At 39.9% G+C, this 72,089-nt stretch overlaps 3 protein-coding genes across 3 annotated transcripts; 1 reads left to right on the top strand and 2 right to left on the bottom strand.

The window, feature by feature from the left end:
* Window positions 1-19,692: 19,692 nt before the first annotated feature.
* nrsn1 (neurensin 1) lies at window positions 19,693-27,174 on the top strand. The gene is made up of 6 exons (XM_070835616.1): window positions 19,693-19,779; window positions 22,649-22,764; window positions 23,802-23,894; window positions 24,053-24,171; window positions 24,307-24,494; window positions 24,641-27,174. The coding sequence occupies exons 2-6, from the start codon at window positions 22,666-22,668 to the stop codon at window positions 24,742-24,744; spliced, it is 603 nt and encodes a 200-aa protein (XP_070691717.1). The 5' UTR covers window positions 19,693-19,779; window positions 22,649-22,665; the 3' UTR covers window positions 24,745-27,174.
* Window positions 27,175-28,670: 1,496 nt separating this feature from the next.
* LOC139204812 (doublecortin domain-containing protein 2-like) lies at window positions 28,671-50,010 on the bottom strand. Its single transcript, XM_070834819.1, has 10 exons — window positions 49,724-50,010; window positions 48,795-48,849; window positions 45,191-45,267; window positions 44,796-44,930; window positions 44,218-44,367; window positions 43,214-43,268; window positions 42,727-42,910; window positions 31,977-32,047; window positions 30,482-31,299; window positions 28,671-28,704 (listed from the first exon to the last, which is right to left on the bottom strand). The coding sequence occupies exons 1-10, from the start codon at window positions 50,008-50,010 to the stop codon at window positions 28,671-28,673; spliced, it is 1,866 nt and encodes a 621-aa protein (XP_070690920.1).
* A 7,590-nt stretch (window positions 50,011-57,600) lies between these two features.
* Window positions 57,601-70,805, bottom strand: slc6a3 (solute carrier family 6 member 3). The gene is made up of 15 exons (XM_070834731.1): window positions 70,719-70,805; window positions 69,858-70,068; window positions 68,598-68,729; window positions 66,223-66,439; window positions 64,436-64,574; window positions 63,537-63,671; window positions 61,988-62,091; window positions 61,077-61,201; window positions 60,399-60,511; window positions 60,116-60,244; window positions 59,887-59,986; window positions 58,258-58,358; window positions 58,013-58,180; window positions 57,789-57,860; window positions 57,601-57,624 (listed from the first exon to the last, which is right to left on the bottom strand). The coding sequence occupies exons 1-15, from the start codon at window positions 70,803-70,805 to the stop codon at window positions 57,601-57,603; spliced, it is 1,857 nt and encodes a 618-aa protein (XP_070690832.1).
* Between the last annotated feature and the right edge of the window lie 1,284 nt (window positions 70,806-72,089).

The following is a 72,089-nucleotide window of genomic DNA, read 5'->3' as shown; positions in this document are numbered from 1 at the left end:
GTGGCCAGTACTCACTGAACTGAGAAACCAGGGAAGCCAATTATCAAGGTTCCCAAACAGCACTGATCGAGGATTGCTGCCCAGTGCAATGTTTTTAACCTTGGTTTTAGAACCCTGGTTTTACTGCAGAAGCCTTGCAGCAATTTTCATTATTAAACAAATGACATTAAACTCTTTGTGGGGACATGCTTTCCAAAAATCTGATCCTCTAAACCAACTGTGAATCAGAAGTAAAATCAAAAACGCAAAGAAAAGAACAAAATTTCCCATTTTACACTCATCAAAAGTTGACATGCAAGCAGTTTTCAGCTCATTCATGATGATGTGAGAGGCCACACGGCACCAACTCACTGACCCAGCCAGCTGTAAACTCGCTGAGGGGGAACATATACCACATGTTTTATACTTCAGCATCACTTTTCATGCCTTCATTTTTAGCACAGAACTGTGCTATTGATCTACGAGTGAGGTGATTGGACGTTGCGATTAATGACCTCAGATGAAAGAAGTATTCCTCTGAGGTCCATTCCCTGAAATGCCACTAGATTACCTTCCACCTTCCACAGAGCTTTATCATCAGTGTGAGTGATACAGGGGCAGGAGGACAGAACAAATGACGGCCTCTGAGTCACAAGAGAGTTGTGTAAGTGTAGAGGTAAGGTAATTTTTGTAAAGAGCGGAGTCTCCATCTCTCTTTTTCTGTCATTTATTCATTCTCTCATTCTCCCTTTTCCTCCTCTCCCTGTCCCGCATCCTCACTTCCTCTCTTTACTCACCCCTCCCTTTGCTCTAGCTCAAGTCCTCAATTATTTTCAGACTGCCAGGCAAGGCACTGTGGGGGCACAGGGGACCATTTGGACTTAGTACATTAAAGAATTCATGATTTGAAACCACCACAGCCCACCCTGACGACTCTATGATATGACTTTTCAGTGCCTGAAGCTCCTTCCTTCTTTCCCCTTTTTCCACCAGACTGGCTTTCATTCCCCCTGACGACTGACATTGATCTATCCTTGAGTCTTTTAGCTCCAGGACTCCCATACCTTAAACTTCTGACTCCTGACCATTAAAGAAACTGAGCAGCCGATATTTATGAATCTGTCTGTAATGATTTCCTTGTCTGTTTCTCGTGTCGCCATCTGTAAATTGGCCTGTTGGTATCAGGGACATGTAGCGACAGACCTGACAGCAGACGGCTGAAAAAGAGATGAAATGTCTCAGTGTTACACATGAAATCATTCTATATAGAAAGTGGGGGTGTTGTTAAGGAGAAAAAAATGGACAAAGACATAACCTCAAGTGGCGTGTTGGACTTTAAATAGACTTTAATGTATTTGCAAAAATAAAATTAAATATTAAATCAAATGAATAAAGTTAGCTTTTACAAATGTTTTTATGCCAATTTGGTTTTGATTCCCCCTCCATTTCTAAATATTTGAACAGACAAATTTCATATCAGCAGCAACTTTTCTTAAGACGATAAGGAAAAGCCCTACAAAAACGAAAGAAAATGGCAAAACATGACCAAGGAAACACGGGAGGTACTGAATACTGATATGATGACACCAATGCAAATACACACTGATGTGCCTCTATTGTCATTAACAAAACACAGAATAAACAAAGAGTCATCATCTATGCTAAACACTGCTGAATGAGAAAAGGCTGCTAATATGTATTTATTAGCAAAATTATAGTCAATTACCATCTTCAGATTAGATGGTAACACAAGACATGGTTACACTTTACATTATCCAAAATTGTCGTAGTTACTTAGTTACTACTCAACATAATGGACTTTTTTTTTTTTTTTTTTTACTTGGGGCTGCAAAGAGTAAGTGGTTAATGGTTTACTAATGTTTAATTAATAAGTCGTTACTATCTCCTGGTCTGTTGTCTTGTAACTCATCATTATCTACTATAATCCTCGAGTTATTCAGGAACTACCCATTAATGATTCATTAATTATTGGGTTGCTCCTGATTGGTTCCTCACCGGTTCCTTAGTAACTACCTATTGTATCATGCAACTTGACAGATTTTATAAGACACTAATCAGTAAGTGCGGCATAATATGCTGAAACTGACTCCACATCCTAGCCTGCACCTGTTTGCTCTTCACAGGAGAAGATGACATCACCAGTTTCCTACATCACAACGGCAGAGTTCGTGTTCAGTGGGAGAATGAAGACACTGCAGACATCCACTGCTACTACTCACAGTGGCCTCATTCATAAATTTCCATCGGCCGAATGTGCAAAGGTTGAAAACAGCAACAACTAAAACTAAAAATAATGCCAGGTCTGTAAACCACTTATGCTTGTAATGTGGTTGCTGTGTACACCATAGTGAGCAAAAGATGAAATTACTTACCATTTCAAATAGTAACACAATTTCAAAGAGCCAACACAATATAAAAGCAAGGACAGTAAAATGCATCGGCTTTTACACAGTCAGTCATTCAGCCTGTACCTTTTCATTCAAGCCCCGCTGTGCATCTAATCTTGAATGTTTTTTTGTGAAGCATCTTGCTTTTCTATGATAATAATATAAGGTATGGTGTTTGCAATACGATGGGAACATACTGTCATCTCCTGGCCAGAGTGGGTACTGTCATATTCTTGGATAGAAATTGGCTCGCTGTCTGAGACATCTGGTTGCAGACATATAATGTTGCTCAATCCCCAGAGTCTCAGTCTTTCCTTTGCTCTCCTCCTGTCAAACCTGGTGGTTCTATTTACATGTATAACAGGGAGAACGAGACAAAGGAAATGAAGAACTTTGAGAAAGACTCTGCAGCACTCTCCCAGTCAAGATGTTGAATGCACGAACATGTGTTTCCATAACGCAGGGACATTCTTCCACTCCTTGGCTACAACACCCGACGCCAAACAAGCCCTCCTCACTGTGGGCGGCATGCTACTCTCAGTGTGAGTTCCCTAATGGCCATAATGGAGGACAAGACCATTTATTATTACTGGGGGGTGAGGTATGTATACGGCTACAATTAAGGAGAAAAACATTCTGGTGCTTGTAAAGGGCAGTAATGTGACTCAGGGAGTGATGGATGCTTGGGGAATGAGTCTCGCAGGCCAGTGGGAGTATCTTATTATCTGAGGCAGGTGGGGGATCCGTCATTGAGGTAAATTAAAGAAGGGAGAGAGAAGGGGTGGCAGGAGAAAGAGAGAATGGAGGACAAAGAGAGAAGAAAGAAAGGTATCTTGAAATTAGAGAGAAGTAAGATGAGAGGGGCCAAGAAAGGAAGTAAGAGATGGTCAGATGAGATGAAAAGACTCAGGTTTTCTCTACTGGTCATATGCATAGTAATAGAAGGTAAAACTGGTGGAGCTACATTTATTTTTAAGCATGTTTACCTGTTAAACCTATTAAATATAAGTACAAATAATTTTTCAGAAAGAGCTCCAATGCTTCCAGCTGCAATGGTTTCTCAGTTGCATTTACTATACTCCACTGGGAATTACATCACTGTAGATCATTGTCACTCAGTTTGCATGTTGCCATGTTTATATATGTGTGCATGTGATAGTGGGTGACGGTGCTTTTTATGCATTTGCATGATGTATGCCAATGTATATTTGTGTCACTGTGCAGCTATCCAACAGAATTATTCAATTACTGGTCACTGTTGCCCCCCTCTCCGTGTGTGCATAGGTGTGCATGCATAAATGTGTGCATTTTTGTTGATGTAATCATGTTTATGCGTGTGCATATTTTTCTGCAACCATCCAGTGAAATTATTGTCATCGCAAGATCCACAGTCATTAATTTGTGCCTGGAAACAAATTCTTGTATGTTTGTACAGAACATGCCTGTATACCTCTTTTAATAAGTAGCTATCTATTTGAATTACTGTATCTGGCTGCATCCACAATCACTATTTTACCCTCGGGACTCAGTGAGACAGACAGTATGGGTGGTCAGTAGCAAGCAAATCTCAATTACACTGACAGGTGACAGTGAACTGAATAAATTATCATTATGCCTAGAGAGTACAGGCAAATGTATCACGGACTGTATGTGTGTCTTCGGTTATGTTTGTGTGGGTGCGTGTAAACGTGTTTCCTCTTTTGGAATGAACAGCCATATGCATGAATTCATTCTGTGGTGCAGCGAATTCCAGTGACCTGCCTAATAGCACCATTAGGCTCTGACAAATGAAAACACTAACTTACACCAGAATGGAGATTCATAGATTTCAGTGCAGTTAGTTTTTTAACCATCACTCCTAGGTCAGTCTTCTGATTATGTATGGCTGTGACATTTTGAACTGTCATTGATTCAAATGGAACACTCATGTCTATAGTTGACAGATTTCAGATCAGGGGTGCCAAGAAAGATTTTGGACCCCATTAAAAAAGAATAATGAGCCACATAGATCACCCAGCATTGTTGTAAGCAAACCACACCTACAAAACATATTTGACAACCTCAAATATTAATTAGAAATGTATCTTTGCAGATTCTAATCTGTACCATAGTCCAGTGCTAATTATCTTATACATAGTCTACCACCATAGAGCAGTGGTGTATCACATCATTCGTGATTAAATCAAATGAGAATAAAGATGCATCACTGATATTATAGCCAGTAAAAGCTGGACTACAATTGATGGCCATCGGATGGCAGAAACTGCCTTTACTTAGCAGTGTATTATATAATATCATTATATTATTTTATGCATTATATTGTAACTTAATAAACAAAATGTAAAGGCTGTAAGAATGTTGTAAGTGGATAATGGTAGCTATCTTACATTGGCTTTGCCATTACACCTGAATATTATATGCAATGCTGAAGTGGCTGTTTAAGTTTTCATGGGCGCTACATGGGGAGATGCCATTCTCAGAGAAAAACTTGGTAACAAAATGTTGACCTTTGTGCTCCCTTTCAGCCTTTCTCTGTCCGTCTTTCTGTTTCTGCCCCTGATTTTGTTTTTATGTTTGAGTTTGACTTTCTATACAGACAGCGCGCAGACCAAGGCAGAATGGAAAGCAGGTAGTTTCTACAGCTCCTGACTCTTGAGCACAGCTAGGTTGGACAGCAATTTACTGTTTGTATTGAGGGGTGTGATACAGCAGGATGATTTTAACAAAAAGGAATAGGCAAACACATCATCATTTCATTTCTCAAATTCAAGGAAGCTAACATATGATATTAAGGGCCTAAACAAATTTCTTCAGGCAATTAATGTTCTATGTTTATGTAATATTTTTGAGGTCACCTGTCAGCCCAGGGCCCTCAGAATCATCCTCATTTCCAGCCTCTGATTCACATTGTACAAGAGGTAAAATTGTAGATTGTAATGTGTGTGAATTTCATTATCATTGGTGATTGGTAATGTTCAGCTCTAATACAGACGTCTGCTCAAATCAGGCAATCAGGGACAGTTACACTGTGCTACACTGACTTAGACTTTCAAATAGCAACACAATTTTAAAAAAATCAAATAAAATAATATTATTCAGCTATGGTGGATGTAATCTATTTGAACTAAACTCTAAATGACTCACAGGCTAAACATTAAAAAGATTGGCACAATGATTCAGAAGAACACTCTTTGAATTCAAACAAATGCGAGTCGCTGTTCCATACTGTACTACAGAAGCGCACATGTCTGCCAGTAACCACTGTTAAGTTCACTTAGTATTATCTTTAGAAAGATGAAAGACTCCAAGCAAACTGTTAAGAGTTTCAGCAACATGCATTTAGTCATACTTTTAACAAGGAACAGCTTGTGATGCAGGATCACATGATAAATACATTACAGGGATAATGATGTAAATGTGTTTTAATGTGTTCATTTAGTTGAAAACGGTCATATTTTTACAAGCTGTGTATTTGTACATCACTGAAGTACAAGTTGTGCACAAAGTAAACAATGTTTCAATGCTCCCTATTGGAAAATAATGCAGTATATAACCTTAAAAAAGCAATTGGTATTTTACACATGCATGGAAGCTAGGGGACTAAGGAATATCCCATTTAAACCATGCTGATATGCTGTGTAGACACCATGCAACGTTTTTCCATCTCGTCCTTATCTGGATAATCCAAAATTCCAAAAATGGGAATAAAATGTCACGGTTCTCTATCTCATGTTCATACCCGTGACATTTTTTGAGCGCGGGGTATAAACTTTGTTTATCCCTGTTCCTGCATGTGTTGTGCATGTGTCTGTGCTTATGAATTTGTGCCTTTTAGTGTGTGTAAGCTTATGTGTTTATTGCATACATGTGCTGTGTTGTGTGTGTTTGTCTGTGCAGGTGGACTTTGAGAATTTACTTTTTGGTAGATGTCCTTGATTTGCAGTGTCAGTGGTGTGCATTGAAAGACAGGCCAGTTTAATGCACAAATAGATAATCCCCAGCCTCATGGTGGATGCAATATGATAAGAAATTTATTGTCATGCGAATGTGCTTTCATTGATATCATCATCTGCCAAACGCAGGGAGGGGGAGCATGGGGGGGAGACGAGAGAGAAATTGAACAGCACAGAGAAATGGAGAGAACTAAGACAATTAGTCATAAAATGAGACAGAATGAGCACCGGAGAGAATAAAAACCTGTCAGCTGTACAGAAAGAAGGAACGACAAAGACAGTCAGACAGCAGGAGCAAGAGATAGAAAGAGGCAGATGGGGGACATTAAGTCAAAGTTAAGTAACCATCGTCTGCTTCTTTATCTCACCCAGATATGCTAATCCAGTGAGCCTCTGCTGATATGAGTTTAACAGCCTGGCTGGGGTGTGTGTGTGTGTGTGTGTGTGTGTGTGTGCGCGCACTGAGAGTGAGAAAAGACCCACTTTTTCATCATGCTTCCAGTTACACCAGCTCTGTTTGACACACGGATGACACAGTTATAATCTTATTGCAATAGAAAAGTGAGTATAAGTTACCTCTAAGGCACTCAGCAAAATGCGACTATGTGTGTGTTCAGGCAAAGAGTAAACATGAGTAAAAGAGTGTACAAGGGAGTAGAAGTGAGTTGAAATAATCAAATACGTTATGCATGTGCGTGTGTGCACGTGTGAATATGTGAAAGAGGGACGAGTGTATCAGTGCTAAGGGGTTTCTGGTTATCAGATGCAAAGCGACAATTAGTAAATATACATGTTTATAGCTAGAGGGCAAGGTCATTCATGCTTGAGTATATTTCTCTGTCATCAAGGCAAAGGTGTTGTTTCAGCAACACTAACACATTTGGATGAGTTTGTTTAACATGAAAAATATACCTTTGGACAATGCTCAATATCCTAAATATCAGTTATGACACATTCTTACTTAGATACAATGCGGATACATTACTTTTTGCTTATATAGCAAAACGGAAATTACCACACATTTCTGTAAAACAAATCTCTATTACCTTGCCTCTTACTTTTGCCCGTTGTTAACAACCTTAAAGCCCTGAGAATTCCTAAGAGTATTGCATAAAAATGTGAAATATGATGTTCCTTCTACCCCGTACAATTAAAGTTTCAAAGGTAGTAGTGAATCTAAAACTCTAAAGTCTGTCCTGAGGCTGGCTTTAGAGGAAATGCCATGGAAGGGTTTATCATCTTTGGGTCATGTATGCTGTTAGTGAATTTGAATTCTGTTAGATTATGATGTGCTGACAGGTAAGATGGCGCAAACAGAAAACACCTGGACTGTCCGAAATATACATGATTCATCCTCTGATCATGATTATGCTCAGTAAAGTACAAGGCAGACAGTCTTCCCTCTAGAGGTGCATTTCCAGAGAACAACTGCTACGGGTCTTGGATTCCCCGTGTCCTCTGAGAGGAGGGAGATGTCCCATCATTCCTCTCCAGGATCTCCACAGTAATTTGCACCCCAATCACAGGAATTTAACATGATCCTCAGGGGACGGGGCATCCTGGAGTCCATCTTTGGTCTCCGACTATACTACAACTGTAATGGCTATAAGGCACCCTAGAATGCTATAAAAGCTATGTTTCATGTCACATGTTGATTACAATCCTTGGTAAAATTGCCTGACAGGGTTCCACACATATCAACACTTTAAGATCTGACAACTCATAGACGAGTGATTTCGTATCACATGGCTACCAGTTTATCTTCCATTTCTGTGGCCAATCAATTGGACATGCATCTTACCATCTCTGAGACTTGACCCAGTAGCACATTTAGATTATGATCTAGCTTGTACTTCTAATGTAAGGACATGTCTAGGTGAAGAAAACCTGTCAGTGCTGTGTTCATGCGTGCGTAGTGTGACCGATCGGCTGCTACCACATTTGCACATCTAATTCAAATAAACCTTGTTTCATTTTCAGTGACATGTTCTTGGGTCTTTGGCATGACACAGTTAGGTGTATCCAATCGTTGCTCTCCCCTAACGACTGTGGTATGAATGCATGTACATGTGGAGAAATCCATGACACATCTGCAAGACAGACATGAGCCTACAGCCATGCATGTTCACTGACATGCACACACACACACACGCGCGCACACACACACACTCACACTCACACTCACACTCACACATATTCTCACACACCAGAGATTTCAGAGCCCTTTGCTGGTAAAATGACTATTTCAGGCCCCGATGGCTAAAGTGAATAGAGCTCCATTAACTCTATCTCTCTCTCTCTCCTTTTCCAAACGGTTCTCTCCCTTTTTTCTCTCATCCTCTCTGTTTATTTCCTTTCTTGGCTCTCTCTTTCTTCCTCTCTCTCCTTCCTGTCTCCCTTACCCGTGCCTTCTATCCATCTAACTCTCCTTCTTAGCCCTTTCTCTAATATCTCCCCTGCAGCCATTTTCGGGACTCTACAGGGATGGAAGCAATCTTAGATTTATTCTACCTCCAATTTCCAATTTGAGAGACCCCCGCTGCTGGAGGCGAATCTTCAGAGGGCCTGATGTGAGTCGTCCTGTTAAATTAAAGCCTGTAAAAAATGGCAAAATATTTCAATGGCTCCCCATGTTTATAGAGCAACAACATCAAAACACCTTCCATGTTCTGTACAGAGAGTATGCATCACTAGCCATCATGGTTTCTAGGGTCTTCAGGGCCCATTAGTGTTGAGTTCCCATATGATATGAGAAGTAAAGTGGCTAAACCCAGGGTGAGACAGAAAGAGGCCCAGAGCTAAAAAGTCTTGAAAAACCATGTCTTGAAAAGCAACTTAATGGCTCTCATGTGACAAGTAGATCCCTTAAACAGAGATGTTAGGGTAGACTATAAGATTCAGAGTCTGGCCTTTGTATGCAACTTTATATGCTTGTTAAATGCCTTCTGTCTCACATTATTTGTTGAATAATGTGTCTGGGACATACTGTATATCTTCAGTCTCTGCCAAAAAGAGACATTCAACACTTACAGTGGCTATCATTCACAATACAACACAAAATCTCTTGGTTTCAGCATTACTCCTAATCTGACCCCCTGCAAAATAAAACCCCATCTATTCCCAAAATGCCCTTTGATAGTCCATTAACACTGAAAAGAATACAGTCTGCCTTGTAGTCTCCATATGTCCATTCTCAAATCCTCACACAAAAGAGCCATGCACACAATATTTCTTTTTTTTGCTCTTGATCTCGCAGAAACACAAACTGTCTGCCTCTCTCAAAAACACACACTCTCCCTTCCACTCTGCCATACACACACTGTACTCATTGCATTCACACTCACACAGCACTCTATTCCCAGTATAAAGCCTGGAGACAGGTGTTGGATTAGCTTTCTGGAAGAAAAGAGCTCAGCTCCTTTGATAGGAGTTGAGCTGGCCTGGAGAGCAGGGAGGCAGGTGCACCACGAGAGGAGAGGAGAGAGGCGCGTGTGTGTGTGTGTGTGTGTGTGTGTGTCAGAGGATGCAGCCCAGTCATCCCATCTATTGAGAGGAAAAGAGGGGGTTTGGCAGAGCTGGCTTCTGTAATTGGAGAGCTTGGCGCGGCCAGAAGTGAAGCGTGGTTGGCTGTTGCCACGTGGTGACAGTTGCTTGCCAGCCGGCCTGTCTGTGCACATGTACACACACACACACACACACAGTCAGGCAGACGTTTAAACTTTTGAGGTTTGTTAGTCAATGGAAGGCATTACTGATTCTCCCCCTACACAAAATGCAGCTTTATCATAACCTAAATATGATTGTCAGCCTCATCCCTAAAATTAAAAACGATCCTTTGATAGTGAATATTTAAAACTAAGGGATTTTCCTATTAATTATTCCGGCTGCACATGATAGTAAATACTTACATTACAGACTCAGATACTATACAAACACACACAAGCTGCCAGCCTGTAACCACGGTAACTGAGGGAGCAAAGGAGGCCTCTTCCAGATGCTTTTGTTCTTGAGGACATCCCTTGGAGACTGTCTGCCACATCACCATGGGACTCTCTGTCTCTCTCTCTCAATTCAATTCGAGTGGCTTTATTGGCATGACTGCATACAATACAGCATTGCCAAAGCAAATTAATACGAACTATATAATCATAATAAACATAAATAATACTCTTTTACTCAAAGATAGAGAGAGAAAGAGTGAGCAGGAGAGAGAGAGAGAGACATGGCCCTCTAATCCTCCAATTTGAGGCCTTTTCATTTAAATGACCAATTACAGAGGCACAGGGAGAAAGAGAGGAGGGTGGGGGCTAAAGTAGAGGGGGTTGAGGGGGAGAGTAAACCAAACAGCAGATGGAACTGCAGAATACAAAAAGGGCAGTAGATGGGAAAGGTACTGAAGTGTGTATCGTGCTAAAATCCAGCTGGACCCAACCTCGCCCCCGAATGTGAGGCAGGTGCAAGGTGGCGTGTGGGAGGTTTTGTTCAGGCTCAGGGTAAGTTTAACTCCAGAAACTGACACTATTTTATGAAAACTCCACACTGCGTCTATGTTTAGAAGCTAGATGTGGGTCTGACACTTTTTAGCAACAACTGTTTGCACTGGAGGGGCTCCATTTTCCTCCAATACCACCATAGCAGTGGCACTTTCTTTTTTTGTGAGTTCTCATGATGAAAGCAAAAGAAGCTTGGACACCAGTATGGGCCACACATACTGTAAATCATGGACTAAAAATGACATCTTACTGCCCCCTTACAGATTCTGTAGTTATAGGCAAAGATGGACAAAGAACCTGACTAATACACCAAACTCCTTCCAAACCCAACCATCTCTTATCTTAACCTAGCTTAACCAGATTTTTCCTGATGCCAACTATTCAGCATAACCTGTGGAAAACTATCCTAAGCTATATCCCCTCGTAATAGTTTGCCTAACATTTACTTTTTTGGCAATACTCACCTAAATGGCTTGAAAAAAAACAGAATGTGTGTGTGTTTGTGTGAGTGAGAGAGAGAGAGAGAGAGAGTATGTGGGGTAATTGCTGTTAAGTGTGTCTCTCATAAGTGATGTTGTGCCTGGAGAGCAAAGCAGAGACGATTACAGCTCAGACTCATACATCAACCCCCATAGACTGGTGACTGATGACCACTCGGTGCAAATGTTTGGAACGGTTCAATGAAAATATGGGGGTAGCTGAGGATCACTGTAGGAGCACCAGGCTATAGCCCCAGAAATTCTGTGTGTGTGTGTGTGTGTGTGTGTGTGTGTGTGTGTGTGTGTGTGTGTGTGTGCGTGCATGTGCGGTGGAGCCTGTAGGTAAAGAGTCATAAAGCTTTAACAAATCACTATCTGGACACTGACATACATTCACACATTTCTGCCTAACTTCCTCGAATTGTATATTAGCATACTAAAAACGAGGTACTTGACATGTTAAGTAATTCACTTGTGTCACAGCTGCATACTCTTTACATTTTATGTCCACTGACATGAGCACTGCAAGAGGATTTATGTAGAATGTCTTTCATCATAACATTTCTTAACCCAATTACTTAATAATGCCTTCCATTGTGCTTCTTGCTTTCTTGAAAAAAAAAAAAAATCAACATTAATATAGCACACAACATACATTACTTTGTATCGGAAGCCCAAGTGTCTAAAGCTGTTTCACGTTCATTATAAAGAAAAATATTCTCAAATTACATTTTTCCCATAAAGCACTACGCCTACTTTTGTGACTGATCTGCTTAGAAATCCCCAACTGTGGCCTCACCATCCTAACCTGATTCCTTGAATCCCCCCTGAAGCTTCTTGGCTCGTTAATAAATGATAACAGGAAACATACGCAATGTATTCTCATAACTAGATTTGTTGGAGGCCAAGTAAAACAGATAGCCTTTGGCCACAGTTTTAGTACATGGTTATCATTAGTAATGGGGGATGTGTTAGGATTACAATCAAATTTGTGTAACAGTTATCTGTATGTTGTTGCTTTATTCTTATGTCCCTTGAATAAAAACTGGTCCTCTCTTATTAGCAAATTAGAGCACTGGTCCCAGTTTCCTAAATAACTATGCCATGTTGGTGCTCTCCGTTATTCTAATACAGGGCATGACAAAGACAAAGGTGAATTGGAACCAATTACAAAAGGCAACATTTTATTCCCAGTTTCCAAACTACACCACAGAAGCACGGCCATTCTTTGAAATGGTGTAAATGTTACCACAGTTAAATGCCTGCACAGCTATCAGAGTAATACTTTTTTGGCCCCTCCAGTCAGTGGTTTATGAAATACAGCCTGGCCCGGGTGGAAAGTCCGAGCTTCCAGCTCTGGCATGGCAGAATGACAGAGGAATCAATAGGATGAAGAATGGACAACAACACTAAGGCTAAGGTTCCTGAAATGGATGGATCAGGTGTCCCTCCCTCTCATCTATCATAAAATATAAGAGAGGTGCGGAGTGCTTGTGCAAGGCAGCTAAAATCGTGTGTACTTGAATAGGAGCAGAAAATGTGATAAACGTTTTTTCTCATTGGAGAAATTCCACAATAGACCATTATCAAACACTGGTTTGAATAGTAAGTAGTAGTAAGTAAAAATAAAATAGTAAGCACGGTTTCAATTGTAGATGCACAACTTGTAACTATAATAGTATTTTATAGCAGTATCTGTCATTCCCTCCATTTCTTTCATTCTAGTGATAAATGTAAAAGGAAAAAAAATTAAACTAAACTTTGACAGAGTTATTGCAAAGCCTTGACCTAAAGGACAAAAGCTTCACTTACTGTCTGAGTTGCACAGAATGTTTGACAAATTTAGATGAGCTATGAAAGTTACATAGTTTTGTAGTTATTTCATAAATTAAAACCACAGCCTTATTTAAAACGAGTGACAAACAGTGCACACAATACAATAAACCTAAATGCCTGAATTAAACATTCATGACACATTGTGGGCAAAACATAGAAAGTATGGAACTAATTCAATATCTCTGCAGCATTTATTTTGATGCAGAACCCGAGATGCCCAGTAGATGTCAGCCTTGTTAGTTGGAAGACATTACTGACCCCGATGCTGGTGTTTACAGTGGGACATAAATGAGTTTCTTCAGTGATCTATCAGTTAGTATTATTCATAGCAACACCAAACATGTGGCTTGTGACTATTAAATGGGGATGATGCAGTATGGGAGTACAGGGTGTAGGGACATCAGCCATCCTGCCAAAGTTCTCAAGAGGTGTTTGTTATAATTATTTCTGCATTTTTGATGGATTGAATCTCAGAAAGAGGACTTAACAATTTGTCTTTGCAGTTTTATCCTTCCAGTTATCCATATTTTATCCTTTCGGGTCTACTTGACCCCAGCAATTTCATCCTTCAGCGACCAAAGTTTATGTGTCAGGTACTTTTTATCGATTACCTAAATGTGCCTTTAAATAAAACCCAACACCCCTCCCCAAGCATCCCTCCTCTACATCCAGAACACCTATTACACGACTATGGAAAAGTGTGCAAATCACTATAAAATTTCACTGAGTGACCAAAAATTGGAAATAAAGATCTTTCTGATGTTTTAATGACTTTATATTGTGTCTAAAAACAAATTCTTGTTATTAATAACAAAACTATTTCTGTTATCAAGGACAGTAACACGTACTCTGTTCGGGGTCAATTTGACTCCAGGAAAAACACAATTTTGTGCTTGATATGCTTTTGTCTGAAGGGACAGCACCCACAAAATGAATTCAGACCTTTATCCACCAACAGATGGGGCCTGGATCGGAAAGAAAAGTCACTGGACTCACTTGTCTCATACTTCCTATATTACAGTGAGTTTGTCACACTTCTATTAGCCCTGCTTTGTTTCAAAGCTGCTTCAACCTTTTGACTTGCAGACTCTTTGACATGGCCGACGGTGTATCTGGTAGGGCCTGGAACCATTTTGATCACATTAGCTGCACGTCTGCAAGTCTACCAAGTCATTCAAGTTGGGAGAGAGACCGTAATATATTTCTATTTTGGATGGCAACATGCCCACTTTGGTTGAGAGAGAAAAGAATATGCTGATAGTTGAGAAACAACAGGAAGGTCATAATCACCTCATAATCAAGGCCCTCGTCAACATTATCATGGTTTAGTGGCTTTGATCCTTCCTCATGTTGTAAACTATTAGGGGTCTTCGCACTTCTTCAGGTGCGGTTATGTTGGGTTATAAGGGCATGTTTTGAAGATAAGCCTGCATGTGACAGTGACCTCAATTTAACCCAAAACCCCCTAAACAATGCGTGTTCATGTTCATATTAAAGGTAAAACAGCCTGGGGTCAAATTAAGCTCTTAGAACAGTGATGCGTACAAAACGTGCACAGGACATTGGAGAAATATCATCATGTTAATTTTATGTTTACCAATTTGCCCCCATTAAATTAGGAAAAGTCATTAAATATGAAGCAAAAAAAAAAGTCAATTATTTATTTATAGATGTTAAACACTGAATGGGGTCCAATTGACCCCAAAGATAATAGGAGGGTTAAGTGAGTCACAATGTGAGCGTCTCGTATGTATTTTGGTCTGTAATCAACCTAGCATGCAAATGGTGAAGTCATGGGTGAAGTTGAGCATGAGAGAGAAAAATAGCTCACACACACTTGAAGGAAACGTGCTCATACTTAATCCAAAATGTAGCCTACAGCAAACAATATCAGAAATTAATGGCTACGAGCTTGGCTTAAACCCATATCCTATTCCAAAATAGTGATGAAAAATATAATTTCTGTCATGCATGTGGAAACCGAGGCTACACTGCTTGTAGGGTAATTATTTAAATAGACGTTAAGCCGTACTTTTTATGAAAATAGATTCAGGCTGGCAGAAGATGACAATTTGAGACACCGGATTAGATAAAGCTCTACTCCGATGAAAAGAATTTTCGACATAAGATTTAGATTTTTGGCAACTTCTAATTTTTATTTTACAGTTCTGAGCAGGTTACCTCTGCCCAGGCTAAAGTAAAACTCATGTGGTGGTTAGACAAATTATTACTTGCTTTTGTAACCAGCTCTTGACATACCACTGTCCTGAAGAGATGCCTCATGTCGCAATGTCGCTGCAGCATTGCCACTAATGTAGGTCACAATGTCCTGCCAGGCAGCCAGGTAGCGTTGCCCTACATGGCAGTTGAGTCCTCTTGTTTCTGCCCAAATTATCTGCCAACTAGGCAAATGTGGCTTACATTTAGAGACATTTTACAAAATAAATTTGTCAATTAAGTTTTCAATCCACCTGAATAATGGGGGACAGTGAACAGTAGCTTAGTCCAAAGTTAGAATCATGTCTGCTTTATTATTTCTGCTGTATAGATTTGTATCACTTCATGTTTGAGTAAAGTGAACGTACTTTCACTGCATTTCAAATGAATTGTGTTGCATGTGGGATTACATCTCTGAACAACCTGGTAGACCAACACACTCCCATAACAGATATACACGCACTGTTTAAGTGTGGCATGCCATTAGTATAAATGTTCTATTGTCTCTTTGCTCCCTCACTAATAACCCCCCCCCCTTCTCTAATGAGCTGTGGTCTGTTATCAGTCATTACAGGGAGCCTGATTATCCAAATGGTATTCTGCACACGCTCACAGAGAACTTCCTGAAGGTGACCTTTTCACGTCGCCATAGAAACCGTCTCCCTGCTCTGATGTTGCTCAGCTTGTACACACAGTGAGAGAGAGAGAGAGAGGGAGAGAGAGAGAGAGAGAGAGAGAGGTAGGGAGGGATGGAGAGATGACGGAACATTTTCTTCCAAACAAAAGTACATTAGTATGCTGCAATGTGAGAGCACAGACACAAGTCATTTCAGGATGTGGCAGCGCAGATTATTTTGTTATCCAATGATAAATAGATATGAACACGGGGCATTCAAACACTCCAATAAAAATAGGACTGTAAAGGTTCATCAGTTCCTCTGACCTGAAGGCAGCACTCATACAACACAGTCCCTCCTGCTTGAGCTGAACTTAGACACATTTCTGAATTGAAAAAAACAAACATCCTGTCCTCACATGGTCAGGGACGCCCAATTAAACGTTTAATCCGTCTTCTCTTTAAATAATACTTTTCAAGCCTGCAGGGGATCACGCATTTGGTTGTGTAGTTGAGATCAACAATAATTTCAACACCTATGACTTAGACTACATGTTACCAGCACCAACTGCAGGACCCTCTCCCTCGTGTATTTAAAAATAGGGGCCGCAATTTAATAAATAAATAATGATAAAAATAATACAATTTCTGCAAAGCTCATTCAGCAAGGGTCCAAAGAAAACTCACCTGGTCTGTCGCAGGCCACAGTTTGGTCAAAAAGTGTACATCCACAGAAAAGTTTGGGCTCACTTTCATCTGGAACATCTGCGGATCGATTCCACACCTGATACGTTACGATCCGCTAAAGTTGCGCTCAAGTAAGTCTCCGTTTGAGTTATTTTGGCCGCCATCTTGAGTGTTTTTTCGAACAACTTTATTGAAACAGTGACGCCAAGAGGACGAAATGTTGTATACATGGGATTGAACGCAAAATAGTTTAAGCTTACATTGTAGGTTTAGAGAAGGTTTTTGTTAGCTGTTACCAGTTAAGGATGTAAAATTAATGGTCTTACTTAAAGAATGTTTGTAGATGTAAGATGTGTCACGTTAGCTGCTGTTGTTAGTTGTTGTAATAAAGTTTTGGAATGATTCATTGAAACTGGGATACGGTGACCTGCAAACTAAAACGAATGTGGCCAAGGGGCGTAAAGTGGACTGTCTAATGGCCCCTTCCTGTGAATGTTTTATTAGGATATGTTCATATAATACATCCATGTCCCTTCCTTACCTCCTACACCCAGACTTTCTGAGCTCTTGCTTGGGCCACCCTCGTCTTCGGCGTCTCGGCCTTCACCTGACCGCACCTTACGCATTTTTTTTTGATGTTGTCAAAATCCATCCACAGACTAACGGACATAGAAACACCTGGCAAAGTGCTCAAAACAACTTGTGTGTTAGTTCCAGCTACAATAGGTCTCTCCAGGGCCACATTCTGCCACGATAACACACACATAAACACACACACACACACACACACACACACACACACTGATTCACAAGGTGAAATACCAGTACCACACAATACCAGCCACGCTGTCACAGCTGGTAATAATGTAAAAGGTGAGTTGCAAAGGTGTCAGTGAAACATATTTTCCACTGCATGTGTATACAGTGTGAGAGTATTGGACACAGGAGTATACATACAAGTGAGAGGCATTCTGGGATGTTTAGAAATACACCATGAAACCACCAAAGAAACAATTAAACACGAGCTTTGAAAGATGTTAAAGGCATGTCGTGTTGTTGCTCATGTCCCATCAGCCAAACAACGTACTGTTCACTTTATTTATTGTTATTGTGCTTACACAAGCTTATTTTAACGTACATTAGACAAAAGGTTTGGATATGCCCCCTGGATGGGTCTCCAGTGCTTCACATGACCTCATCCGGATGTGACTTGCAGGCAATACAATGCGCCTGTCCAGAAATTGCAAATAAGGTCATCTGTATTGACATTAGTGTAACTGTATTATAATAGTATGGTTTTGAATTACTATAACTCGTGTAACGACCACAGCTACCACATGTTATATAAAGTACAGTACATATAGACCTACTTCCTACCAGCGATCAATTTTGAGTTTCTGGCCTCAGATCATCATCTGGCCGAGTCACCCGTCCACGCGGTTGCTCGTACGTAATCAGCCTCAGATTGTCCATTTTTGCCAAATTGTTGCCTCAGTAGTTCAGCCTTTATTCTCTACAGCCTACCTGTGTTAGCCCTCTGAATATTGTTTGACTGAGGAAACTGCACTTTCACTGCTGAATGAAATTCTGCCAAGAAAAGACCCCCTGAGTGTAAATTTTCACTACCATATCAGTAATCCAATGTTCCTCTTTTTAAACAGCCACTGAGGATTAATAAATGTTGAGTGATGTTGCCCAGGTGCAAGTGGGAGTCACTCATTTTAACTGTCACTTAGTCAAACCTCAGAGAGGGAATAGTAATAGGAGGGGTACTTATTCCCAGCCCTACTTATGTAACTTTCATTATATTCCTAAACCAGAAACAACAGAATCCAACATTTTCCCAAGAATATCGTCAAACAACTTTGTAAATCCGACAATCAACATTGTGTTCTTGTACAAAGGGTTTATTTCTGAAAATCCGAAAGAAAACCGGTGCTCACACATCAACACTTAGCAATTTTAACACAACGAACACTCAGTAATACGATAACGCTCAAGGCTTTAGCCCACCTCAATTCTGTGAACCTAATGGTTGGTCACTTGTGGCCACTTTCAGTGTTTACATGTGAATATGTGCAGCTGAGCATCCAAGAAAATACTTAGTTATTACAGTAAGGGACACATTGACGATGCCCGGAAGTCAGCTTGCTTTCTGACAAAACTTAAAAACCTGGAAGGTAAAAAGTTTTTCTCGTTTTCTGTTTGTGTGCTGACTCAAAAATGAATAAATGATGAGAAACAGGTTTTACCCACTCCTTCTCATTCCTTATTGAACAGGGATTTCGTATTTGAGTCGTGATGTGGTTTGTCTCTCCGGGTCATTCCTGCCTCAAGAGTAGCACTGAGATGATGGTGACTAACACTTCTTCAACAACGTACGTCACTGACAGTGCTAAAAATAGACTGCCCAGGAATGTGACTGGAATTCTGGAAAACAGCTGGAAAAGTGACTCTGTTCGCTGTCGTAGGTCTTCATATGTGTTCCTGTGACGGCTTTCTGGGCCCTTTACTGTGTTTTGAGCTTGTGCTATTTTATATTTGCATGTTCCAACAGGTACATAAAGGCATAAAGTTGAAAGAATATCTGTACCTGCAAAAGTGTCCACACATTGGTACGCTTACTTCTGGTAAAATGTTATAGTAGATTATTACCAGCTACCCTGAGAAAAAAATTTCCTATGAAAGCATGCTCAGGTTAACATCTATCTATCTATCTATCTATCTATCTATCTATCTATCTATCTATCTATCTATCTATCTATCTATCTATCTATCTATCTATCTATCTATCTGTCTATCTGTTCATTCATTCACCCATTAATCCACCTAGACATGAATGTTGAATCGTGAATGAATGTCTTTCTATCAAGCCATCCTTTCCAACCCTGCTGGTTATTTATACACGCCATTGAATCATATTTTGTCATGGATGTGACGCCTGCGCAGTAGACGGCGTGAAAATCTGAATCATGGATGGAGAGAGAGAGAGAGAGAGAGGCAGAGAGAGAGAGAGAGAGAGAGAGAGGAGGGGGGAGAGTGACTGTAGAGTGATGGGACCCGGCTGAGGGAACAGCAGCGAGTGATCACTCTCCGAGCTGGTAATGACAGGTAAATGACTGATTTTAATGATTTTATGAAGGATATTTATGAAATTACAGAAGCTCGGCTGGGTTGTTGATTGTGTGAAGAGCGTATCATGAAAGCATCTTTCCTCCAGCGGTGCCATCCTTGCACGCGATACCGTCTTGCACATCTGGAAGCAGCGTTCACGAGGAGGGAAACAATGTGGGAAATGTTTTCTTTAAAGCTTTGTGTTGTCACTTTTGTTTTGCTTTTTCATGTCTTGATTTATAACTACGCGTTTCGGGCGTCGGTAGCCTGATCAAATGGGCTAAAACTTCCACCCCAGGCTCGTACCTGCACATGTCACATTTAGAGAGTACATTTCGCATCCAGGTGGTTGCAGAAGACGTGATTTAGTCCAAAATGCGTTCGATGCAAAGTCCGCCTTTCTAAGTTTAATTGAAAAAGCGTGCCTCGGGTCTATTTGCGTCTCATGGGGGGTTGGGAGGACGAATGGATGAGGTCTGTTTTCAGACTGGCGTCACACATTACGTCTGTGTGTTTTCCTGCCTGGCTGAGGGCTGGATGGGAATAATGGCGTTCAGCACCGCGGCCAGCTCCCGTTCAGACACGTTTGTAGGCAGGGTTAATTCATTTAGGTCTTCGCCTCGATCACTGTAGGAATGGATTCTGGTTTTTGTTTTTGAAAAGCATTGTCCTGATTCAGGTCAAGATAGGTCGAAGTGTAAACCTGTTCGTTCAGTTTTGCTTTATATTTGCTAACCCTTCCAGCTTGTGTTGGGGACAAAATGTCAAAACACATTGCAGAAGAGTCATCTGTGAGCTGTTAGCTCTCCTCAATGTAGTGTTTCACCATTTTCACTAGTGTTTTTTATACTATTGCTTTAATTGAGCCCCAGTTTATACACTCTTAAAGTTATGTTATTCAGTGAATCAAAAACCCATATATGTAAGTTAGTTTCAGCTATTTACGTTGCTTATATTATTTATTTATACCTACTTCTGTATCTTTGAATGTTGTCCTGGAGCAGATAAGGTCAAGGACACTGATTAGACCTGTGAGCACTGAAGCAAATGTCACGTTGTTGAAATGACTTTGAAAGAAATTGAAGGTCATTACATCTTATCAATCTCTCATATTCCAATATTTTACATGCTTCATTATTTGGCTGGGTGACGACTATTTAAACTGTCTCGACTGTATGCAGATATGGGTGCAAAGAGACTTCACAGCATCTGGGCAGAGCCAGATGTTCATGTGAGTCCTCAGCAGGTACAAATTAAGCAGTAATATGATTAACATGAGGTACCAGGGAACAGTGTGGCTCATCTTAATGCAGAATAATCACACTCATATTATGTTAGCTAATTCAATCCCTGACATTTCACATGTTCTATGAGAATTCATGGTTGGTAATTCTGGTAACGTTTCCATCTACTCTACACATTTATGTCAGTATAATTACCGATAACAAGCAATAAGGAAGCTCAGATAACAAATAAAGCTGCTGTACAATGGAAGGACAACACATCAGCTCTGTCCTCTCAACTTTTGAATTATTCCTCCCACAATGTTTACATGTAACATCTCAGAATACAGATTCATTCCTTACAGCATTTTTTAAACATCACTTCATCCGCCGGATGTAATTGATTTACAAACCGTAAATCGTAATGAATTTGTTGTTTGGGTTTTGTTTTTTTTGAGTTTGAATCTGGTCACATCAGCTACATATATTGCCTGTTTGCTGAAGGCCGTTTATGTCTATTTATCACATGTCACAAGAGCCTTTGGAACCATAATATATTGGAAAATACCGTTACTATGATGCCAACATGGGGATCAACATGTTATTCCCACTGCTGCTCCCCAGTCTGTTTCAGTTGTGGTGCAACAGAAACAGCAGTTGAGATTTTAGTGCCAGCTGACAAAAAACTTGAAACATAGTTCTGTGTGTTTGTATAGAGGCACTGAACTGTGAAATGCCTCTGGATCTGAAATGGGCACTGAGGGAATTGCAAGTATGTGTAAAGTAACATTTCCAAGGGCAGATTAAAGAATTATTGCCTTCTTTCTCTTTTTTAAAGGAGAGTTACTTTTAAAGCAACAAAACAATTATATAATAAATGTTATAATGGAAATGCAGCTTTGACAACGCTGATAGTTCCATTCCTACAATGAAATTATGCAAAACCATGAGTTTGGGGAAAATACTTTATACTACATGATCCATTAACAATTTTATGTTCAGGAAATCTACCACAACAAAACTCGTTAGTACATATAACATGATATCTATTCTTTCATAGAAAACAATTATTATTTTGGTGGTATATTTCATTTGCGAACGACAAACCTGACACATTCTCAGGTCATTTATACAGTATGTTCTCAATTTATATCTTTTATGAAACCTTTTTGACTGCAAGAAAATATGTTGCTTCATTTTTTTATGCACAGCACAAAAAAAAACGGGTGTGAGTTTATGATTTTTTCATGAAACACAATATAAAAAGAAAAGAAGGTTAACTCTGTGCATGCCAGCACTCTCTGCATCCAGCCAACACAGTATTAAATCTAACGAGGAGATGTAATATTTCATGGTTTATTTCATGACAGCAGACAAGGAGGGATACATCATTAATCTCAATGTACTGAGGCAACCATGCCTTCAGTAGAATGTTACATAACTTTGTAGCACCGGGTGTGAGGGTGCATGCTTGTGTGTGAGAATGTGTAAATGTGCTCTATATTTGTTTGTGCATGTTTATGCATGGGTAAAAGCCATGAGAGACTTGTCCCAAAAACCGTGTGGGTGGTTTCTTAAAGCAAGTGTGCAGTGATGCATTCGTATGTGTGTGTGTGTGTGTGTGTTTATGTGTCGTCATGCAGATAGACAGATGTGAAGGATGACTTCCTGCTCAGAGATCTGTGGGTCAGAGTATGGTGAACAAGCTCAAGCCAGCGGGAACTGCCAGCAGTATGGAGTCCGCTCCTACCTACACCAGGTACAAAGCAGACACACGCATGCATGTGCACAGATGAGTGACAAAGGAAAAAACAAGTGTCTTAGTAAGGTATTGGGCCACTGCGTACCACTAGAACAGCGTCAGCGTGCCTAGAAATTGATTCTACAGGTCACTGGGACTCTGCCAAAGGGAGATGTGGTGACTTTGTATCGATTTGCGAGACCCTGCCCTCAATGGGGACAACAGGACCCAAACCTTGGCAGAAAAATGCCACTTAAAAACATAACAGAGCCCCTGGGATCATCTCACTGTTGGGGTCAAGCATTCAGGCCTGAACTGTTCTCTTGGTGTACGCCACACATGCACTCGCCCACTAGTTGAGAAATGGTGAAGGATGACTAATCTGACCATACCACTCTTTCCACAGCTCAGTAGGCTGGTGCCTATGGTTTTCACACCACTGAACTCTCTAACGTGCATTCATGTTAGTAATGAGGGGTTTATGCATGGCAGTGCTGCTATAATATGCCTCTCTTTGGAACAGTTGATGGACTGTTCTTGCCGAAGCAGTGTGATCATGTCACACATTGACATTCTCAGTCACCTGATTGAGCCTGTTTTTCCTCACATATTGCACTAATGTACGTGGATCGCGATCATCAACAACAATTTCCGACCCCATTTACTGATGTCGTTCCCATAGAGCTAAATGCGGATGCCACTTAGTCACTGTTCCTACTTTAACACCAGCCAGCTGAACAGTCTTTGTGACTGAAGCTCCTGCCATCCATGCCCCAAACCATTAACCCTCTTTCAGAGTCACCTAGATCTTTTCCTTTTACCATCATGATAGAAAATCAGAATGAACTAATTTGATCCTTCCATGTATCCAACTCCTCTATCAATCATCTTTACAGTCATATTATTATTTATATATATATATATATATAGTGATTATTTATCATTTTGCTTCATTGTTTCTTTTTGAGGTTTTAGATTTAGTTTTAGATCTCTTGTGGCTTTCAGTTTCCACATTTAAAATGTAAAAAAATTAAGAACTCTCATCTCTGATCCAGTTTTATGAGGAGTGCACAGCGTCTATCTGGGAACACGATGAAGATTTTCAGATTCAGAGATCGCCTAGCAGGTGGAGCTCTTTACTCTGGAAGGTGAGCTTAACCTTCAGCTTGTTCAAACAAAACCAAATCTCACCTGCTGTTATTTGGATGATCATATTGTGTTGTAAGCAATGATCTGTAATTACAGCAAGACGTAGGTTTTGCTACATAGAACAAAACCTGCAACTTCTTTTCTTTTTCCTCACCAGGTCTGTCTCGCGTTCGGTACCCTGATCTTGTTTGCAGGCCTCATTGTTGTTTTGGTTGGTTATGCGACTCCAACCAGGATCGAAGCATTTGGCGAGGATGATCTCCTCTTTGTTGACAGGTAGATGTATATACATTCATTGAATAAAGATTGTATATCACAGTTTAACTTGTTGATTTTTTTGTGCCAGACTTTTGGTTGCACAAATATTAATGTTACACTTTTAACTGATTCTTTAAACTTTTTCTTCAACAGCCATGCAGTCAGTTTCAACCGCGCACTGGATGTCTGTAAGCTGACTGGTGCTGTGCTTTTCTGTGTGGGAGGCACCTCCATGGCTGTGGGTCTCCTGCTGTCTGCCTTTGCCAAAAGCTACTCCAAAGAAGAACTGTATCTGCAGCAGAAGTTTAAGGAGAGATTGGCAGATCTGCATGCAACAGTTGGTAAGGTGTCACCCTCTACCGCCTTATTATGACACATTATTGAATGAAGGTTGAAATGCAGGACAGCAAGTGAGAGTGTTTATTTTTTCTCACTGTTATGATGTTTTGTATGAGTACTCCACACAGCAGAACTGTTTATCTCACAGGTACCCCCATTATGAGAGCACCGACCCCCGGAGAGGGAAAGGTGCCAGTCACACTTTCCAAAGTCCAGAACATCCAGCCAACAACCACAAAGTCGGAGACCTGACAGAAGTCCAGATGAAGGCATAAAGTGAAGAACAGTGCGTGATGATTGATTGCTGTGCAGACTGCGTGTGTGTGCGAACATGTGTGTGTGTGGATCCATGTGTGCATTTTCTCTTTTGAAAGGTCAGCTTACATGACTGATAGTATTGGTTCTTCATCTTTATTTGCTGTTTTTGACATTAAAGCTTGTTCTCAAGGTTAAATAGGTGCAGCGTTAAGGTGTAGCTGAGCAAAGTTTAAATCTTCTGTTTGCACATCAGTTGCATGAAATTCATAATAATAATAATAATAATAATAACAAAGCACATGCAGGTCTGGAGCCCTACCCAGAAAAACAAACCACAGAAACAAATCAATAGTACACAGTCGCTGAACAACAACATCATAGTTTCCACTGAGTGTTTTTCCATCGAGAGGATTCACATTTTGTAAAAGAGGATGGTGTAGAGCAACAGATGCAGTGTTAAAACTTATTGATGATTGGCCCTCGTTCCCATACATGATCAAAAGGAGCCCTGGACACAACAACCATTATCTCTGCTAAGTGTCTAAGAGGACATCAGAGGATGGAGTGTTTTCTATGTGCAGAATACCTTGTGTCTACTGTGTGTACATGCGGATGCGGCACAAATTCATTACAACACTCACAGCAATTTGTCAAAACCGCACAATATGAATACATTTGCTTTAACTTACCAGTACTTTGTTTTAGTGCTCTTAACATGCAACAACAAGCCAAGAGAAGTCTGAGCAGATAGTTCACACATCATAAGGACAGATTAGAGACATAGATTACAGACTTTAAGGACAGATTTCACACTGACATTTTATTCTGCCTCATTAGGCCTCTGACCTTGTCTCCTTCAATGAATCTTCAGACAGGATCGATAAGACGAGACCAGACAAACTGATGAAAGGTACATTGAACCAGAGGGGACACGCAGAGCAATCTGTCAATTAAAAAAAATCATTATCAAACAGAAAATCTTCCAGAAAATACAAATAAGACATTTATCATGAGTTCTATCTTAGTTTTTACGTTTCCTAAATTACCTTATGCTTACCTATGCTCTTCCTTTCTTTGTCTCCTTGTTACAAACACACACCTGTTTATCCTTGCTGCCACATGTTTTCAACATTTTGAATCAAAATGTTGGAGTTGGTAAAAAAAAAAAAAAGAAGAAAAAAACGTGCAGGTGCTGCATGTTAAAATGAAGGTGGATGAGAGACAAACAAGATGACAGATGTGTTATATAAACGGGGGGATGAAGAGAGCACATCCAGCTCTCCAGTGAGATCACATCATTGTCGTGTTTGACAGCGCTTGTCGTTTTAGATACAATAGCTGCCTTCCTGCGCTCGCACACAAAACTTGAAACTACATAGGATATGCCGAGTCAAGCTGAACAGTATGCGATGCCATCAACATAGTGAAACGTTGCATCATCAAAGCTTTTTTTGTTTTAAGTGGTTGCATATTCATGTGTGTTCTTTATGTGAAACAGAAATTAAATCAAGAAGATTTTTATTTCATTTTATTCATTTGATACAAGCTTGGCGACACACAAGCACAATCAGCTGTTAACAGTCATGTTTTGCTGCTTTTTAAAACTTTTAGTCTCTATGTTCTATAAATATATTTGAAATATTGTGACCATGCCACTTTCAATTGTTATTTTTGCTGATTGATTACTCTTTTAATTGTACACAGACAATTTTTAGGACAATTTTCATAGTGATGGTCACAGTCTAAGTGCCATCAAGCTACATGCCTCCCCCCTCCTCCCCGAAAATCCATGCAGCAGCAATGCTAGACACTTGCTGTATAACATAATGAATTGCTGTGCTGGCTACCTATGTTCATGTAAGTTGACCTTTTAAAATGATTCCCACAACCCTATACTCTTCTGTCTTTCTACTTTTACTTAAATTTCTGTGATTTTATTTGAACAGATTTGGTCTCAGATACAAGACAAAGACGTAGCCATAACTATGAAGACAAACATCTCAATAATTCAGACATTTTCAAGGAACTTGCTAAACCACTCTTAAGCTGCAAACCTCCAGGACAAGAAGAATAACCAAACTGTTAAACAAGCTGTTACAAACAAAACCTCCAGTGTGGTCAGAGCGTTATTAAGTGATCAATAAATGTGCTGACTTCTAGATCCATGCTGTGAATTGTGAGTTGTTGTTTTTTTTATCTTTACGACGACCAACGTTGAGTTCTGCATCACAATCACAAATTCACAGTGGATATTTTTCTGTTCTTTATCTGACGATGAAAATAATGGTCACCCAGGACAAGTGTCTCCTGATGTAACAGTGGATTCTCCCAGTAAATTGGATGGAGAACAACTATATATCAATCTCTATATACAGTATGTCTATTTTTCAAAAAACACAATAAAATTGAAAAGCTCAAAATGTCTGAAGATTGTAATTATCCTTTTAATCACCCATCAACACTTAACTCATATAAACATACTGTATATTGTCAGTATACCTTCATGACTGATTATACTCCATACCTAACAATACTGAGAGCAGAAAGGTCTTGAATGTGTAAATTTAGATTTATTTTTTCACTTTTGTATTGCTTTTTTGTCATGTTTTTATTGTAAAATAGCTGCCTTGCTGTTTTAAATTCTGCCAAACAACTGACACTTCTGTCAATTCTATTTTAAATATTTAAGTACCTGAGATACAGGCTTGGTTCAATATAGTGTACATGTTCAAGCAAGGTCATTTTTGTTATTAAACATAAAGTGTATCCCCTTCGCTTCACGGTGAAAAACAGAGAAAGAACGAGTTATTATCAGGTTTGGTTTTCATTGATAAAAAACTCCAAAGTGTCAATGGTGTTCCAACATAATCAGCCTTCGTTACATTGTGTAGAAGCTTTTACTGTAATCAATCAGGAGAGTCAGTCAGGTAGGAGAAGCGCAAAAGGGTGCCAGAGCTATTCAGGGCCTTATTAACACACCCACGTGCAGACACACACACACACACACACACACACACACACACACACACACACACACACATACACATGCACACTAAAAGGAGATAAGCCAGAATTGATGGTAACTCCAGAAATAGCACCTTGAGGATCATCACCTCCACCAGTAAGACTGTATGACTCACACACACGCACACACCCGCCTCCGCCCCCTCTGCCTTTCTCTGTCTCTTGTTCTCTGCTCTCTCCCTCTACCTCACCGTCTCTTGCACCCGTGCCCCCCCCACCACCACCACCACCACCACCACCTCTCGTGGGATGGTGACTCACAAACACATTGACTGCATGAATCCCAATTTGAACAGCTGCAGGGATGAGAGGGTGGTGAGGTCATCCTAGACACTGAATTAGATCACAGTTCACACTATAGTTTCCTGTCTGTGGGAGGCAGTTTATAGTGGCTTTATGCAACCTTGTTTCATGGGGAAACAGAGAGGCTAAATGGCTGAACAACATAAAAAGGCGTGTTGGAAAAGTACAAGATATATTGGATTCTAAATCCTATCTCACCTGTCACTTTTCCACAATTAAAGGTGTTTAAGCCTCAGGAGCGTTACTTGCTAACCTTTGAATCTTGGTTCATTAAATTAGGATGTGGACCTAATTGAGTGAAGATTACACACAATATTATCATCATATTGACTGGTGGATTGATTTTGACAAAGTGGTTCAAAAGGTGAATGTTCTTTGCATAAATTACTGGAGATTTGTTCCCCTGACTGGCAAAAGAAGAAAACAATCATGGTGTTTTTCACCATGTTGTCATGTCACTAATCTTTCTTCTTCACTCCAACATCACCTTTAACATGTTTTTGCCTTTAATTGTAAGGATCAGTTGGTGTAGCAACATGGACGCCACCACTGTTGCTGTTTGTGCTGGATTTGGAACCAGTAATAATGAATCTTTATATAACGTCCTCTGACTCTCTCTTCCCTTTCCTCAATGATGAGCTCATGTGTGCACATTTTTACTCTCTTTTAGTCAACAACAGCAACTGCATGATATAATATTTATCTATCTATACCAGAGGTGAGAGCACATTTCCTTAATTGCAGAGCTCAACTACAGGTCTGAGGTACTTTATGTACTTTTCCTTTTTATGTTTCCTTCTACTGGTCTACATTTCAGAGACACTTATTATACATTTCAATCCACTAAATGTGTCTGGCAGCTGAAGCTAGTTACTTTGCAGACTTTAAAAAAAACATATAATGTGTATATAAAACATGACATATTGTTATACAGTAAACTGGTCTACCTAGCCTAATACCCTACACCTCAATTAGCTACAACATTAGAAATGAAAACATAACACATCCTGATGGCCACTTTCAAAATTATGAATGCTTGTAATGGAGTACCTTTAAGTTGTGACATTATGATATTGTTAGCTTTACTAAAATGATCTCCATACTGCTGTCACAACAGCAATATTTACAGTAATGACAGGTTATTAATTTTACTGTAAATGCTAAATTCTTTTCTTGGCTCACTACTTTTGTCTTAAATGTGCTCAAAATGATAAAATCAATAATTAAAGTATTCAAGCTGCAGTCAAAGCACCAGAAATAAATACTTATATAAAAAGAATAATAATAATTATAAATAATTATAATAGAAAATACTTACCAAAGACGCATTAAAACACTTTTCCTGTAGAAATATAGTGACTGAAGTAAATAGCAATCCATTCCACATACAGTAGACTGTCCAATTAGACAAACACTGACTCAGAACTGACCAAGTCCACTGCCACAAAAAGTTATCATTACGAATTGTAGTAATGTCAATAAAAAATGAAATACTTTCATTTTTTATTGACAAATTTAAGTCATTTTAGAATAAAGTAACAGGGATGGAGTCTGTTTTATTAAAGCAACTTTCAATGGTGTTTCACTGTAGGTTTGTCTTTTATTGTCTGGTAGAAGGTGGACATAAATAAATGAATATGCATAAGACAGTGACTACACAATGAAGGATTATGATATGGTAAAGCAGTACAAAGACGACTTTAAAACTATCTTCATCATCACGTAATTAAGCCGGCCATTCGGACACACATACAGTATTCTTCCAATATTACACATAGCTTATTATACTCACTTGAAAGTTCATTTGTATCACTTGCTTTAGGAAAGAAACAAAAAAACACTATACATACAAAAACAATCTTTAAAAACAAGCAAATATAATGTTACCTGTCAAAAATGAACATTGATTTTATTAATGAATGACTGTAACTATATGTCAGTGTCCCTGCATCACTCACTACAGTGCTCACAGACAGCGTATACTGAAACACTAAGCCAGCCAAAGAGGTAGCAGTAACAATAAAATAGTCTTAATTTAAAAACAAAAATACATTATGATAGCTTTTATTTTTTAGACTATTTCACATATGATAGTTAATAATGTTTGGGCAAATAGTTTTTGAATAAGGACCTGCAATTTTGGTGGTACTTTTGTTCTTGACGTGATTTAGCTGTCAGCCATTTAAAGCTCCTATCACTTGCTTGACACTGAGACACCGTTTTCTTTTTAGTGCAGATTCTACGAGGCCATCTAGCAAAACATTTTTTTTTAATATGTCTTGTTTTGTTTTCTGAAAATGTGCTCTGCCACATTCGTTATTTTTAAATTGCATTGTAAAAGTATTGCTTACTATTTTCACCACTTCTCATTCAATAACTTTGACATTTTCTCATTCTTTCTTACTTCTCTTTGCTGCTTTTATCTTGATTGCCCTCATCATCATCCTCCCCTTTCTCTCCATCTGCCGTGGCACCTTTGCAACTGGCTGATTTTTTCTCCTCCAAGTCTAGCTCCGATTCGCTTTCCACTTCATCATCTTCTCCACTGACCTCTCCATTCACCTTTCTCTCCTCTTCTCCTGACTCTCTGGTAGCTCTGTCTTTTGTTTTGCTCACATCGTCTTCCTGGTTACTGTTGCTACTCCTACTTCTGCCGTTATTGTTCTCTTTTGTCTCGTTATATGACTGAGTCTTCCACGGGTCATTGCTGTTTTCTGGCTTTTTCTGTTCCTCCCCCGTGTCTACATCATTAACTTGGTCCTTACTGCTTTTCTCCCCCTCTCCACTGTCTTCATCTTGCTTTTCTTCTTCTATGTTTTTGTCTTTCTCATCCTTTTCACCCTCAGAAGATGTATGGCTTCCATTCTCTTCCTCTTTCCCATCTTGAGTCTTATCACTGTTGCCACGGCTGGACCCCTGCTCCTCACTCTTAACCTCCTCCTTGCTCTCCTCCTTGACCTCCTCCTTCACTTCTTCTTCTACCTCCTCCTGCTTCTCCTCAGATCCTGCTGTTGCCTCTCCCTCTTTAGCATCATTTTCCTTGTCACTTTCCTTCTTCTCTTCCCCTCCCTCTTTGTGACCACTTGAATCCTGGTTTTCTTTCTGTTCTTCATTGTTAGCGGAAGTGTCTTCTTCTGTGGTATTTTCAGCAGCAGCCATCTCCTTCTCTGCTGGCTTTTCACCATTCACCTCTGCTGCTTTTGTATTATCATCTGCAGGTTTCTGTAATGCAATAAAACCACAGAAAAAAAAATCATAGATCTAAATATTTTAACAGGCATTCAGTTTAATTGGATTGTTTACAGCAATTCTCCCTGTGATCTACACTTTCCTGAAAGAGAGTGACAGGGCTATTGAGTCGCAAATCAAGTGGAGCCAAAGCATTGTGTTTTTCTTTCAAAACCCTTTTTACGGCATCTTAATGAATGTGAACAAAGTAGTGGAGAAACATTAGGTATTTAAGCTTCCTGTGTCCCATGGTATATTAAACAATAGGTATTAATTAAGATGTAATGTACTGAGCAATTAAATAATAGCTATTGCATAATTATCTAATTTAGTTAGGAAAAACAAATAAACCAATTCTTCACATACTGCATGGGCGATAATAATATGAATTCTTTGTCTTAAAACATTAATAGAGAGAAACAGATGTTTTAGCTTGTCACCATATAAACTTATACATTTGCTAAACTAGATCAGACTCAGTTACTGTTATCATTCTCCAGGTATCACGAGAGCAAGAATGACACGCAAAGAACCAAAGATGAACCAAATCCAAAACATTATGTCGTGCCTGTATTTGCCCTGATTACATCCAGCAGACTTCACGTCTACATGTCTTTTCAAAAATGTCATTGTGTGTCCCTTTATTAGCCTACGATGTACACTATGTTTACCTCTTCGGCCAGCTGATCTTGATGGGTTTTGTCCTCAGTTTTTCCATCATCAGCCTTGGACTCCAGGTCATCTGGAAATAGAGAAAAAGCAGAGGTATATTAAAAAACGATCATAGCAAGTAAGTAAAAAAAAAAAAAAAAAGGTGAGTGTTTCTCTTGAAAGTAAAGAAACTGATTTAAAGCATGTTTCAGTGTGATATTAAGGCATATAGAAATCCATGTGTTTCATCCTAATGTGTGATATTGGGTCCTGAATAGGCTTGTTAGCGGCAATAGCAGACAAAGGTCAGTGATGGGTGTCATTCTGATGTAAATTCTTCACAATTTATTCTATCTCGCAGTGGCTTAAACAGACTTCACCAGGCAAAATCAGACAAAACAGAGGCAGGGAGGTTATAAAATGATATGACCTGCATTCAAGACACGAAAAATATGACATATTGTTTTGAAAAAGCCCAACAACACCAAGTGAAGCAGAATATAAAGTAACTCTGCACATTATAGCACTGTGTATGACTTTAACGTAAAACAGTCTCAAATAGGCCATCTGCTGGTTAATTCAGATTCATTTAATGCCACTCTTGTGACAGTAGAGCCTCATACCATCAGCTTGTTTTTCGTTCTCTAATGTAATTTGACACGTTTTTTTTTCTTTATGTGCTGACTGCTTGTCAAGACACTGAACCCTGAATTCCTCAGCCAGAGCCCATTACATCATTTCAGAAATCCATAAAAAAAAACCTCCTATAAATAAGGGGGCTTTTATTCATCCTCCAGTAAGTGACTTGTTGAAGTAATACCTATTTTATACCACATCCATGTTTTCAGGCTTGAATAAACATGGCACACGAGTGACACCTGGTGGTGAAGAAGAAAAACACCCCAAGACTATTTCATGGCAAGTAAACAACTTCCCCAGACAATGGAAATGTGTCAGAGAGAGCCAGAAAACATTTTACATGAGGTTCAAGATCACGAGGAGATTCAGAATACAAATGCCACATTGCTATCACCACTATCATTATTATCACCACTGCAGGAACTATCTTCATAATCACCACAGGTATATTAAGGTAGATGTTGTTCTGCCTCAGTTATTTGGTTTAAGGTAATACTGTGCAAATCGACTCATAAACAAACAGAAACATAATCTAGTCCCGCAGAGACACTGTTTTCAGTTACAGTAGATACTCAAAATTGACTTGAAGGGAAAAATATGCAGCACATTTTCTTTTCGACTTTGGAGAAATTACTGGTTCCATCTGCTGGGGCTTTTTATATTTCCTAATTTTTAACAGAGATTCAAACTGCAGTCAAGATTATTCTACCCAAGACATAATGCATACGGCAGACTGCAGAAAGCAGTTATTAAAGCAGACTGGAAAAAATGGGGGAAAAAAACAAATAAAAACAACAAAAAACTGCCATAATAATAGTCTGCAAGAGTACAAGAGCATATCTCGCATAGTCCCCCAGAGGAAACACCTGTCATCATGCACTGAATAACTGCACACTGACACTGTGGATCTCTGTGTTTAAATGAAGACATCATAGCGCAACTCAGCACACTCATTTCTACTGAAGCAATCAGTTCAGCACAGCAGGTTTGTTGGACTGCAAAATGAATACAGTTTTTTTTTTTTTTTTTTTTTTTTTTTTTAGTTTTCATGTGAGCATGTGCATCAAAAGCCTCGGAGTAATTAACCCAAAACATTGTAAGAGGAATACAACTATACGCTCTGATAAACAACATAATTACACAGTCGTTTTGAAACACTGGATGAGACTGAAATTTCCAATCAGAAATAAGCGTTAAAAGAGCGGGGGGAAAAAAATACAGAACAGTGTAATTAATGTCTTTAATATTAGTTTCCCTTTCTACACATCCCAGTTAAAGAAGAAAAATGACTCGCGTAGAGATTAGAAGAGTTTATGGAGACATTTAATGCATTTCAAATGCAAAACTGATTGAAGTTTAGCTATGGTGGGAGATGAAACGTTATGGTAATAATAACGGACCTCTTTAAGAATATTTTATGGAAATCGGCCGCATTCATTAACAGTGAGGGCCAAACGATTGAGTGTAAGCAGTAAGCAGCGGATTGAGCCGCTATGACTCTAAACATCTTAACGTGATTTGAGGATGAGGCACGGGCTCATGAAAATGCTAAATCAAATTAAGCACAACATTTAGAATCTCCCCTTCTTGCTCTTCATTAAATCCAATAGATTTGGGTACTGGCATTGCAAATGGCCAGACTGTTTTGTATATGTGTGTAAGTGACTGTAAATGTGAATGTGTCTGTCTATTTTTTTTTTTTCTTCCATAATCAGGCAAAAACAAGCACATTGCTCCTTTTTGCTTATAAACTACTGGCGTGCAGACAGAGCGCACCCACATTTCAGAAGTGATGCTACATCTCATCCATCAGTGTGAGGTAAAACAGGGATGCAACTGTAAGTGGGTATAATTACTCATATAAATGGCTCGCGCTGCCATTCTTATGAAAGGTAAAGTTATAAATGACTGTTGTTCCAAAGAAATGCAATAAAACACAACTGAAGATGAAGTGATAGCAGGTAGTAAACGACAATAACCTCCCACTGCTCAACAAGCAAACTCCAGCACTCTCTTCACAAATATTCTGCCTCATTGCTGCAGGATTTTACTTTAAGGGGGCTGGTTTGTAAAACAAAAAAAAAACCCACTTTTGTGATCTCTGTCTCTACACCTCTGCTACATACAGTTCAGTAACACTGTGCAAGCATGGCTTTGATCTGTGTTTCCATTTGATGCGCTCATCCAAATCTAGTAACCCCAACACACTGGGGGTACCCAGGGTGCAGTTTACACCAGGTAACATGATGTAAATACTATCCCATGAAATATGTATGGATTATACTAATCAACTTAATTAATAAAAGAACAATGTGTATCACAGCAGAAACTGCCCCCTGTTACTCCCTGTACTCTGGTGAACCTGAACTACATTGTCAACAACATTTATGTAAGCAAACAGTTGCATCTCCTCGTTTCTTCTACTGAATGTCAATAAGTTGTAGCAATAAGTCTAAACTCAGCAGGGAGTTGGGCAATAAACCAACGTTTGAATAGAGCTTTTTCTTTTGTTGGATAATAACAACAATCTACATACATATTTTGTACATGAAAAACATTTATTCTAATGAGGAATGAGAATGCTGAGCATTACATCAGTGTTTTCTTCAGGCCTCCACTGAGAGTTGTAGTGGACGGCTATGTCTAGCAGAGACTTGCAGGGTCTAATATCATGTTTAAAAGCTTTTCCACCCCTTCAGGAAGCATCTCTGAGTAAAACCCATACAGTGCAATCACTTTCTTGACTCTAGAGGAAATCTGTAGCAGACTAGGGCATTAATACATTTTTTCATTGCAAATGGAACCACGCAGAGGTTTATTGAGGATGTATGTTGCTTTTAACAGCTGTGAGGTCACTCTGCTGGAGAAGCCTGCTGTTTTGTGCAAATAATGTATTCCAGCTTCTCTGGAAGCTTTTATGTAGTTTTTCTAAAATTAGAATGATGTACTCGGTGCCGTGACACTTCTGAGAAAACATATTTAACTGAATTAAGCTTTTTCTAGTTTTGAGACACTACTAGAAAATCATATCAATGAGGGTTTTCAACTCGGAAAGAGTTCTGAAAACCTCAAAAAACGATGGAAAACAACTGGGGTGGAAAAATCATCTGGAAAATATCTGCATCCAGCACTGACTGTGCAAACTCCTATTGAGCACCTAAAATCCACAATAGGAGAATCACAGCAGGTTGTTTTGCCAATTTCATCCTTCAAATGAAAGGAATGCTGAACAAAATCAAGCCACTACCACCACAACTTAATGGAATACATATTTTTTTATTGCACCCTTTTTGTTGCTGATATAAACCTCTCAGGCATTATCAGCTCTGCCAGGCTGACATCTGCCTTACAAGCATACTGGCAGGATGTTTACTTGGAAATGCTTTGGATGCCGTAGTCAGTAATACTTCTGTGTATGTTTTTTGGGGGTGTTATTGGCTGCAGGAGAGCACAATCTTTATTCTCTCTCGGGCACTTCTAAAAAATCAATCCCTAAATAGCGGAGGTTGTAGTCCTAAATAACTACAAATCACCGTCTTAACACGCAGTGCATTCATGCTTATAAACCAAAGCATGTAAAAATCGTTGACATGCCCTCCATAAGCCAATTCTACTTTCAGCAGATTAGCTCTGCAGTGTTAAATAAACACCCTAGCCTTGACGTACTGCTTAATGTACCTAAATCACTCCACACAACATCATCATACAGTATATTGCTTATTTACACCCTGCTGATTTAACCCACTCAGCACACGGCTGAGTTATGGTTGGGTGTACAACAACAAGGGTAGTAACTCTGACTGGTAATTACGAAATGTTGCCACTCAGCAAGTGCGCTCCAGTCACTGACCAGGGTCCTGTTAAAACATTTAATGACAGTATGGTTGGCCACCATGAGAGAGGCCCAGTTGTTGTATTGAGTTTAAAGGGATGTGACACACAGAAAAACAACCCAGCGGCTTAGCATAAAATCTGACGACTCGACATGGTGTTTCTCTCTCCCTCATGCATATACACAATATATTTCTGTGTAATTTATAGGTTTATACAGCAAAATAGCATACAGTGAAGGTATTAAGCACTGTTAACACTGTTGCCGCACAGTAAGAAGGTTCCAGGTTTGAATCCGACATGCTGGCAGGTTTGTGGTTTGAACCTTGAACCTTTCTGTGTGGAGTCTGCATGTTCTCCCCGTGCTTGTGTGGGTTCTCTCCTGGTTCTCCGACTTCCTCCCAAAGCCCAGAGACATACAGGTTAGGTTAATTGGTGACTTTAAATTACCAGTAGGTGTGAGTGTGAGCGTGAATGGTTGTCTGTCTCTGTGTGTCAGCCCTGTGTCAGTCCAGGCTGTACCCTGCCTCTTGTCAGCTTAAAATTAGCTGGGATTGGCTCCAGCCCCTCCCGTGACCCTTAAGGAGAAGCGGTATAGACGATGAATGGATGGATGGATGGATGGATGGCTAGATGAAGGTATTAAGAAATCATTAGATTTAGGGTTAGGGTGATTTTCCCTGTAAACACACCCTGACTCAGTGTTTAACATCAACTTCGAACTCTGCTGCTTTGACCATTCTTCTTCAGATCTGTGTCCTCTGAGCCCCCTAGCTTTATGGAGGTGCGATGCTAAACTGCTAGAGTGTCCCTTTAAAAACTAAATTAATGGGCCTGGTAAAAACTGTAGTCAGGGCAAAAATATCATAAGTATGATTTAACTAAAATCAGATACACAGGCATTATACAGGGAGGATATTTAAGGTATAATATCCACTAGAAAATTGATTTTAGTACTTCAAATGTATAGCATCCTTTACATTAAGATTTGTTTTCAAGATGCATCTGAATAAAGAGATGCCATACATTATCTCTGGAATGAACTTTTTCAGCAGTGTAGAAAATGCCTCTTATCTACAATAGTGTGCAACGCTGTGCTTGGAGAGCTTTGACATTAAATCACCTTAACAATGACAGGCAGAGTAATATTCAGAAAGGTCATGGCTTCAGTTAAACATTTCAATAATTTATTCAGTTTGTTCTCTCTCACTTTTCTCACAGTTACCTGAAACCTTATACCACCCAGTGTCTTCATGGCAAGATTGGATTCTAAATGAATCTTTCCAATCGGTGTAATATGAATAGATATTAAAATGGGATTTTTCTGTTTTAACACAAAAATACACCTGAATGCACTAAAATAAAGATATCTTATATGTAAATATTGTAAAGTCTTACTAACCAATAATATTTGTACCCTTCATGATGGTTGGATTGATTATGGAATGAACAAATGATATGCGTCACAACAATTACGTCTAAAATCCAATTTCCGTTCACTTAAACAGAGCCCTCTGTGAACAAGAAATAGTTACTATTCTCATCTATCATGTAACATCTGCATTCTGCTGATCTGATTTATAGTTTTTGTGATGTGTTTTCATGCAATCTTTGCACCCTAAACTGCATTACTGGACTTAAACTGTTAGACGACAGAAATGTACAACATTTGAAAATGTATGTAAGACCTCATTGTAACTGACAGTGATGCATTTTGCTCTGTCGACGCAGCCATTTCAGATGCCCTTCTAAGCCTGCAACTCCAACACATGATGTAAACTTTAGATCTCCACAAATGTCAGATATTTACTTTTGCCATTTAGGTTGAATGTCAAAGCTGTTTCAGTGTCTCAGGCTGATGCAAACCCTGTAGATGCTGATGTTCCTTTCACAACTACTCCAGATGTGTGTCTACAAACTCAAACTGAAAAAAAAAAAAAAAACTAAAACGCATAAACCATGCTAGATTAGAAGTGACAGAAATTAAGAAAATTTATGTCACACGTTACCGCAACCCTATACTTTACATGTCACAGCTGGCACTGTTGTATGTCACGGCTGAAACACTTGTTAACAGATAAATGTGGCAGATTAGTACAGCTACCCTGCTCTTTAATCCAGTAATCCTGCATCAAAGGGTCATGAAGAACCTTTTTCTGCTGTAGTGAAAAGGGAGAGATGAAAGGAGAAGAAGAATGAAAGAGGGATTGGGAAGGACGACCGTGTTGTCTGAAAAGTGACATACGAGCGCGTGCGCAGAGGCGCAGGCACCACACACATGAATACTTTTAACACAGTGCTCGCAAACTACACTTTCTAAGAACTTGGCAAGGGAAAAAAAAGAAGTTCCTTTAAATGTTGCCATCTCTCATCCTTTGCTGCTTAGCCTCTTTTTTGACACAGGCACACGGTTTAAGACACACAGCCTCTTTGTGTACATGTCTCCTGCCTCCCAATGCTGTTTTGAACCCTATTTCGCTCTGACAGGAATTATAGATACATATGCTAACAGGGCTAATTCCCCAAGGCAGCATCACATTTTATGACACCAGAGGCAGAAGGTTGGATGGCTTGTGCATGTGCAAAAGCACGCGTAAACACACAGACATGCTCACACGGGCAGCAGTCTTCATTTCTCTCACATTCAACTCGCAAATAATACCAAAAATGTTTCCACTGTGACTTTCTCACATTGGTTTTTCTGAAAAATACCTCAAAGTAAAACTTCCCTGACTTCAAATCAAACTCCCTTCAAGGAAAGTAATAGGAATGGACATAATGTGGATCCATTCTGTAACTTAAATTGAATTGGCTCCAGCTACATTCAAAGATGGAGTGTAGTGCATGAAAAGAAGGCAGCCGAACATAAGGTTTTGCATAAATTGGATGTCCTTGACGTTTCAATGCTAGTGATGGCACAGTTACCTGTGTTATTTGGAACTCACCGTCTCCAGACTCGTAGACGTGAAACAAAAGGCACAATGAGCCTTGCTGAGATACTGAAACGACACAATTGGGATATAAACCTGCTTTGTAGGTTTGTGCGTGTGAAAGAGTGTGGGAGGAAGATCTGGAGTGTGTATGTGTGTGTGTATGTGTGTGTGTGTGTGTGTGTGTGTGTGTGTGTGTGTGTGTGTGTGTGTGTGTGTGTGTGTGTGTGTGTGTGTGTGTGTGTTTAAAGCAGATCTCGTGTATCAGCACTGTAGTCAAATTCTTACCATTATCTGAAGGGGTGCCATTTGTATATTTTGACAGATACCAATCATGTTTACAACTCACCTGACAAGGAAACACACATAATTTTGCAAATCAAGAAGGCCACAATAGTGCAATCGCTCATTAATGCATGCACACAGGCATATAAAATGCATGTAAGGGTCCAGTTAATCAGTAAGTGCACTTCTCTTTCTTCTCCTTCCCCCTCCATTCTGCTTTCCTTCTCTCTTTGCCTTTCCTCTCCCTCCTCTTGTCCGTACCTTTCTGTCTGTCCTTCCTTCTTGAAGTACAAGGCACTTTTGTTGATTTTCAGAGCAGCAATTTGGCCCCAGCAAGGGGTAGAGGCAAGTAAAATTCTGCTTTGATGACTCTAAATGGAGAGATTATCCAAATGAAAGGCAATTATCCAAACCCCACCCAGCCCTCTACCCTTCAATATCTCTGGGCCTTTTTTAACCACCCAGTGTTCATGCTCCACCATCAGCCTATTCATCACATCCACTACTTGATTCCACCTGTATTCTGTCTACATTTTTTTATTTCCTCATAATGTTCTCCTCCCTTCATCATCCGAACCTTTTATACCCCTCTCTTTCATCTTCCCCTCTCTTTACTTCCTATGTCCTCTCCCCTGTGGAAACACCCCCTTTCCTCTGTCTCCTCTCTTTTAATTTTTTTCCCTTTTCTCTTCTCTTCTCAAAACCGCCATTAACCGAACTGCCCATGAAGGCCCTTTAACAAACAGACCACCGATAAACATCTCAGTTCTATTTTGAGGTTAGCAACAACTGTTAATTGGTTATACACAACCTGAATATGAAATCATTTTTTAAAGCAAAAGCTTACATGGCCAAACTGGACTGATGATCTACCCTCCATATAGTGTTACTCTGCCGGGTGAAGTGTACAACAGGCAATGTGTCTGGCTGGTTAAGTCTTTTCAGCCAAACGTCTTTGTTATAGTGAGTTCAAATTCATTCCATGACCTTTGCTGCATGACTTGTCACACTGCCCCCCCCTCCTCTTGTCTTTGCTGTCACTCACCACTGTGTTCACTCTAATGAAGCAGAAAAGTCAGAAGCTTTACAACACACCAGACAGAAACTGCTGGAGTTATCCTCAGTCTGGCTCCCAGCAGCTGATAGACAGTGAATAATGGGGACTGGCATACAAACACACACACACACACAGTGACACACACAAAAACTCACCTCCCTGTCACAACAGAGTCAGCCCAGAACAGAGGGAGAATCTCAAGTTACAGGGTCACTATCTCATTTGTCCCCCCTCCCCTCCCCCCCCATCATTTGCTTGTTTGCCTCGATGCCTTTCAGTCTGTGCATCTCTCAGTCTCTTTCTCCTCCCTCCCTCTCTCACAAATACATTTATAATGATATAATGAGATGACACCTTTATAATAATCTTTTGTTTTCATTCCAACGTTCCAGCACACCAGAGATCTGAAGTATGGGTTTCATGCTGTGTTCTTTCCACAACCTCTGCCAGTCAGACAACTTTTTGGCCGTGTTCCTCTTTGGCACCAGAATGGGATGTGTTTACCTCATAACCAGCTAGGGCAGGATTTCCCAAAGGGAAAATAACACCAAAACCCCCTCCCAGCTGCTGTGAATTACTAAACAAAGGTGATATGAACACTGTGTTCCCATTGACTGGACAAACATGACCACCACACTAATTGGTGCAGAACTCGTTTGTTTTTGCAGCTATGATGTCGGCTCTTGTTTGCTTTTGAGCAGCTATGCACAAATAATAAATAAACATCCTTTGCTTTGGGAGAAAAGATGAATAAAACTTGGGGGATTTTGGGACACTTCAACTGACTCAACCGTCCACAAAGTCTGGTCAGCACCACGGACAGAGACTCGCTCTAACTTCCATACAGAGACTGCATCACATACACTATATCCAGCTACTAAGCTAAACAAATAAGGAAAATGTTGTAATATTATATAACATTATATATTGTCTTGTAAACATGACAGCATTTGAAAAAGACTTTATAGGTCAAACAGTGAAGGGTGCATAAGAATGTGATACGCCGTCTAAGCCATTCAAACGATCTTGTCTAACGCCTGATCTTGTTTTCCGAGCTGTCTGTCTGTTAATTCAATCTTTGGTCAATGTCACCCAAGGGGACCAATAATGCAACATGGTTTTCTTTGCCTGTAATGCGACATGCCACACAATCTGATGCACGGAGGATTTTGAGGGTGACATTACAGGTTTCAAATGCACATGGTCACAGACAAAGACACACGCACACTCATTCCTCATCCCTCTCTTTTGATGCAAAATGCCAGCTCCCCTGAACCACAGACACAATTCTCCACGCTCCTTTGGGCTTCTGCTGTCAACTCTCCTGCCAGCCGAGGAAACAGGCAACATCTATCATGAGCCACAAGATGACGTAATGTGGTTCATACCACAGCAGACGTTACAATAAGGTCAGAAGCAGTCTGCAGAAAATCAGAGTCCCTTTTTCAGTAAAATCAAAAAAAGAATGCTTTCAATTCCCTCTCAGACTGACATATATGTAAGGCATTTAGGATTCATGAAAAACAGCAGTTAATGTCCGACAGCGGCAAAACATCCTAATGTTCAAAGGAGTGTCAGCTGCCAATGAGCACAAAAGTAAAAATACTGGCTGGAGATGTAGAGTTTCTGACTGACATTATAGCATAATGATAATGAGCCCAGACGATGACGTAATGTGTTTCTTGTAATAGTAGTTAATGTCATCATCCTAGACCCACTTTCAATAATTCTTGCCATATTTTTTGTAGGGCAACAGTGCCACTGTGTGGGCATTTAAGAATGTAGCAGGTTACATAAGATTTCATGCATTACATCATATATCTGTGCATAGTATGACCTGAACTGTATACAAGCCCTCTTTGTGCCACGTGTCATGATGATCATCTATGGAAGAAGGCGATTCAGGCTTCTGAATCAATTGAAAAATATGAGAACTGGGAAATCCTGATTTCTGACTCTGAGTATGGTGCCGTTAGGGTCCAAAATATTCCATTCTTATCCATATTGTTCAATCTGTTTCAGCATTACCATTGTCAGAGATGCCGAGGGTCATGCTTTGTCCGCTCCTCTTCTTCCTGAGAGAGATGAGTCTGGCCTGAGAGATCTCTCTGACGATGGAGGACAGGTGTTCCTTGGTGTTGCCATTGTGGCTGGGAGGAGAGGCCTTGGACTCTCCATCTCCACTATTACTGCATCGGACCATCGACTTACTCTGCAGGAAAAAGAGGTCTAGTTCAGTTGATGAGAAACTTGTTGGAAACAACCTTTCCAGCATTTAAGGTGTATATAGCATAGTAACATAAACAAAATGGACAAAATATTCTCTCTAAATTCTCTGCTTCAGTTTATGTAAAGTTCCTGACCTGGCATTTGACTTGAATATTTACCAATACTGTAAGAAACTGAAAATGCTTTGCTAATAATGTCAAAGCGGGTTGGTAAATATAATGTGAGGAAGCTATGGATATATGGAATTTCTTATTTCTTATTTAAAAAATGCACATGCAGTTCTTACATTTCCATTTTGCTTTGAGAATCTGTAGATAGGTGGTAGAGAGTAAGCTTTCATTCTGTGCATGAAACAGACAAAGACAGAATATTTTTTGACATAAATACAGAGTATGAAGTTTTTTTCCTTACATCACTGATTCATGACCACTAGCCTATGAAATTAGACATGCAATGGCTCAAAACAGCCCAAAAAGAACTAAAAATCAACTGAAAGTGAAAAATTTGAGGTTTAAACTGTACTGGTTTGATATTTGGTTAATCAGTAATGTTCAAATCTAACACATACCTAATATAATATGAAGAAGCCCGTTAAATAGTGAAATATCTTTGTGTGTGCATGTGGAATGATAAACGGTTTCTGTCTGATTTTCATTTCTATGGTGTAAAAAATATTCAAAGATTGTAGTAAGGAAGACATTTTTCTTTAACTAATGTGCAGCGAATGATCAATTCTTAAAATAATATTTGGAGTAAGGGATGTAGGTTTCAGGAGATATGACAGCAGATAATAGCCCTGGAGGAGTAATTAGTTTCCACACTGGAACACATACAGCACAAACACAAACTCAGCGGTCTCCAAGAACAATCTCTGGTAGCCACAGCACTCCATTTTTACATTTTTTCATGCTCAATAGAATTTAATTGTTTAAGGAATTTAGTGAGTATAAATGAGGACATAAGAACAATGTGGCCCTCTGTTAGTTTCATGTAGGATCTATTCAATTTATGTGTCAGTTCGAGCAAAGTCAAGGTTTAAATGTCTTTATTATAGGACATAATATGGACAGATATGAGTGCTAGGGGACAAAACAAATCTAATGATTTTCCAATGAATATGACCTTTCTGAATACATTCAAAGGAAACATTCAAAGATGTTGTGAAAAGGAGTTAAATGACATAAAATTGCAGATGTGACCGATAAAAGCTATTATTTTGAATCTTCTATCAAGCTGTCACTCTACAGATAATGTGTTACTCTGGTATGTTTCCTTTAGTGCAGCGCTTACCCATTGACCCTCCTTGTCCCTCTGGGTTTGGTGAAGAGTAGGTCACTATAGGGCAGCTTCTTAAACCTTTCTCTTCCCACAGCCACATAAAGCTGACCGCTCTCCAGCTGATTACCATCTGTCACTTGCTGCCCTTCATAAGTGTAGAGGCTAGAAAACAGTCACAAAGCCAAAGGTTTCCATCTCATGTTTGTACCAGTCAAGTTCATCCTCATATGGTCATTCATTAAGAAGGCTAAAATATTCTAAAGCACATATTGTTATCGCGTGTGAACATATTGTGTGTTTCTTTTCATAAACCACAAGAGCAAAGATATTCAAAAGCAAGTTAATATTAACAACGTGAAGCAGTTTGAAGAAAATCTGTTTTTTTTTTGTTTTTTTTTATCATTATGCAAATGTAGGCAGCAAGGTGTGAGGACATCTAATGAGATCATCTGCTATGAAGGAGGAACATGTGGTGCAAGTGTGAAACTTCTGTCATGTATCCTCTTTAGTTATTTTGTAAAAATGCAAAAATGTAGGGAACAAAATACAGTCCATATGTGAAGTGTGGGCATCTTTTTTTAAAGATGTACCTCCGAACACCTCCGAGAACTTTCAAACCCATCCTCTCTGTGATCATCTCCAGTATTTTGTCGAACTGGCCAAGGATCCTCTGGTGGACGAGCAGCCTCATGGCCGGGTTCAAGACATCGCCATTTGCCACCACGCTAAAGAAAATACTCACGGTTTTAAAGCAAACACTGGCAGAATACTGACACAGATGGATTTCCTTTGTCAAGTATCCAGTGATGAGTTCAGGAATCAGACTATTACATTATCAGCCTCGTGGATACACAGTTAAAATAGGGGCTTAGAGTTACTTACATATTATACATTATAGTCAAATGAGGGGATAAACAGAAATCTAGTTATGAGTGAATCAGAAAACTGGGTAGGTAAAGTCAAAACAGCTTCAGACTGAACTTACAATATTGTGCATGGCTCCTTGATGGGTTTCAGGAAACGAGCAGACACAATGATTCGATTCGGTGGCAGCGGTTTGACCTAGAAAAGAAAGAGTCAAATATGTCAGAAGAGTAAAGTGTCTCACAGGGTACATATGTAAAACACACAGCTGCTCAAAGATCATTGAAGAATATCTGGCACACAAATACATCTGATATGGGCAATGAAGTTGATATATATTTCGGTGTCTTGATAACAGGGAATTTATGACTACTTTGAAAGCTTGTCAGCAGATCTGTGTGTCCAGTTGGGATTTGGTTCCCAGTGGAGACCTCTGTAAACTTTAGGCACTCCAGTCAGACTCTGATATTCCACTGATATTCCGGCTGGTAAGAACAACACTTAAGCTAACTCCATCTCCTAAATATAGCCGCCATTGTCAGTGCAGTTAACGTACGGTGCATCCTCCAGAGCCGGAACTGCTTGGAGACTTAGAGCCATCAACAGTCGCAACAGTTTAATATGTTTTTCTTACAATGTTTTGCTGCGAAAAATTTCAGTAAACAGTACAAAAAAAAACAAGGTTGTGTGACATCAAAAGCTTTCACCCCTACAGGCAAAGACAAAGAGCTATTGTACACATTAAAAGAATCTGTCTCTCATCTCTGTGACAGCAAAAGAATGAGCCCTCTGTAATCCTTTGAGGTTGTGAGGCTGCAAAGAGTGAGCTCTGCAGGTCATGTCCCATAACACCTGGTAACCCACTGTGACTCTAAGACTAAGATTTTGATCCTGTGAGAGAGAGAGAGAGAGATAAGGGAGGAGGTATATTAAAAGTCTTCTGGGGTCTGTGAGTGTACCCTGGTAACAGAGCTGCAAAGGCCAGAAATAGAGTTTACTCCACAAAACAAGGTGCAGTAACAAGGCATAAGGCCGGGACACAACTGCACTTCCTTTTCAACTGTGGCCCTTTTATTTGTACGACAACCCACAGAGACTAATGTACACTACACAGGTAGTAACCGATGCAGGCCAGGAACAAACAGAAACAAGTAAGACGATGCCTGCATCGCTCTCTAGGGAGCTATTAGAATAGCTACATTTGTTTTTACATTGACAATCATTTTTTTCAGCATGGCATTATTGCACAATGGAAAAATGTCACCTCAGCTCATTTTAGTGTCCATGTACACAGTGGTAGTGCTAAGATTACACATATTTAATAAGCAAAATGATTAAACCTACTGTGGAGCTTTTAAAAGGAAGCCAACACCAAATACTATGCACCTTCAACGCATACACTTTACTACATGTCATGCCTGCTCAGTTGCAACTAGAGATTGAAGATATTAGATGCAGCTACATCAATAAGCAAAGTTAGTGCTTCATAAGGATTCATAAGGATTTTGTGTATAACTGGGTATGACATCATGACTGATGGAGGAAATCACTATGACCCATTTCCATCTCACTTAAACATTCTATTAGTATAGTAAAATCACTGCTTAGTGAAACAACTGCTTCCTCTCAAAGGAAGCGTCTGCAGAATTGGAGAAACTGGCCAACAGTAAGCTAGATTTTGACAGTATGCAACTGCCTGGCTTAAGGCTTTCCTCCGAAGACACTCCCCCAAAAAACATGAACACGCATTAGCTAAACACTGCTGGCCACAATGGTGATGTGAAGACACCCAGCAGCTGCCGCCGGCACCGCCATGGCTCCACAGCCGGGTCTCTCATCTGTTCTGTACATAACTGCTGACTGATGGCCTCTGTCGGCTTTTTCAATCTACCAAATGAACAACTTTGTTAAATGCCACAGTCATATAAACACAAGAACATGCTTTGTGCTGCTAGGTTAGCTCTGGGAGTGCCTGGCCTTGTGGAGTATACAGTGAGTGCAAAGGCAAAGCGCACACAACAAGGCAGGTGTGTAGTTACAACGTTGTTTCTTTGGTGTTGGTTGGTGTATTATAGGTGTGTCAGAGTCACAGACACATGATTTTTTTCTTTTTCTTTGTCGACCGTTCTATAGTCAAAATCAGCCATGTACAAAATGGTACACCCGAAGCTGGAACCTTCATACAATTAGTCCTTCCTATAATGCAAAATCAATAAGGACAGAAACAAACCTGCCAACTGTCCAGCCAGCTAAGAGTTCTCATCATTAATTGAAACAATCAGGCTAGTTAAGTGGAATAGTGAGGGGGAAGCAGGGTCCTTGTAAACCAAATTGGCTCTTTTTATGCTTGCCACATAATCACAGAGGCAACAACGAGCCCTTGAGGTTATCTGTGATGAATGAGCTTCTTGCTAGCGGGTGATAAGACAAAATCAAGAGCACAGAGAGCAGTTCCTGATTGTCTTTATATGATTAGCATGTTACAGTGGAGAGAGGCAGTGCATGCACAGCCAGTGATTCTGAGGCCACAAGACAAAGAAAAGAACAGGCTGCACTATTGAACTATATGAACATGAATAGAGTTAAAAACTTTTGGTACTAGGTGCTGGTACACGTGTGTGAAAATTAAAAAGTATTCTAGTATGAAAAGAAGTAGGCTAACTCTCATGTGGAAAGAGGACCTGCAGTTAACTTTCAAAATAGATGAGCCTGTGGGTCTAAGCCTGACTTTAAGCTGCTCTTGTTTTGGTGGTGACTTCACAGCTGGTGATTAAAGATGCATTGAAAGGAGGGATGGTTATGATCCATAAATCAATAATGCATGGCCACTGAGACAACAACAAAGTGATTCTTCACAGAGAACAATAGACAGGAATGCTGAACATTACACCTTGCTTAAATGATCTTTTCTAAAACCTTTACACCATTGGGTGTGAGCAGGAGTGCAGTGGAGATGTTCCCAAATCCTCATGTATCTTGCATTTAGTGGCAGTTTCAAATGTTGAAAAGTTAGTGTGAGTAAGAATAATGTAACTGAAACCCTGCCTTGGAACAGGTGAAGGGTTTCATTAATCTCTAAAACTAAATCTAAAATAATTAAATTTAATTGAATAAAACCAAGGCTATAAAACCCAGGTTTTCTTTCTCATGTGGCCACCAAACCTTAGCTGAGCTTACACATCTGAAAGTCAAGAAAAAACATAAATCTCGAACATGCTCAATATGTTTTTGTGTTTAGCAAAGACTTGGTAGTGGATTTCTCTCGTGCACATAGCTCACTGTTCAGATATTGATATATGAGTCCACACTGAGGCTACTAGTGTTTCTTACTGCAAAACTGAAGGACCAGGAAGGTGGAAATTGGAACCTGAGGATCGTTTCTGGCAAGGGCATGTGAGGATGCACCACACCCAGAGACTGTCTGGATGATTGACAAGATAATGTAAATCATGGCAACAGGGTGCATCTCTGCAGATTATGTTTATATGATGCCAAAAGATTGTACAGATTGGGAATCCCAGCTATCAGCAGCTCTACCTTCATGAAGTACACACAGTATTCCCATCGGGGATAAAGGGTTAAAGCATGCGCACAAATGAAGGACACTGCCATTTGCTGTTCTGCACCAAACAGGTAGAGCCACAACACTTCTTAAAGAATAAACAGAATGTCAAACTCAGACATTTTATTGCTTACTTGCTTGTTTAGCAGCACCGTTGACTTACCTGCATTGGAAGAGTCTGCATCATCCTCTTCCTTCTTGAGCCAATCTGTAGGTAACTATGGACAAAATATTACATGAATGAATCACACACAGAACTCTGAAACTCACAAACTAATGGAAATGTTCCTTTATTTTTATCAATTAGAGATGTGAATGTCCTCATACGTTCATTTATAGTAAGAGATATCAATAATCTTGGGTTTTCTTTGCTGTTAGCTGTGCTTCCGTAACACAGGTAAAAGTCATATCTACCTCTAAGAACTAGTCCTTTAAAGCATCTCTTGGATTAGATATCATTTTTCACACAGTTCATCAGGGTATTGAAGTAACTGTGTGACATGCATTGAGAGACACAACAGGACGATGACCATGGAGGGGTAATTGCATATTCACTTATGCAGACGAGGATATGTTCAGAATTCACTAACACTTTTAAATACCAATGTCCTGGAGCGTGGTGGCAGCACACCTCTCCACTCAACCGCTTCATCACTGCATTCTATGAACAACTCATTGCACAAATCTCATTATCTGCAGAATAAGTCCACTTATTTTTAGGCCAGGGCAGAGCACACTTCTCTGCAGTGCTGATCTAACCTGCATCACGCTGTGACTCAGCACTGGTCCAAAACTGTTGAGTCACATAAACTTTAAAACCATGACTCAGTCAACAGGTCATGCTGAATGACTAAATGTGTGAATGTAGACAATGGCTCATTCCCCACACTGACTGTGGGTGGATTAACTGAGATTTTAACTACTTATCACTGACAGCAATTGACCAGCATGTGTTCCTGCAAGCGTTAACATACTGCTAGATGGTTAACCTACAGTTATTTACGCACATGCATACATTCTTCAGGCTTAGTTACTGAGTCAAAAAACATTCCAAAGTAGTTGTTATTAGGTCAAAAGTTAGTTCAGTCTTACTCCAGCCTTTTGAATCTCTCCTTCCCAGCAGCGACATACTGCTCCCCGCTCTGCAGGCTGTCCAAGCAGTCCACCTTGTGGCCTCCTCTCGGCGTGTAGATGTTTCTCACCGCTCCAAAGGGGGCTTGTATCCCGCCGGTCACCTCTCGCAACAAAGTCTCAAAGTTGGACACCCTCTTGTGGTTTATAACAATCCGGCGCGCCTCGTAGTAAGGATCACCATTTCGGAACATGAAAATGTTCTTCACGACGGGCTGTGACAGAAAGTTTGGCTTCTCCGAGCTCATCGTTGTGCGTAAAAGCAGACTGGCGCGCGATGGAGAGAGAGATTTTTATTATAATAAACTTACAACAGTTTGATCCCAGTTGCGAGACAAAAGCTTAAATGGCATCATAATGACATTAGGGCTGGTCCATCCCGGCCAAATACGTAGGCTTGAGTGGAGCTGAACGAGGCACACAGATCTTTCAGAGGCTCAGAAGGTTTTGGGGAGGCGAAAGGCGTGCAGGGCACAAGGCTTCTCACAGGTTAGAGAGAAAGTTACTGAAAACAAATATGAAAACATGCATGAAAGAGTTGATGCTTCCCGGCGTTATAAGTGACAACTATCCGTTAAGTTTTGCAGAATCTCAATCCGCTACAGAGGAGCAGGTGCAGAGTTATCCGCTTCGTGTGCACCGCTACGCAGCAGGTGACAGAGCAAGCCAAATGGGTCTCTGTAGTTTCCCCACGTTGTAGCGTGGGTATCATGGGAGCTCATCTGTTGGGATGTATCTATGGAAACACGCTGCTGTTCTCTCACCGATTACCAGGGACCTCACACAGCCGTAACCAACAGGTAGTCAATCATTAACTGGCTAGAAAAAATAGATTGATTTCATAAAATGCACACTGTCACCTTACAGTAAACATGACCAAAGACGCACGGAGAGCTCTGTGAGCAGAGAAAACTAAATTGTGACCCAATTTGTAAGACTTAGACGGTCTAAAACTCTCCAACAGCCACGCGAGACAGTTAATTAGGCATCAAGAGACCAATTGGAAACCTGGAAGTGGGACAAAAAACATGTTTGTTTTGTGCACTATAATTGTGTTGCACAACAACAGGGCGACATGTACTCAGTGTCCTTTTTCACATTATTCTCAAGTGGCACGTTTCCCGTTGCAGCAAACTAAAAGTCAGAGGCATTATATAAATACTAATTAATAATTATATTTGACATTATGATATTATATTCATATTATAATCAACATTATTTATCATATATATTATCTATTACTTATTAGGTATCAATAGCTTACAAAAGCAGAATTTCTGTTAATTAAATCTTAATGTTTGTCTGCATTATGCTAGAGGACTAATCATGTCTAAAGCCTCCTCTTACTTCTTTCCCTCCTCCTTCACCTTATTGTCATCATGACCTCTTTCATCATCAGCAGCAATCAGCAGCAGGAATTACTGCTCCACTGGGGCCTGTTGGGTGGGGGTGGAAATAAAGTCAGTCAGGGCCAAAAGATGAATTCAATTGAATTTATGATATGACTACATCTACTCATCTATGGTAGAGCAACTAAGGTAGATCTAGTCATATATATGACTTACGATAATTATTCAGCTGTGGCTTTTTGTACAGTACAGCAGCAACAGAGCAGCTTTATACACAGCTGCAGCCCTTACTTACTTTATTATATAGTCCAACTATTTACTTCTGTAGGTGTGAGTCTCTCTTGAACCCACATGATGGTGCTATAGTACATAGTGCGCAACAATTACAAAATTGTTCAGCAGGAAAGGAACCGCAGACAAATATGTTTCTGTTTATAATAAGCTATAAATATAATTTACTATGTAAATATATTTACATAGTGACTGTACACTCAGATATCATAAGATGTACAACAGCGAACAGGCACTTACCCTGATAATAACAGTGCTTTTAGAAGGAACCACCTCAAAGTGACACACCCAGAAGAAGTTACTAGATAGAGGACCAGCAGGAATGTATTACTGGATTTACAATAGGCCATTTTCATTGCATTTTTCATCTTTTTGGTGGGAGTGATAGAAGACACAGGGAGGCAGAGGTTGACATGTGTTGACCTGATCATACCATTTAAACTTATGTTGGTTTAGGAATTATCAATTATCTTATAAGTTAACTTATAAGTTGAAATCGTGTAATTGTAATTCAAACTACAGACAAAGGCTTTAAGATTGCATTGGAATACTGTTTAGGTCAAACGTCCTTTTTAAGAATAAGTATATGTGAAAATGTTTTGTGTTGAATTCTAGAATGGCTCTTTGTTGATTAGTATTTCACTGGAGGCTGATTATTAAGTTATGACATTTTATGCTTGGCACAGGGCTTTTCAGTATAAATCAAACCTTTATTTTTACCCAGTGGCTTGACAAACATTCCCTATCCATGGCTCCTTTAGCAAAGATAAGCCAAAGATGTTTTCCTTTTTTTGACTGCAGCATCTGAAGTGTATCTCATGAACTCGTTGTCTGTTTTAATGCGTGATGAGGACTGATGTGATGACTGGCAAACTCATTCCAAATAGTGTAATGTGTAGTGCAGGTATTTAGTCAGCAGAGGGCAGTCTACAACAAAAAAAAAAGCCACACACTAAATTAAGACACACACACACACACACACACACACATTCGAGAAAGACCTTTGCTGCAGGGAACAAGTCATTGAGTGCAAATCCACTGCAATATGTTTGCCTTTGTTGAGGAGGTATTTGTATGAAAGGCATGAAAAGTCAGACTTTGACTTTGACCAAAACTGGTGCAAGTAAACTTGCTGCCTTCACTGTTACTCACAGTGTGAGGGGCTTTATCATATACTTCTGTGAATCTTAAAATGTAGGGTGTTTTTCTGAATGTTGTTGTTCTAGAAAATTCCAAATATAGCATAAGGCTATTCAGATCAAATGTAGTTTGATGATGTGATTACATTTTAGAGCTCTCTTGCTGGCCCCTCTATTTCTCCAAATGACATGTCTATCCACCCCAACAGTATCTAGAAATCAAGTTTGTAAGTTCATAGCATTTTCAAGAGCAAATGACACAATCTGCTTCACAATAACAGACAAAAAGCCAATAAAAGATAACAGACAAGACATGGAGACACAAAGAAATGTGCTAAAAATCTAAAATGTTGGCCCACTTGTGTAAGCGATCAGGGGAAGTCTTGCTAAGGCTGGTGAAAAGGATGCTGCAATAGTCAAGACGTGGTGAAACAAATGCTGGTGTATGTTTTGCTGAACATAAAGTATTACAACATTTTGTGGCTTCTTATAATGTTATATTGTCTGCATAGTGATGATAGCTGATGTGTTTGAAATGACTCATTACCTGTCCGAGGGGAAGCACGTACGATGCCAGCAGAATTGAACAGCACCTTGGGGAAAACAAAGAGACTGAGTTTCAGTTGATGAGGTATTAACAGTAAATGACAAAAAATCCTGTCCAAAAGGTAAGAGGAGAACCACACCAAGGCTGATGCAGTGACACCCACCCAGTGCCTGAGCCTCTCATCCAAGATGTAGTGGTCCACAGCATCAACACGGTATCAGCGAGATCCAATGGTGCCAACACAAAGCATTCTCTTGCATCACCGAGAGATCATTTGAGACTTACATGCATTGGGTGACAGGATTTGCCAAGGCAAGGTTCACCAGAAGTGATAAGTGCTATTTCCAATGACTCCTCCCATCCAGAACAATCTCAGCTTCACCTGGACTCCGGCCTTTCTCCCTCGCCTCCCCACGGTGCTGGAGGAAAGTGGTGGTGGACGCCAGTGCCAGGATTTGGAACACTGTCATCCGTCACAGACATTCTGATGTTTAGATGTTTGGATCCACATGGCATACACCCAAGCAGCAAGTCCATTGTTAATGAACAGAAGAACGCACAGGACAGGTAGGAAAAGATGAGACAGTCAGTGGCAGATTTTATTCTCATCTAATCTGTCAGTTTTTGAGACATATTTCAGTTAAAGCCACCGGCTGGTTGTTGACACAATGTTAACGATATATTGCAGTGCACCTTTGAATATGAAAATCCTTTTTCCTTCCACCTCACCTTGTGTATATCCTTTCAGTTTCAACATCAGTGGCAAGACATGAAATTATACATAATTGCTGTTGTTTATTGGATGTGATAATGGCACCTTCTAAACCCTATCCTCGCATGGCTCCAATTGCATTGCAATTGTCCTTGCTTGAAAACATTCAGAACACACGCACAGCTAACATCTGTCAGAGCCCTCACCACCGTCAATACTAAGAAGGAAGGTGGCGCACCAACAACTGCACACATTTAGATTCATTAAGGACCCCTTTCTATAGCATATGAAATTTAAGAATGATAGATAGTTGATTGATGGTGTGAGTGACGCCAACAAGTTCACGGAAACATATTTGTTCTCTATGTACTTTAATGCTAATGTGCCATTTCTAGCTCATCTGATCTCTTCTATGAACACTGTGTGTGAACATGAGACACTTGTTGAGTGGGTGGCTACAGTGGATTACAGATGTAGTAGAGAATTATTACAAAATGATCATTTAGATTCAAAAACCCTTTCATTAAAAGGAACATTTAACTAAAAAAAAGAAATACAAATAAATATATTGTAGGCAGTAATAATTCCCTCTTCCTGGCTGCAGTCTGTTCCAGTATACTATGAACATATCAAGCCCCTGGTCACACAGGGATAAATGATACAAGGATTTTGTGCTCGGTCATGGATGAAATAGATTCAAATGACAAAGATGACACATTTTTTCCAGTATCTATTTCTAGCTTTTCTCTATTAAGGGTCCAGAGAATAACCCATAATGAGTAACAACTGAACAAGACCATAATTATTGGACACTACACCTACTTACAGGAAGTTAGATGGTCCTGCCCAATATAGATATGACTAGTTCCTTTTGCAAAAGGTCAATAGTGTAGAAACCCACTACCTACTTACTGAGAATGGTGCCCAGGCCACCTGCTGATTAGAACAGATGTCAATATATCCGGTATTTAAACACTAATCATCTCAAAGCGTTGTCTGCTGTGGATATCGGGTCCTCTATTGTCCTTGAGACAGTGTGCTTTGACTATCTGGTCACTGTAATGAGCACAGTAGATTCAGGGTCATGCTGACCAATCTTGAAAAAGCAATTAGAGGTTCTCTTCAGCACGTTAGGGCTGTTTTCCTACTTTGCTTTATCTATTTGGAGACAGGACATTATATGCATATCTATTTGGAAGCTAGATGGCTCATTTTAGAATTCAGAGCATAACACTATGATGGATCATTAGCCTTTATTCAATTTATGCAGCGCTAGTGTTAACAAGGAACCCTGACATTTTTTGCTATTAATGATGAACATTTTAAAGGTTCTTTGTACAATATCTCATCATGTCAGACCAAAACAAATGATCCTCCAGAGTGGAGCTTCATCTTCTGTTAAGGTTGCCATTACATATTTTTACATAGAAAATAGTTGTTCAGTACAACAAAGTTCTGAATGTTGAATAGAGAACCCTCAAGACTTGTATTTGTACAGCTTCTAAAAAAAACCTACTGGACTGAACAAGCAGTAACATGCATTTTACAACAAAGATTGTTAATAGTGTAAGTCAGTAATTGGGGAAAACAGTTTGTATGTGCAGACCAGATGCCATAATGACAAAAGTTGGCTTAATGACTCCACCACAGTTGCACTAGATAGGGATCAAAAGAAAAAAAAATTAGTGGCACAGAGAATTTTTATTTAATCACCAAACAAAACAAAAAAAAGAAAAAGGCAAAACAGGGAGGGACATTTTAAATGTAATAATTTAATTAATTATACATTATTTGACAGTACAAAACAAATTCATACAGTCAGAAACACCACAAGGCACAGTACAGCAGCACAGGCATACAATTTGGGACATAATCAAACCTTTAGTGTGTTACATGCACCACGAGGTGAAAACAAGTCATTGTCGACCACTTTGAAAATGTTTCATGGTTTCTGATCAAACAGAAATCTCATCAAGATCCTTAAGGCTAATATGTATCAACTTCACGGTAGATATAGATATAGATAATCTTGTTGGTTTTGTTATTCAATATCATACAGTACAATACGATACAAGCCCCTCTACATTATATTTACTTACACAGAGATATAACTTAAATTACTTCATATATTACATTACATTACACACTATTTGTTTGCAGTTTAATAAAAAGCAGCTTTTTGAAACAGTCTTGAAACACTGAATAAGATTCTGTAAACGGTAAAATTAAAGCTTTATGCTTTCTGGAAATGTGACAGTCATAGCTTTCAAATCACCACCTGAAACTTTGCAGGGAAAAACACACAGACAACAAATCTCCAGTCAAACAATAAAGAAAAGAGTGTTCATTGGCAGTAATTTGTGATAATGGGGATGGGAGATTGACCTGGTATAATAAAGTTAACAATCAAGTGGTCTATTAATTAAAAGAAAAAAAAAAACATGGGTAGAATATTCTCGTGTGAGACAGCAGTATCTGAATTTCTAGGTTTAGTCTTTGGTTGATTAGATCAGCAATGTGGCTGATGATTTTTGTCAGTGTGTCAGTGACTTGAATTATTTGAAAGTTAAGACCAGAGTGTTTGTTCATTTATTAGGCCAGTAGGGCTTCAGGGCAAAACCTTTTCTGATTACAGAAAGGTTCAGTTTTAGCATTTTTTTTTTTAAAGAATATATTCACCCATGTGATGGAATGACAGTGTTACAATAACGCTAATAACACAACCCAACTGCACCACTGGCCAGATTCTGTTTTTGTTGGTCCATCCGACATAATAAAAGCAGAAACACGGCAAGAGGAAGTGACTTCTATTTTCAGACAATCCATGCTATTGATTTGTGACTGATGAGTCATTTTAGTTTATGAAAATCATTGGGCCGCACTCAGTGAGGAAGCTCAGGTAATGTTTATTCAGACATAGTTTTACTTTATTCAAATGGTGATATTTTGGTGTGTTGATGTAGCAACTTTTCTTTCCTGTACATTGCTTTTGATGTAAACAAAAGTAGGTGTCTTTTTCACAAAGTCCGCAGAAGTTGTATAATAACAGTCTTTAAGAAGAAGAAGTAAATAAATATTATAAATAAAAAAAAAAGGGACATGGAGTGGGATTTAGTAAAACCTGTGGCATTCATCGTGTAACACATGACTGCTTACAAACTGACTGAGAAAATACAGAATAAATACAAATTATTTAAAAAAAAAAAAATCTTATTTCCAAAAACAGATCCTGAATTCTGGAAATAAACTCTTTCTGGATGTTAACTCAACAGCCTCACACCAAGACAATAAGAAATCTTTTTTATTGTTCAACTTGCCTCAAAGAAATATCATGCCAATTTGAGTCTCACTGTTGAATTCTTGGCACAATGTAAACTGCTCATTTCTCACAGTATAACAAGTGCAAAGTGAAAATAAGCTAAAATTTTCATGGCATCATTTAATGAAGAGTTTTGTACTTATGGAGCAGTCTGAATGCCACATTGACTGTTTGACTGAATCCCACTCACCAGTGTCAACACAATGGAGAGGGTCAATGCACAGCTTCACACATCCACTGTTGAAATTAAAGAACACTACGATTTCTATGGGTTTTTTTGTCGGCACTTTTAAACTGTTCCCACCACCGCCGCCGCCGCCATCACCATCACCATCACTTTAAATGGCTGTTTCTTTCTCCTGCTTAGATCTTCAGACCTTTGCTGTGTATGCATTCATCCACCCAATGTCTATACTCTCATTCTCTCTCTCTCTCTCTCTCACTCTTTCACTCTCTCTATCTCACGCTCTTTCTGTATCTTTCAGACCACCAACCAGTGATGCAGCTGTGGGAAAGAAAGGAATATGCCCATGAAATAAAACACAGTATCATTCTACTGAAGCAGTAATATCATCACTATGAATATTCGTCAAAAAACCTGCGGACATGTGAGGATTCAGCTGGCAACAGCAATAATAATGATAATAATAAAAATAATTCAGCACTTACTGTGAACTGCCGAACCTCTCCATTGTCTACCAAATGATGCTCTGTCTCTGGGGTGATGGCATAAGCCAGTCTCTGTTTCAGGACAAAGGTTATACATTAAATTAAAATACTTGATTTTCAATGAAAGGTCTTCATCAAGACAAAGCTTACGATTTACACAGGAAATTATGATGAATTGTGTCCTCTCACTCTATTTTAGCCAAGAAGAAACAGCCCCAACTTACATCGCAAAACTTTCCAGGCAGCGTGCAGAGTTTGTAGATGGCGTAGAGAGGCACCATGGTCATTGAGGAAATGGCCAGACACCACCCCACCATGTTAGCCCATGGAGGAAACATGTAGGAGCCGTAGTTTGGAGGGTTGAATGTGGCAAAGCTCACCACCACCATAAACTGTGGACGGAAAATATTTGACACTACTATCTATTTCTAACTTGTCCCATGTACAGTGAGTCTGCGTGCGGACTCACCAGGAGGAAGCAGGGGCTGACGAACTTCCAGCACAGCCTCCAGTACCTTCCTGGTCGCTGGCCAATCATCTCCTCAATGTCATCACTGAATCTGTCCACTCCTGAAACAGATGAAAAAACTTGATGTTACTTCCAAGGTTTTAGTTAAATGCAACCTTTGTTAAATCTGTACTGCATATTACAGTCACAGCGGGTTTGGGGTGTAGTCCTTGTTTTTGCAACTTGGTACATTTTCTGTTTGAGAATTTCAGATATGGGAAATATTATCAAGACAGTAGGTGCTTTTACATATGGTCCCCATGCATACGTTTAAACCAAATGTTTGCCGTGCAGAAACCTGAGACACAATAAGTTGCTGCACCATTTTTACCTTATCACGACTTTCTTTTTCTCATAAACCTGGCTGTACATTTTTTTTCTCAAGCCCTCCTGCCTGGAGGGCATTCCTCACTGCGGAGAAATAGATCCAGACTGACGACCAGGTATTCAGCACAGCTAAATGTACTTATGTAGTGGACAGCAGAACGAAAGACCACAGTGGCCAGGGGTCAAAGGTTCCTGTCAGCAGTTATGAGGATGGAAAAAAGGCCCACTGAAGCCTTAGGCTGGATTTATCTGACTTGCCAAGGTCGGGACCCACCAAAGTGGGGCAATATGCTGACCTCATCGCCTGGGGCCTGGTTAGTATTTAGCCCTTTATGGATCCCTCCACAGTCAGGTTCAGTAGATATGAGACAAGAAACTCAGTACGGAAGTTCAGGTCAATCATCTTGCCTGACTTTCAGGTTGTTTTCTATAATATTCTGAGCCAGCTGGTGTTTCTAAATGGGATTGAGTTTTTCACACTCATTCAGCTATTCTTGTGTTCAGCTGGGTGAAAATACATGATAAGGTAAAAATCCATGAGACAGCAGTTGGTTTTTAGAACTTAATTTACAGAAGGAAGGAAAAAAGAGGAAAAACCTAAATAGCTATCTTTACTGTATTATAGTATTATTACAATACAGCCATAAGAAATCCTGAAAACTTTCTTATCTTGGGTGGAGATAAACAATAATTTATTGATTGACAATTATTTGTGTTGGAGGAACTAAACTTTAAAAAAACATATAGTGCTGGAGTGATGGTGGCAAAACTGTGTAAAACTGAGTGTCAATCGAATTTGGACATCTGGAGAGACAGTGACTTTGACATCCCCCCACTTGCCACCCACAACAATCTACAGCCTAGCTATTAGACAGCCGACTCCTGTCAATGACAAATAGGAATTGCCTGTTCCCCAGCTGCAGTTTTCTTCATGTGGCGGCTCACCACTGCTGAGTAAACACAGAGGTAACGCTGGCAGCGGTCAAAACCCACATCATTTAACCTCACCGAGCACCACAGCTACAGTACACCCTTGAAACTTAACAATACATGCACAGAAACTGAAGAGGCCAAAACCATTAGTGGGTACAGACCCTCTAGCTGCAGTATCCTTACGTCTAATAGAACTATGTTGCAATGAGGCACAGCACACCTACACCAACAGATTTCTCATCAAATCCTTAATACAGCATCAGCTTTGCTGACCATGAAAACGTGAATCATCTGTTTTCCTTCCTCTTTTCTCCTGTCCATCTTTCTCACCATAAAACCACGCGATGCCGATTGCTTCAATAAGCACTCCAAAGAGAATTGATGTTCCTGCAGCAAAGTGGTCCAGCAGAGTGAATACATACATCCCACCCTGGAGAAATATAATGCATGTATAATAACTGTGTTACAGCAAGAACATATGGGGGAAAAAAAGAATGTACAAAATTTCTTACAGTGTAATCACAGTGCAAAGATCAACATGCAACAGTGTGATACTTACATTTGTAACACAGAAGAGGGATATGAGGAAGGTGGCAACAACGATGAAGAGGGTGAACAGCTCTCTGTGCTTATGGAGGAATTTAAACTCATCAATGAGCCCCGTGATCACTGATTCCATCCCACCCATCTACGACAGAGGACGCAAGAGTCAGCATGAACAGAGCTACGAAGCCACTGTGGATGTCGACACTACGTCACAAATAAGGTAAAGGCACATGCCAGCTGAACGAAGTTAGTGTGAGTATGTGTGTGTGCACGTGTGTGGGAAGGTGCATACTCACAGCACTGTCAATACCCAGTGTCAACAGCATAATAAAGAAAATAACCGCCCACACTGATGACCCAGGTAATGTTGCAATGGCTTCTGGGTAAATGACAAAAACCAAACCAGCACCTACAACAAGAAATTCAAGTAAGCAAAGTACAAAAACTATTGGAACTTTTATCATAAAAGCAGACGGCTAAAAAGCCAAATGCATGGTTAAAGAGTAGATATGACACAGCCGATACATTGTAAAAAAATTTCATACATCAGATAACTGACTGAGGAGAACCTACATGTCTCATTGTCAACTATAGAAGGTGCAATAACAAATGCAGTGGGATATGGTTTCTATAGATGTACTCAAGAAAATTTGATAGTTTACTACAACTCAGAGAGTTTAGTGTCTGTTTGTCTTTAACTAAATGCTTGAGCTCCTCATTTCTATATTTACTCCATATCTCTGTAAAGACAAGCAAGCTGGCACATGAGTATTCTTTAAATATGTTGTTTCTCATCATTCATTTTTGAGAGCTGAGGGAAAAGCCCTACGTTGGTTACCTAATGAAATATCTACAGTATATATATATATATATATATATATATATATATATATATATATATATATATATATATTTATATATATATATATATAAAAACACCACTTTGCAAACACATTCATTTTTTTTAATCATACCATCTCTGGCAACTTTGTCCAGCGCCACATTGTGCTTTTGGGACATGTACCCAAGGAAGGAGAAGACCACAAAGCCGGAGAAGAAACTTGTCAAAGAGTTTATGGAGCTGGTGATGATGGCGTCTCTGGATCGATAAAATAAAATGACAATCCATAATGAGAATGCAAAAAATTTAACAATCAGTCATCGGCCATCACACAGTCAATATCAACATAATTGACCACCAAGTCAATTAAAGAGTATGTCAGAGGTGGGCAAAGGACTCTCTCCTCTTGGCCACAGAGAAGTACAGAAACCCTTGATAGATTTTATGGATTAGTCAGGTAGTAAATGTTCTGCCTGTTATGGGACCGACTGGTTAGTCATCCTGCCATCTGTTGGGATCGAGCTTAAACTCCCACAATTGCAAAAAATGATTAAGTAAGTGGAGACAATTAACAAATAAATGGGTTGGGCATTAATACATGTAGTAATATTATCCTGGAGAGAACTTGTAATCTCTTACTACTTTTCAAAGTCAGACATTTTGGCATTTTCTTGAAATATATTTTTAGTGATTTGGTGTAATGCTCAAGGTGAAATCCTCAAGGTGGATTGAGTCATAATGTGTCAGTTGTCACAAACTATAAAAAAGCCAAAAAAAAAGATAAAAGCCTCCTGCGGGATGTTGATGATTTTCAAAGAGTGCAACAGTTTTGATTGGTGTTACGGCTGTCTGTTGCACAGCATGGTGTCAAAGACATTGCGGGTTTCAAGGAGCTTCAAAGGTTATTGTAATTCACCTGCTTATGTTGTGTGTGTCTGTGTGTGTGTGTGTGTGTGTGTTTCTGTGTATGTGTGTTCAGAAGCAACGCCCCGTCCTCTGTCTGCCTCTGTGAAACCCCTCCTGCCTATCCCAGTGTGCCTTTACCTGTAGCAGTTGTTGCTGAATTTGTTGTAGCTGGAAAAGGCAATTAGCACACCAAACCCCACTCCCAGAGAGAAACAGATCTGTGTCGCTGCCTCAATCCAGACCTGGGGAGCGACAGAACAAGCACACTTGTGTGAAGCGGCAAACAAAAGGCACAGGAGAGGAAAAAAGCCATTATTAGGGATAATTGCAGGAAACTCATTCAACGACAGTAGATGAAAGACGCTAGTGAATACGGGGGGTAATTTTGCAAATTACTGCTCCATGCATCTATCTAATCTAATTCTCCAATTGCTGCCATGCATCTCTCTACCTCTGTCCTTCTTGCTTTCTCTCTCATTCTCCATAACTGAGTCTTTTGGTCCTCCATGCTTACTTATTGAGCTCCTTAGTGCCTGCTATTACGGTGAATAAGATATTGTTATTAGATGTGATAGTAGCTTTCAAAGATGATGAAAATATTACAAATGGGCTATACAAACAATTTTCTAACTGTTTTGCCTTGCCTTGAGGAAACGCCTTTCTAATATCTAGAGATATTTAACATGATAAACAGACTGTTTGATTCTTTCCCCGAATTCAGAGACTGACAGTTGACATCACTCAGGTGATGTGCATCATACCAGACATTGTAAATTGAGTTCACAGGAATAGTTCCACATTCAGGCTTTTGTCATTCAGCCCTGTAAATAAAATGATAGATGACAGAATGAATGAAAGAAGACAGGGAATTTGTTGCTCAATGTGTGCTGTTTGTGGGTTTGTTGTGTGCCAAAGAATTTTTCTACACTATCTAGCTACTACTAGCCCATGTAGCCCTGTTTTTTTGTTTTGGTTTTTTTAAATCAAGTATAGCTCTCATACTTTCCTCCAGTCCTCTGTTCCTATTCTATATTGTCATTCTGACCTCACTGTAGTTTGCCTGATATGGGCTACCTATTACTGTGTAATTATGAAACATTTATTTCACAATCAACATTGAAAATAGCATGTTAAATGTGCCTCTGCTCTGCTTAGCAGCAGCCTCTTGTTGCTGGCAAAGCTCTGACCACAGATTGTTATTTCCTTACAATGAAAACTGTTTTTATGTTTATGGTTTTAAGTGTGAATGCAGTCCTCACATCATACCAGCTTTAGGTTGATAATGCAACAAAGAGTTTGAGATGATTTATACACAATGTACTGTAAAACACACCCTCTAAATTTCTAAATACTGCTATGACAAAGCGAGTGTTATGCTTCCTTTCTATTGCTGTGTTAGCTTAACACGTTAGCATGATATAATTAAACCAAATATACAAGATACAACAATCCAAGACAAGACTTTACAGAACAACCCTGTTCAATTTTTAGGTTTCTTTACACATTGTTTGAAGTGCTAATATTTGATAAAGGAAGTAAAACTGAAACTTCAAATGTCAAAGCGTTCCTCTAAAGTGTGTTTCAGCCACAGTTTCCTCCCCATGCCTGCTCTTCCTCTTCCTCTTCCTCTGCAGCCCCACCACTCTCACCTCGCTCACGCCCCCCTCCCTCTCCTGCCGACACTCACCTTGGCGTCACAGAGTCTCAGGAAGTCCACAGAGAGGTAGGCCTTAATACCATCGATGGCTCCGGGCAGAGTGACTCCGCGGAGAAGCAGTACAGTCAAGACCACATAGGGCATTGTGGCTGTGATCCACACAACCTGAAAGGGTCGCACAAGGTACACACAGACACACGCATACAGAAAACCCGCACATTTGCACCAAAGGAAGAAGGACACACACGCACACACACACAGTCAGATTCACACATGCGTACACAAGAGTGAAAATGCATGAGCACATTTACATACACACAAGCACTGGTCTTAAACTGCGTAGTGGATTGAAACTGGACGAAAAGTTTCAGACATATTCTTACAGCTGATGCATGGAACTTTGATTTTGTGTTGATTTTGGCGGCAATACGGACAAAAATAGTGGTGTTCGCATAAAGACTGCATTTGAGCACCTCAAACAGTAGAAAAATAGAAATACACATTTGAAAATGAAGCATAGGGTGCCCTGGGGATCTCCTTAACCATCCAGCCAGCAGGTATTGCGTCCCAAGAAGAGAGAAGAGAGCCAGGATAAGAGCTAAGTTAACCCAGCTTGGAACTAAGTCTGCTAATGTCCGGCCACACCAGCCAGAGTAAGTGCCGCAGCGGGTGATGTCACCATCCCAGGAGGACGGGGAAGAGAGCCGGGATAAGTGTCTGACCTGGTGGTCATTCAGAATTAATAAGTAGATCAGTTGGCCATGTAGAAGTATCAGTAATAAACTGGGTCAGTTTCATAACCACTTAAAAACTCCTCATAGTGGGTCTAAGGTAATTCTGTACCTTAGATGGAGTTATGACTCACTTAAAGATTTTTAGATAATAATTATAGCGCTTTGGCGTATCCCGGTTACGGTATCGTTTCCTACCTTGCCAGAGGTCTTGACTCCCTTCCAGAGACTGAAGTAGAGCAGAACAATCACTACGGCTAGACAGGAAGTCAACTGCCAGCGTGGACGGCCCAAATCATCAATTCCATTACTGTCCTGGATGTGGAGCACCCCTCGTCTACGGACAGAGAATATTCTGGTAAGAACCATGATCATTCCTGAGCCACCATTCACAGTGTATGGAGTATGGAGTTCTTCTGATGTGCCCCTTTCAGGCACATTGACACTACACTCCCATACCATGTGACCATGGGGGTTTGTGGGGTAATCCGAAACTCATGGAAGAAGTCAAAAAACCTTCCAATAGCTTTTTTTTTTTTTAGCAAACATAATTGCAGGTTCGTACACAAAACCTCCTGGACTTGATCAAAGACATGTTCTAAGACCATATTCAGAGGTACAGTAGAAGCCTTTGACAGAGAGACCAGGCCAGAGACAAAGGTGCAGTTAAAGCTTCACTGCATCCGAGACTCCCTCAGAGCTGCACTTTGAGCTCACATCACTAAGAGACATTTCTAGGTTACCCTGAATGAACTGATTCTAGATGCAAAGACACGTTGTGAGTACGCTGCAGCCTTCCTGAATGATATTATTATTCACAACATCACTTGAGCTGTACAACTGGACCTTAATATCCTGCATAAAAGTGGCTTAACAAGAAACATCTGGCCTTGTTGGAAGCTGAGTGTCTGGGTTCCATCAGTGAAAAAGGGAGTTGTAACACATCAGGATATCAGGTCAAATAGATGCTACATGAAGTGCTGGTACAAGACAGGAACACTGTACAGGCAGTTAAAGGTAATCAAGTTGAAACTGTACAATCATATCACATTCCATGAAGTCAAATCACATGTTTCACCTGAGAGACCATAATATCACTGAACATTGCCGGCGTCCTGATTCACATAATTTCAGAGATGGACCTGAATAAGATCAGCCAATTCAGTTCAGCCGATGTGGTCAAATTGTCTGCAGGTGGTTCCGTGTAAATAGCACACTGCCATTTCAACTAGCATGGATGAAATGTCTCGACTGTCACAACAGAACAACCCCTCGCTCACTGGAACAGGAGACACCTGGTCAGCATCACGGGGAGGGAGGCAACATCAGCTACATGCAGCCAAACTCCGGATCCATTTTGAGGAAAATATACCTGATGCTCCTTTCTAATATTTTGTCATTTCTCAAATCACACAGAATTAGATATTCTAAAAAATGACTAAATCATAAAACTTTGATAGTATATATGTCGTATTCTATGCGTTGAGACCTTCCAACCAGCTCTCCATTACTGCATTGCATCAAACTTATTTTGTGTGCACTTACTGCAGTGGAAATGTGTGGGTGACGCACAGTGAAGACAAAGCTCGGCTAAAAGCAGGACACAGATGTTTTTGTAGGTGGACCTATGCATAGTGTGTTTGCCTTTAACTGCACTGATTCTGAAGTTTCATATTTGTTTTTAGGTTCAAAGACCTCAACAAATGTATGTAATGTGTAGAATGTATGATGGAAAATTACAGTTTCAACCTGCAAGCATCAACACGTAGTTTTGCTCCACTTGATCTTGGAATAGAATATTGTGTTATAAAACCATTTCACTGCTATAATTTAACTATATTTTTTTACAATTAACACAGCACACTGAATACAATTTAAAGGCAGTTTGATTCATAGGAATAGCCATATAGAAGAGGGTTTCTAAAGTTTTATATGTAACTTTTATATATTATATACTTTTATACGTATACTTCAGGCAAACTTACTCAAAGTACTCCTGAGCAGGGGTGGCCTTGTAAATGTCACTGACTGAGCTGTTGTCAGCCCAGTCGGAGCAGTTAGGACTGTTCCAGGTGTTGTTGCAGTGGACCCAGGGGAGCTCGCCAGTGAACGAGGAGAAAAGGTAGAACAGCGCCCAGGAGATGATGACATTATAGTAGAAACCAACGTAGAGGGAAATGAGGATCACTGTAAAGCCTACACCTGTGAAGGGGACACAAATGATTAATATTCATAGGCATTAAAGACGGAGACGCAGAGGTAGAAAGAGGGGGCAATTGGCAATGCTAAGTGAACAAGCTGACATGAGATATTGAAACGGGGAAATGTCCATCAGTGCCTCAGCCCTTCTACATGTTCCTGAATTACAGAGTGATGCTGCAAAGGTGCCCAGCTGTGGAAAGTACATCTACTCTAGTACCATACTTCTGTGCAATTTTAAAGTGCTACTTGAATATTTTCTGCTACTATATACGTCTATTCCACCACATAGAGTCACAATCAAAAAAGGATAACTAATTTAAATAGTTGCAGGGAGTGTTAAGCCGACTAGGAAATCGTTCTTCATCTTGCTCAAGGAACCAAACCTCTGGCTTCTCTTAAATGGTGGCCAAGAGTCACCGTTTCACACTATCATGCAACACACATCCTTTAACATACTGTACATACTTTATAACGCACCATACGATGAACCAAATAATATTCACTCCCATGACAGTGATAGCGCTAATCATTGATTTGTACAACAAAAAATCTTAACGGATTAAAAGCTAATCAATGTTAGCGCACGGTTCAAACTCTGGGATCGTTGCACTGAACAGTGATGACATTCTTCCATCACTAAAGTGAACACCAGAGAGCACAGTCTCTCTCTGTATAAGTACAGTGGCCTTTGATTCGATGCCTGTGGCCTCACAAAAAAGCACCACAACTTCCAAAGATTGTCTCTTCATGCCTTAATTATCAACACATCTACCCTTTCTACATATATGAAACAACGTCCAGTCTTCTAAGGCTGAATTTAATTGTTAATCTTTGCTAAGAGGCATAACCACAACTGTGCCTTATCGATTCCTTTATAGCGTGAATGTGATATTTGTCCAGGGAGTGATGCCTGTTATTAGCCCCACATGCGGGCATGTTATCTCTCCGTCCAGCCTGCTCCATCTCTCTCCGTCTCCCTCTCTCAGTCATTTTCTTCAAATGCATCGATCCTTGAAGGAAAACAGCTTGTTGATCAGAATAATTACTGTCAATACGGGCATGTGTATGTGTGTATTTGAATAATTACTGTTATCCCCCTGCTGAGAGACAGAGAGAGAGAGTGAAGCGTGTGATTAGAACGTCATCCTACACAGTGTGGTCCCTGACAGACGGCACACGTTCAGAGACGCACGCACACACACACACACACACACACACACACACACACACACACACACACACACACACAGGGACACATGAAGGGACACGTACACACTGTCAGACACCCTTCAGACCAACAAGGACGTGATGTAACAAAAGACAGTGGTATGGCATCACACTGTGAAGCAACAGATGGTCCACTGGTAATAATTTGTGGCTGTATGTCTGTTGCATCTTTAGACGCGATGGACGGTGAGGTGTTGCTTAATATGGGTTCAAATGAAACTAGAACTTTAGAACCACCAACAGTTTAATGTCAGAGCAGGACATACAGTACCAATAGATAGATGCACACGAGTCGCAGATTGTAAACTGCATAAAAAGTTGAACCAAGCCGAGTGCGTTATTATATTTCCAACCGATGACTTTACTCAGAAACGTGACCTGTTCTTAATGTTTATTTCTCCATTAGTCTACGTTTGGATGGCATTCTCCTCAAGTGCGCTGTGCTCATCGATGTGTTGAAAAGTACCCCTAAAGAGTGTCAAGCAAGTGTTCCCAGCCACTGTTTGACAGAAGGATTTGGACAATCAGGACAAGAGTCTCTAAAAGCCCAATTTTCATTTGCTTTCCATCTGAATGCCAACAGAACCTGATGTTCTAAGGGAGGATAAACAATGCCTGTCGCTGCTCGACGCAGAGACAAGCAGACAAAAGAGACTGGCATTCGGACAGACAGGCATGTGGGCAGACAAGCAGACAGAAAGACATGTAGATATTAAAGGACGTATATTATCAGACAGACAGGCGCGTAGGCAGACGGACAAACGGACGGAGTGCCACTCATGCCATGACAGACAGATTTAATGTGCAGGCATTCCTGTGAGAACACGCAGGTGTCAAAAAAAAAGGGTCATTTGCATTTGTGCATCCTCCAGTACGGGCATGGGTCGGACCGTATATCTGAATGTGTGCCCTGTGATGTGTCAATTCTTACCTTTAAATATGGGACAGATCTTCCAGACCCCTGCTGCCCCCTCTCTGTTATACTGTCCCAGAGCCAGCTCCATGTAGAAGAGAGGCATGCCTGCTATCACCATGAAGAACAGGTACGGCACCAGGAATGCACCTACGCACAGGAAACACTGGTTAAACTTCATCTCCAGATTAAAAGTAACATGAAAACATTTCCTGGTCCCAGATAATGACTTTCCATTTTATAATTTAATACTACTAAAGGCATATTTGCCAGTTAATTACTTAAATATGCAATTTCAAGCCACACGTCATTTAATTTTTGAGCTTATCTTATGCAAACCTAACCTACAACAAGTGGGTGAGTAAAGAACAGCATTCACTGTCCATCACTCGATGCCTCACCCATTGTTTCAATCTCTTACTTGACACCAAATGCAAATTATTACATGTCATGGTTGATGCTGAGAGCCCACCGAGGAGAAACTCCCAATAGAAAGGATGTCTGCTGTGACTATGTGTTAAACAGCCTCTCTGAAACAGGCCTTTTTTTAAAAAAAAATTAGGTACAACAGGTTTATGGAGATATTATGATCTACCTCAAATGATTGGCTTGCATATCGCAGTACTAGTGCAGTCACGGAGTGGAGGATATGGTGATTGTTTGAGTTCAGGCACCTTGGTGGCTTAGAGGTTAAGGCATCGATCATAAACCAACGTCCCTGGTTTTCATTCCTTATGTCTCTCTCCCTTAGTTTCAGTCATTTCTCTACCGTCAGCTGTCAAATTAATACATACAATGCCCCCTAAAAATAGTAAAAATAATAATTTGGGTTAATTGTCTCAAGTTAAACTAACATTTTCCCTAAACAAGTTTAACAACAGCAGGATTTAGGTACATATGGTCAAGCCTTGACTATGGCTGCTGTATCATTTACAGCTCTTAAACATAATGAGGGCTCTATGTTAAACAGCCATAATTAGTGGCAGTGATTGTTAGAGCTAATCTATTCAGAGCAGCTGTGGTGGTTTTTTCCCCTATTTTGATCTCTGTAAAGGGTTGAAAGAAATACAACAACCAGCGAGCAGAAGGAGCTGAAACATAGACACCAAATCACACACACACACATAAACACACATCTGCAAACATTTTCAAATACAGCACGCAAGTGTGTGTGAATAAACTCCAATTTCATTTCTCTCCTTTTTCCTATATTTCATGTTTTTCTCCCCATCTTTCCTCTCAACACAACAATGCACAAACTCCTTCAACCTATCTCACCTCCTCCGTTCTTATAGCAGAGGTAGGGGAATCTCCAGACGTTGGCGAGGTCCACGGCGAATCCAATCACAGACAGGAGGAAGTCAATTTTTTTCCCCCAGGTCTCCCTCTCCTCCTCCCCAGTGTGGTTGGCCTGAGCAGGAGTCGGTGCCACTAAGGTGGTCGAGGTGAACTGAACCCCGTTCTGCTCCTTGACCAGGATCAGCTCAACCTAAAGAGTTAGAAATATCAAGGCGTTAATAATTAATAATATGCAATAGGTGCTGAAAGCACACATATACTGTATATAAGAGTGTATAATTATCACCTCAAGGTCAGACAGTAACATTTTGGTATGCTGACTTACATTTACCAGGTGTTATCTTACATATACGGTAGGAAGATGTAAAGGAAGAGAGATTAAGTAAATAGAAATGACAGAATGACAGACAAATAGAGCAGATAGATCACTTTTACACAAACATGTGTATGTGACTTAATGAGCACAGGGTGAACCGGTCTCTTTAGGTCTCACCTCCATGCTGTTATTCTCTCACTACCCACACATGACAGATTGTGACAATCACCTTCATTTCATCAGTGCCACATGCACCAGCCGGGGGTTTATATTTTGCTTTCTGAGTTAAGTAAATTGTAAATCACAAGATTAAATACATTTTCCAGAAAATTAGGTTTTCATTATCATAATGGTTCTTTTCCCCCCAAACTTTAGGTCTGCATAAAGTGAGTCAGACAGACCCAGCCGGTGAGAAATGCACTTAATTAAGAAGCTTGCACCATGCAGTGACTCAATTAGGTTTTCTTAATCAGTCTGAATGGCATGCCATTAATCCACTACAATTGTATCAGATCCGCACTGACCTCTTTAGGGCCCATGGTGTTGGCGGAGGGTTTCTCCGGCGCTACAACTGAGGACATCAGGCCGACAGGGACTCTCTCTGACAACATGGAGGGCTGCACAGACTTCTGGAGCAAAACGTCTGCGATTCTGGGATGGGAAGGAAGGAAGGAAGGAAGGTAGGTGCAGCTGAGGAGTCTTGAGTGCAGAGTGAGAAAAGCACAAACACAGCAGTGAAAGAAGCATGCAAAAAATTGTAAAAAAAAAAAAAAAAACAACCCATAATAAACTGAAACAATGCAATTTAAAAAAAATCATGTTTTACAAAAATACAGATTACATAGGAGAGGCATTTGTTAAGAGTGTGGGTTCTTACATACATTGATTTAATTTCAAGCTTTAGAGTTGCCATGGAATAAAGGAAGAGCAACAGGACAGTGGAGACGAGCAGCAGAAAGTGAGGGGATTGAGGCTGAGGGGAACTAGAGGGCGCGGGGGAGCGTTACAAGGCCATCACACCGTGCTCGTTTCATTTCACACTTGTTGATCGCCATTTTGCACACAGATTTGGCCCAGTGTCTGCTAACCCTGTCTCACCACAAATGTTGTCCACCAGATTAAGTTCAGATTTCTACTTAGAAGTTTTCACTGAGATTATCTTTATTAGCCAGGTTAGTTCTCATTTCTTTAACATAATAAAAATATATATTTTATATTTGTGCAACAGACAATGTGCATTTTTGTTTGCTGTAAGATGGAGCTGTTGTTTTATTCATTTATCTGACTAAGTCTATCTGCTCTTGGAAGAATTGTGTGAACATTTTCATGTCATCATTTTGTTGCTCCACTATATTGCTAAAAAATTATGCCAAAATCAGTGGTCAAACCTGTGAATTTCTTGTCACCATAAAACAGATACCATCATAGGCTACAAACCAAATCTTATATTATTACAAATAAAATAACTTTAAAAATGCAACACATTACAAAAGAGGAAACATTTTCTTTGAAATAAAAACACTTACTTTTGATAAATTGCAGGTGGAAGCTCCTCCAAATGTCAGTTTGGACAATTTAATTCCAGTTGTGCTGTTGTTCTTCGGTGCGCTTCAAACTGATGCTGAGCATATTTATGCAGACCGTCCTCGATAAGTTAAGACTCAGACCCAGATTGAAGCATAAAATGTTTAGAGAAACAGAAACAGTAGGAGAGTAAGTGATGGAGTCACAGTAAGACAGGAGATGAGGATAAAGACAGGAAAAGATGACAGGTGAAAAAGGATGATGAGTTGTAGAAAGCCCTCCCACCCTCCTTGACTCCAGTGAGGGACACACAGAGCCCGGAGTACCCTGTGGTCTGGTATGGAGATCTGTCTGTGAGACCACTCTTGTAT

The sequence above is a fragment of the Pempheris klunzingeri genome, chromosome 8 (assembly GCF_042242105.1).
Source record: "Pempheris klunzingeri isolate RE-2024b chromosome 8, fPemKlu1.hap1, whole genome shotgun sequence".
NCBI lineage: Eukaryota > Metazoa > Chordata > Actinopteri > Acropomatiformes > Pempheridae > Pempheris > Pempheris klunzingeri.
This window is presented reverse-complemented; position numbering and strand designations above follow the sequence as displayed.

Coding starts and splice junctions, on each gene's coding strand:
- nrsn1 (XM_070835616.1), top strand. CDS start 22,666: ATGACTTCCTGCTCAGAGATCTGTGGGTCAGAGTATGGTGAACAAGCT. Junction 22,765..23,801: donor TCCGCTCCTACCTACACCAG/GTACAAAGCAGA, acceptor TCTCTGATCCAG/TTTTATGAGGAGTGCACAGC. Junction 24,495..24,640: donor AGATCTGCATGCAACAGTTG/GTAAGGTGTCAC, acceptor TTTATCTCACAG/GTACCCCCATTATGAGAGCA.
- LOC139204812 (XM_070834819.1), bottom strand. CDS start 50,010: ATGAGCTCGGAGAAGCCAAACTTTCTGTCACAGCCCGTCGTGAAGAAC. Junction 45,268..48,794: donor TGCAGACTCTTCCAATGCAG/GTAAGTCAACGG, acceptor TTTCTTTTCTAG/GTCAAACCGCTGCCACCGAA. Junction 43,269..44,217: donor GGGACAAGGAGGGTCAATGG/GTAAGCGCTGCA, acceptor TTTCATGCACAG/AATGAAAGCTTACTCTCTAC.
- slc6a3 (XM_070834731.1), bottom strand. CDS start 70,805: ATGTTGTCAGAGAGAGTCCCTGTCGGCCTGATGTCCTCAGTTGTAGCG. Junction 66,440..68,597: donor GATCTGTCCCATATTTAAAG/GTAAGAATTGAC, acceptor TCCCCTTCACAG/GTGTAGGCTTTACAGTGATC. Junction 60,245..60,398: donor CACTGGGTATTGACAGTGCT/GTGAGTATGCAC, acceptor CCTCTGTCGTAG/ATGGGTGGGATGGAATCAGT.